This window comes from Ambystoma mexicanum, chromosome 8, assembly GCF_040938575.1.
Source record: "Ambystoma mexicanum isolate Mex_15411 chromosome 8, UKY_AmexF1_1, whole genome shotgun sequence".
NCBI classification, from domain to species: domain Eukaryota; kingdom Metazoa; phylum Chordata; class Amphibia; order Caudata; family Ambystomatidae; genus Ambystoma; species Ambystoma mexicanum.
Window position 1 is genome coordinate 113,864,073 of NC_090929.1, and position 72,089 is coordinate 113,936,161.

The following is a 72,089-nucleotide window of genomic DNA, read 5'->3' on the forward strand; positions in this document are numbered from 1 at the left end:
TTGTGACAGTTGACTGTCTCTTTGTCATCATCGATTGTCACCTGGTATGTGCCAGGCCTGTGTGCACTCCGCAGGGGTGGGAGTTTAGGGGAAAAATGTGGCCACAAGCTGGGTCCGGGCTGCCTCGCCACGTGCCCTTTCCCCTCCAATGAGCACCACCTGTAAGTGTGATTGGGGATGTGGGGGCACCACCATGTCCACCGGTACGCCCTGCCGTATTGCAACATTGTGCAGGACATATGCTGCCATAATGACCCTGCACACTACTGGGGGTGCATATACTAGCTGCCCGCCAGAGCGGTCAAGGGAGCGGATGTGTGACTTGAGCATTCCGAATGTGCGCTCCACTATGTCCCTGGTTGCAATATGGGCTGCGTTGTATCTTACCTGGGGTGGTGTGGTGGAGTTCCGTATTGGCGTCATCATGTGGGTGCTCAGAGGGTAGGCACTGTCCCCTTGGGAGGTGAGGGTGTTTGTCATTTGTTGGGTTTGTGTATTTGTCTTTGTGTGACATGCATGCATGTGCACAGACATTTGTACTCAACAATCAGCCATGTATCGCCATGCTTCCCAGCTTCCAGGTCCCGGCTCAGGGCGGACATTCTGTATATGAAACTGTCATGGGTAGACCCAAGATAGTTCGCATAGACAGACATAGACAGAGGTGATGATTGCAATGGCATTGCATGCAACCTGTATGTTCATGGAATGCCAGTGCTTGCGGTTGCGGTAGATGCTCTCAGTGGCCCTAGGTGGACGTAGGGGCACATGGGTGCAGTCTATGGCACCAAGCACTTTGGGGAAGTGTGCCACCATGTAAAAGTCCAGATCCACGCCCTGCCTTTCTGCTGGTGTTCTGGGCATGTATACGTGACTGCAGACTGAGGGGCACGCAGTCATGATTGCCAACGCCTGGTGTAGTCAGCGTGACTGCGTGGGCTGTGAGACACCCCGAACTATGGCAGTTGTCTGCTGAAATTACCTAGTGGCCAAAAAATGCAGGACGTTGAGCACCTTTTACAAGGGTCTCAGTGCTTGGGAGCACATGGTGGGTGATGTGAGGTCATCTTCCCACTCCCTGACCAGGTCTACGATGATATGAGGTGGAAATCTATACCTGCCATGGACCTCGTTATCAGGCATCCCAAAAAGGCTGGTCCTGTGCAAAAAAATGCAGGGCCTGGCTATTCTCCTCCTCCTGCGGTGTCCCACGATCACTGCTGCGAGAAATGGGACATTCATCGTAGCTGTATATGCGTGTTTGTTGTTTGCGCACACTTTTATATTGCGTGGGGCCGCTTCCGCCTGCATTCGTGTGGCAGACGTGGTTACGCCTGTGCATGTCTTTTGGTGTGCGCGGGTTTCCCCTATTTGATTCCATGAATACGTGTTGTTCGCACGCGTGTGGGTGTTCCATGTATTTCCCAGCAGTACACCCCAGTTACGCCCTCATTTTCATGCGTTGTTCCCCATTCCGCGTGTTCCACCCCCTTTTTGGTGTGTGCGCTACACGTTGTGCACTTTCGCTGTCCGTGTCGCGCACGGCATTCAGGATGTCGCAGTGACGTGTGTGCCACGTGCAGTTTCGGCACAGCTCCCAGGAAAAACATGCGCACAGACTTACAGGAATCCCGTGTCCACGAGAGGCCTCCAATCACATTACGAACAAGCACCTTCATGTACATATACATTTTTATGTGTTACAAATTTTCATTTTCAATATTGGGGCAGAACCCCTCCCCCACTACCCTGGATGTGACGAGGGGAGAGAGTGAACCCCCTGGACGGGTTGGGGTTTTCCGACACCAGTTTCGCTCTTAAAAAACTGATCAAACGTTACTATTTTTTTTCCAGCACATTATTCAGAAAAAGTTGTGAAAAAGCCATAGAATGTACAGGAAGTTCAGAACACAGGAGCTCTCCACAACAGTCACCCAACCTGATGAGCTACCTCTCCAATTCTGTCCCTTCGCAATCGGATGTGAATCTCCCGATATGGGTCGATATCACAGCATTGTGAACAGGGCAGTGCCTGTAAAAGTGGGGGGTTCAACCCCAGAAGCCACTCCCCATAGTTCTATTTAAGATTTCCGGTTACTCACAATCCATGATTCGATTGGTTTATTTTTTTAGCAGAGCCGCGGTACTTAAGTGCACGGAATTGGGGGTAGGGGGGACAATCCGGTTGATGCACCACAAAAACACGATTGGAGACAGAGGGGGCGAGGGGGGTTGTGGGTTCAGAAGGGCCCCTAACCTGTCCCCTACACGACCAAGCCTCCCAGAGAAGGTCCCATTTAAGCACATGCCTCTTAGGGACACTTACTGCGCACTTGAAACGTTTCTCTGAGTGTTTGTATTTTCCGGAAACAAATTCTTTTTTTATTGCCTTTAAATGAAGTGCAAGAGCCTGCGCACACCCAGCGAATCAATGTTCCACTTATGCACCCAGAGGTTAAAGGTCACTGCTTGCCCGCAGACTAAGGAGCGAGTCATAGGCCTGAGCCCGCCCTTGGCAAAAGCCTTCGGCTCCTGGGATGAAAGGCGCGTTTTGTGGGGCTGCCCTGTAAAGGGTATTGTTAAAGGAAGAATTATCCTGTGCCCCCGTGTTGAGCTTTTGCGGTGCCATGAATGCCACCCCTGTTGTCGATTACTTGCTATTCAGCGGGGCAGCCGCCCCGGCCATCCACCCGGGTCACAGCACAAAAGGTACTCATGGTGGGTCTGGGTGGTTACACAAAGGCGACAGGCTGCGGCACAGACAGCCAAAACCACGGCGCCGTGTGTTGGCCATACTTGAAACCTCTGGTTAAAGACGTGTGCCAGTGAGTGCCACAAAGCCCAACCACTTCTCTGCTACCCTGGTCTACAGCTGATGATTGAATGGATTGATTTCACATAGGGGGGGGGGGGGGGGGATGCCCCACTGTAGCCCCCCCCCCACCCTCCTTAAAGTAGGATCAAAGCCTGGAGGCCAGGGTCGATTCCCCTGATAATCACCACAGAAACAGTTGTAAAGTTGGGAAACACCAGGATCACAGTTTATTGGAGCAAACAAATTGTGGCGGTCCCAGCCACATATGCAAAAAAAAAGATTTTAGGCCAATGGTGGTGTCACTCCCCGTTTGCCATTTGCAAAGTAGCGGACGTCCACTTCTGGTTATGAACTGCCAGTCAGTATATCTCGGGACCACTGACTTCAGATGACAGAGTCTCAACTGTCTCGTAGTGGGAGTCAGTGCTCGTCGTCTGGATTTAGTTCGTTTGCGGCCATTCCGAAGCCGCTTGTGGCCGAAACCTCAGCGTAAAAATCTCCACTCCTGCTAGGACCGGCCGACGCCCCCACCTTGTGAGCGCTCTGTCTGCGGACCCCGAGGCCGGATGTGTCGGACGGACCCGGGGACGCCCCTTTAGCCTCCATTGGGGAGGAGGAGGCGAGGTGTTGGTTATGGGGGGGGGGAGGTGGTCAGAGGTGCAGCCCGCTATGTAGGCTGTCCCTCCAGCGCCCCCTCTGGGGGCTGGCCAGCCTCTTACTCCAGGTGCTGCAGTGTCTAGCGACCACTTTCAAGCATGACGTGTGTGAAGTAGGGATTGGTGACTTGAATGCCGGTTTGAATTTTTGAAGAAATTGCTTGACTCGGCTTGAGTCATTCGAGCGTCCATAGGGATGGCTCCCAAGCCGAAATGGACTGAGAGGGTAAACGCAGTGCCGTAAGTGGCCAAAGAAAACAAGCGGGGGCTCATTAAGGGGGCGTGTCATACCTGCCCCCCCCTTTCCTGGTTAGGCCGAGCCCCCTTAACAGCCCCAGCTTAATGGGTTACACACACCCCCCCCCACCCGCCAGGCAGCCCTTTGAAGAGACCAGCACCGAGGGTGCTAATCCCTGCATCTATTAACAAAAGGGATGCCTAGCAGGGGACAGCGCCTCACCTTTTCAGCCTTAATGGTGGCGCTGTCCCTCACCAGACATTTCTGTAGCTAAGACATGGCTGCATCACCTAGCTAAAGAAATGCCATGTGAGGGACAGCACCACCATTAAAGCTGAAAAGATGAGGCCGCTGGAAACGAGGCCTTTTTTCCTAAAGCCTGAAGCTCTCGAGAATGAGTGGGAACTTCAGGCTTGAGAAAAAAAGGCCTGGGTTTCCAGCAGCTTCACCTTTTCTTCATAATGGTGGCGCTAGCACAGGGGCATCATTGATTCCGTTGCAACCATTGTGGAAAAAGGCATTTTTTACTAAAGCTTTCAGCACTCGCACATAAGCGAGAGCTTCAGACTTTAGGAAAATGGCTTTGGGCTCTAGCCAGGGGGAGGGGGGGATTGTGGGTGGGGGTTGCCAGGGGGCAAGAGGTCAGCCCACTTAAAGCCGCGGGTAAATGTCTGATTCGACTCAAATCCCCTCGGCCCTATTTTGAATATGGCTTGAAATCGGTAAAAATGTTTTAAATCCATGTGGATTTTGAGAAAGTATGGGTCAGATTCTCCCTAAAATAGTTGTGCAAGTGATGAGAGGCGCTAAAAAAACATGCACCCCATTGTCCAAGGGCATCTGAATACAGACGCCCTTTTCACCCCTTTGTGCATTTACAGCAATCAGGGGTTGTTTCTGCCCATTTTAAAGTGCATCCCAAATCCACAAACGAAATTGCCTGAAATGTGAAGAAAATAGTACATTCCTGTGCGCCTGTTTGGAATAGACGCAAGAGGATACGCAATACGTGACTCAGTAATTTCCGCGAGTCAACAAAAAGACGTGGTTTTTGTCTTTTAACTGTTCACATAAGCTATTCTGCGTCCCCAGTGGACGGAACGATAACCTTAAAATATTATAATAATTGTGTTTGAAGAAAGACTCTTTTGGTCTAGTTGGGTGAGTGTAACAGGGACCATGTTGAAAGTACCCGTAAGGGACACGGGCAAAGGGACACCTATCGTGCTGTGCTGGCCATTTCTATTCTCGTGCATTGGTCTCTGGCTGAGAAATATTCCAGCTGCTGCAGCCTGGTCGCAGCAGGTTTGACTATGCTCGGAGTCACTCAAACATGTACACATTCTAGAAATAGGTGGCTTCAGGCGTTGCGCATGACGTCTGGTATGTTTAATACAATTTCCAGTGCTAGTGTAGTTTTGAGCCGACATGTGTTTCGACCAATATAGTCTTTTTCAAGGCTCCGTGCTGTTAAGCTGTCAGTAAATATGAGTCCCAGTTGTTACCAGCACAATGTTATATAATGATGCTGCATGTCCTTGATGACTCATCTGATTTGGGAGACTGCTTATATCAAATGCCTGATGCTTTCTTTTATTCCATGAGACCTGCCATATTTACTGACAGCTTGGAGCATTGAAAAAGACCATATTGGTCGAAACGTGTCGGCTCAAAACTAGTCACAATCTTCAGAGCATATTAATAAAGATGACTGGACAATAACAAGACTACCCTTGGCAATGTCATTAAACATATCAGACGTAATGCGCAATGTTGAAGCAACCTATTTCTAGAATTTGTACATGTTGAAAGTACACTTCCGGGTAGATAGCAGCAATATGCGCTGGTTCCCTAGTGGGAGTCTTGTAGAAAATGCCTATAATTGCACAGCTTGTGGCTGCGCACATATTTGGTGCACCCAAGCACCCTATGACACCTTACTCTCTCAACTGACCTGGACTGCGGTCCCCAAAGGGCGTTCAACCTACCAGCGCTTTGAGATCATTCCAATGATAGAGCGCTATATAAATGCCAAATGACATAACATCTTGTGGCTGTCAGGTGGCGGCCTCTGTTTTGCTCAATACACTTGGTCACCTGGGGCTAACATGTGAGGCCTCTTTGATTACGCATGGCAGCCACCACGGCAGCGCCACAACAGCTGTGCATCTCAGAACACCACTTCCTATTACTAGAATTGAAAGGCGGTATCCAGTGATAGATGTCACAGAATGTCACCAATAACTAAGCAGGCATCATATCACGACACGAGGGATATCCTGTAAAACACCTTGATGATGATGGTGATGGTGATGCAGGGATGGATAAAGAAGATGGCAGTCGTTTATTTACTCTCGACGTGCCATCCAGTAAAAGACGTCCACATAGATATAAGGTGTCCCTCCAGACACAGCAGACCGCCTGGGTGCCTCTGTGTTCCAGCTGGTGACACTAGACCTGGCGATGGCAAAGTACGTTTTTACTTGCCAACTTTCACAGGGCCCCAGGAGTCAATTTGCGGATATCTACATTGGCTCCTTAGCCGAGCGCCTTAATACAATTTCCAGTGCTAGTGTAGTTTTGAGCCGACACGTGTTTCGACCAATATAGTCTTTTTCAGGGCTCTGTGCTGTTAAACTGTCATTAAATATGAGACCAGTTGTCAACACTGTAACACTGTCAATGGGGCTCATGAGAGTGTGAAACACACATAATCTCAACGCCAAACCCTCCAATCACTAAAGATAACAGTTGAGCAAGAGGGAGCTTGCGATGCACAGGAGCGCACCCACTAAGTGATACCAACCCTGGACGAGGTGTATGGGGGTACCCAGGGCCGCTCCCCTATTCCCGACCTGGAAATGGAGGCATTTGAGACCCACCTAGCTTGCCGGAATAGATATGCTGCAGAGAAAACTTGAGAGGGGAGGCAAGAGCAGGGTAGAAGGGAATAGGGAGAGAGTCAGTCCTAAAGGTTATGCTTGTGGCAGCACGGGCCATATAGATTGGATGTGTCTGTGGACCCATCAGGCTGAGTGCATGGACAACATCTGTACATGCCGCCATCTCATACCTGCCTACATTTGCTAAAGAAAAACCCAGAGGATGACATCATCGGACCCACAGCCCCTTTTCCCCAAGAGTCCACCACCCGCACGGGCTACATTTTATGTTTACAAACAAAATTCAACATCAAATGAAGCCAATCTGAGTGAGATTCACGCTTATCTGCCCATACCTCTGTGTGATTGGCTACTATTGGTCAGTTTGAAGCCAATCACATCGAGGTGTGGACAGAGTTACTGGAAGGGCCGGAAATCCAGGAGACTCCATGCTCTTCTCCAGAAACCCAGAGAAGGGCGTAAACACTCTGACTCTCTGGGATAAAACCGGAGACTAAGCTATGCTCCATCTTGCCATGAAACCGAACGCGACTGGCGGCCCAACACCGATCTGGTGGAGACGGAAACCTCTGATCCACATGAAGAAATTCTAGCTCAAGCGACTTTGGGGGGATCTGTCATCCCCACTTTGTGAAAAGGATGCCAGGTCTGCCACTATTACATTCAGGAAGTTACCAAACAGCACTTACATCCGCCAAAGCTTACCCGGGACAAAGATTGGCTGACAAGGCAGTCCCCATTAGCTGTGTCCATGGAGACTGGAAGGTATACCTCTAGGCATGGACTGACACAGGGTGGAAGGGCGGGATAAGAGGTCTCCCAGCACGCTAAGAACTGGGCACACATCTTCCCCGTTTTCTATCAGTGGTTAGACCTGACCCGTGCTCGTGCTAATCAAGAAGCCCGAGAAATGATTGGGCCGACACACACTTCAGAACAGTTCCTCATCCTGGATGAAGGAGTGGAGGGAGGAACAGAAAGCCTGAGAAATGATTGGACCTCCACAAACTTCAGAACAGTTCCTCATCCTGGATGAAGGAGTGGAGGGAGGAACAGAAAGCCTGAGAAATGATTGGGCCTCCACAAACTTCAGAACATGTCCTCATCCTGGATGAAGGAGTGGAGGGAGGAACAGAAAGCCTGAGAAATGATTGGGCCTCCACAAACTTCAGAACAGTTCCTCATCCTGGATGAAGGAGTGGAGGGAGGAACAAAGTAAGGGAGCCGTTTCAACTTGGCCACATGACTTTGAAATCTACCGGGCCATTGCTAAAAGTCTGCAATTTCTATATGGAGGCAGAAAGATTGGTCGGAACATAAGCATTCCTATGGGAATAAGGGGAACATGATGTGACAGGTTCCCATTTTGGACTGACTTAGCCTAGTTCTCTTCTCTGGGGGGTCTTGTGGCATCTCATGGAAAAAGCACTGAAGTAAAGACTTCAAAACCCCCAAATCACACTGGAGATCCTGGCCCCATGAAACCGATTCCACCCATAGAATCCTGTTTTTATATTGGTTTCATTTCCTCAGTTTGGTGGATTTGGCTTTGAATGGGAAATAACTAACTGTGAAGTGTGGTGTTTAGCTCACGTAAAGCTGGTTAGGAAGTCTAGTGGCCCTTCAGCTCCCTGGTTCTCGTACCAACTTTGTACCCTTAGGAGGGATACAGCCTCCCACCACAAGGCGCTTAAGGCCGCGAAGCACTCATGTTACGGGGCTGCCATTCAATTGGCTGCCAATACCCCGAAACAATGGTTTCAGACTGGGAAAGATCTTCTTGCCCCTAGATTCGTTTCTGCAGAGCTAGTCTCTCAGAAGATGTGTGATGATTGATCGAGCTATTTTTAAAATAAGATCGAGACTATCGGAAATAACAAAAGTGGCCTAGCCTGCCCACATTCTGTTTCGTTTATTTATTTATTTTGCCATTTATATAGCGCGCCTAAACCGGAGGCATCTGGGTGTTTATCTTACATAGTTATACACAGAGTTGCACAAAGTTGCTTGCAGTAATATCGTTGACAACCCTCGGATGTCAACATTGCGTCAACTTGCTCCGGCACCTTCCAGCTTCTTGACGCTGCTGAAGCAGTAACTGAGTAAGGCACCTTACATCGGCTTCCCCTCTGAATGAGGTTCCCCTTTGTCATTTTAAGTTGATAGAGATGGATATTGCTGAAATTCTTGCCAAAGCTTTAAACTCATCCCTCATGTATGGTTCTATCCCCACGACCTCAAAACATGCTCTGGTCATTCCGCTCCTGAAAAAGCCGACCTTGGATGCTACGTGCCCCCCTCTCGCTACTGGACCTCGTAGAGCATTTGCTCTGAGGAGGAACTGGCGAGGACTGGACGTGGGATACATGGTGTCACTGGTTAAGCCAAATTGCCCCATGGGTCCATCCCTGGACCTGTCCCACATGTCCCGGGCGCTTCTCGTAGCAGCAAACCAAGTGGCACCACTTAAGCATACCTTGGTGCGTCGTCGCCCCTCTCAGCCATTGTTCTCTGCAGAGCTTCAGAAGGCCCATTCTGAGTTGAAACAAGCTGAACGCAAGGGGGTTCTCAGCTTATAGTCCCAGTGCTAAAACTACTTTTTGGGATGCTCGCTAGGAACTACCACAGTTGGTTTAGCATAATTTCTTTACGCCTAAAGTTGAAACTGCTTTAAATCACTCTACGCAGCTATTTGCAGTAGTAAAATCCTTTTCTTCGACTGCTCAGTGCATGCCGGCTGAAGTTCCATCCATCCCAATTACGCTGTGATGCGCCGTCAGATTTTTTTCTCAGTAAGATCGTGGATGTTCGGCATCACATCCAAATGAGTCAATGGACCGATTCCCAGATATCAGGTGATCTGGGTCAATGGGTAGTTTCTACTCGGTCATGCTTCCCAGTTTTTTCCGATGAAGAGGTATTGACGGCCATCCGCAAGTTGAAATTTGGGGCCCCCTCTGGCCCTGTCCTGCTGATTGACCTTAAGGACATTCTGCCGAATATGATCTCTTGGGTTACACAAGCGGTCAATGCTTCCTGTCAGTCAGGTTGTATTCCACGAGAGCTAAAACAGAACAGGCCATTATGGTTACACTTTAAAAAAAATATATCAATGGATACTTCTGTTTTGGCTAATTACCGACCTATTTCTTTGCTTCCTTTCTTTATGAAACTTCTGGAGTCATTGGTAGCTCCACTCTTTTCCTCTTTTCTGGAGGTAGAGTCCTTGTTTGACCCTGTCAGTCTGGTTTTGATCCCGGGAGAGACACCAAGAGTGTTCTGGTATCAGTGGTGGACGATCTAACCAGGCTGGTTGATGAGGAGGAGTGAGGGCCCTGATACTGCTTTATCTGTCAGTGGCCTTCAACACTGTTGATCACGCTGTACTCCTAGCCCACCTGGCCGCCGCCAGCATCTCGGGCCCTGTCCAGGCATGGTTTACCTCTTTTTTTTTACTAACAGGGGCCAATCATTGTCCCTACCTCTCTTTCTTTCCTCCTCCTTTTTGCTGTCTTGTGGGGTCCCCCCAGGGCTCTGCCCTGTGCCCGATGTTATTTAACATCTATGTTCAACCGCTGGTTGCCCTCATCCACTCTCACGGCAGCAGGTGTTACTACTATGCAGACGATACTCAGATGCTGGTCTGCTTGGATCAGAACCAGGATGGGGTGTCATCCCAGCTATGTGATTGCCTGGGGGCTGTGAGAGGCTGGATGAGTGACAGCTGCCTTAAACTTTAATGGGGACAACACTGAGGTTCTGGTGGTAGTTGTATCTTCTGTAGTGGATTCTTGGTCTTTCTCTTTCTGGCCTGTCTCACAGGGTGTCTTTCCTATTCCAGTGACGGTAGTGAAGAATCTTGGTGTCTCTCTCTCTTTCTATGGCCCATCAGGTGAGCGCAGTTTGCAGGACAGGGCATTTCCTGTTGAAGGTCCTTTCTGCCTGCGCACCTGCAGGCGGCAGAGGTTGCCTTCCTTATTACCAGCCATCTTGATTACTGTAACACTTTGTATTTGGCCCAGCCCATCGGCTTGATTCACTGCCTTCAGCTGTTGGAGAATCTAGTGGCCAGGGCGGCCAATGCCACGCCTTATGGTTCTCATATTAGCCTGGTCCTGAGATCTCTTCACTGGCTCCCGGTCAAAAAGAGAGTGATCGTCAAATGTCTGTACCTGGTCCACCGGTCCTACTATCAGATGGGTGCTGTCTTTTTGCAGGCAACATTTGTGCCTTATATTCCAGCTAGAGAGCTTTGCTCTAGCAACGGGTTTTGCTGGTGGTTCCTAGGTTCCGCCTCCATAGGGTGGGAGGTCGGGCTTTTTCGGTGGCTGCAGGTAGGCTCTGGAATGATCTCTGAGCCTGTCTGAAGCAGACTGAGAACCATTTGCAGTTTCACTGTCACCTTAAAACTCTGCTGTTCTAAAATACTGTTTGACCTAGCTGCTCGGTTCCTTATCCTCGCGCCAAGATGCCTTTTAGGGGAACGTGCGCGCTACAAACACGCACATAACAGACATCCTGGACTGGGCTGCAGTTAGGAATGTCCCCATGAGCATCATAAGCACAAGCCCATGCATTTGGTCAGACCACTCTTTGGTGGAATGTCTGATGCATTTCACCAAAACCCCTTCCCGATAATCCACAGTGTCTCCAAATTAGTTTCAAATTGAAATCTGAAAAGGATTACTCCTGAGGATCTTGATCAATGCTTTACATCGATGATGCAGAATACTTCAGAGATGGACCCCCATAGAGACCTTATTAAACACATATAACAGTCCCCTCATCCTGGCTCTGGGCAGACTGGCTCCTCTGAAACTTAACAGAGTCAGGGACAAAAGTTGCAAACAAGACTGGTTCACCCCAGACCTGATTACACTAAAAAGGAAAAAAAAGGCTGGAGACACAAATCTAACGAAAACAAAAATGGCCTGGAAAGTTTTACAAAGTTTGTATAAAAACAAAATTCTAGAAGCTAAACAAACCTTCTACAACACCGAAATTGAGAAGGCAGCAAAGTGTCCCAAAAATTATTTGAAATCTAGCGAAACCTTGAAAAGCCCTTACTTCACCCCAAAGTTCATGCCCCCACTAGGGAAGACTGTATTGTGGTTCAGCAGGCATTTAAAAAAAACGTGCCTCGGCTGGAGCTAAAATCTCCCAGGCACCTGGGTAAGAGTTGAGCTGTAAAACTCAGTCTGCGAGTGAAGAGGACCATTCACATTCCTTTCGCTTTCACTCAATGACGAATATTGAAATGTGCACCTACCTTCTATGCACCCTGCTCACTGTCAAGGAAACATTCTCCATTCTAAACTCATTTTAAACAATCCTGACATCGTTGCTCCTTTCCTGGTTCGCTTCGTGAACTCCAGCACTCAGCACGACAACATTAAGCAGGTAGCGGTTACGCCTCTGTTAAAAAAACCTAATCTCGACCCAAGTGATGCTAATAATCTGCATTGTATAACAAATCCACTCCTTACTGCTCTTTCTTGGAATACTCTACCTCTGAAGTTACGTCAAGAGAAATGCAATTTGGCATTTAGGAAACAGTTGAAGACTTGGCTATTCGAATAAACCTTATGAACCCTCTTGGCTCTATGAGCCGTTGTGTTTCGTGTTTCCCGGTGACCTCCCAGTCCCTGTGTTTATGTCTCTCGCCCTGATGGTTGCGGGTTTTGGCACATTCAAAAAAAGAACATAACATGTTACAATGTTGTCTAACTACCATCCCATTTCTTTAATTTCTATTATAAAAATGTGGGAAGCTTTGGTCACTCCTCAGCTCAGGTCCTTTTTGGAAGACTATCAGGTCCTAGATGCTTCTCAACTAGGTTTTTGCCCTTTTATGGGCACAGAATCAGTGTTGGCTTCAGTACTAGATGACCTAACTCGGATCACAGATCAAGGCAGAGTCGCGGGTCTCATTCTTCTAGACCTGTCCGCTGCCTTTGACACCATTCATCATGCCATCCATCTGATTGGATTGCAAAACATTGAAACATTGCTATCAGTCGCAGGGTCTTTGAATGGTTCCCATCCTTCCTCAAATTCCGCAAACAATCTGTCTCTTTATCTTCTTTTCGATCGGCTTCAGTGGCAGTAACATGTGGGGTCCCTCAGGGCTCTGCACTCTCTCCCCTCCTTTTGGAACGTTTATGTTCAGCTACTGGCCTGCCTTATTCATTTATTATCATATGCGGACGACTGTCATGACCCTTGACCCTGGCCCTCACTGGCAAGTCAGCCTTCCAGTTAGGGCCAGGTCAAAGGCCTTAAAACCTCATCCAAGACTCTCTTGGAGTCAGTCACATAACCATCATGAAGACCAGCATTAGAATGGGACTATTTACTTGGGACTATTTAACTTGGGGGGTTCAGCCAACATGGAGGCACACACATAGCTCAGTTACAAGGAACTGAGCTATGCGGTCTAGTCTTTTGGGTGTGGCAGGCCTGGGACTACTTTGCATGGACTAGTTTGGGTGTGGCAGGCCTGGGACTATTTTACCTGGACTACTTTACCGGAGACTATTTAAACCACACCCAAACAGCAGAACATGCTTTGCCTTATTTTGCTGTGGGCAGCGTAACGCTCACCGTGTCCAGTTCTTTGATGCCAGCTTACCTGAAACTAAGGACCTGCAGAGAGAGAAAGAACACTATGAAACTTACCTGGAACAGTATTCTGTCTTCAATCCATCGCTGACTTCAGTTCTACTCACCTGAAGATATGAACTCCATCATCCGGCACCGCATGCATCCTGGAATACCATAACCTGGGAAGAGGAGAAAGAAAGACAGCATTAGTAAGCGTTTACTCACGTTTCCTCCCGAATGAAGAAAGCCACACAATTCTTACCTGGGTAGTCATCTCCTGGTCAGTAACACTGCTGGAACATTACGGCGCTCGGCGAGGAACATCGCAACCTGCAAGGAGAGAAAAGACACAGGTTAGCAATATAAAAGGCGAAACAGCGCCGCACATCGCGCATTACTCACCGGACAGCATCACGCACACCGCGCTTTCGCCTACCGGCCCATGCTCATCTTCAAACTGCATGACAACACCAAAATACCTTTCCATACCTAAAAGGAAAGAAGCAAGACATTATTATTCGAACTAAGAGGAACATAAGAATTGCATATAAAGACTGTAAAGCAGCAAACATACGGATTTGCAGCAGGCCTGGATTCCCACAGGGGGGCTTGCACCAGTGAAGTAACTTGGTCGCTGCTCGCCCCCCACATCTACGCGCCCCTGCCACAAGGAGCAGGACGGAGAATCCACCTTTTACAACATTAAGGTGAGGAGAAGGCCCAAGGGGGGGGGAAGGAGTAGAGGGCAAGGGAGGTGGGAAAACATAAAGACAATCTGGTATTGAATCCAACTCTCCTATATTGCAGACCCATATTTAACCAGAGGCCTTACCAAAGGACCGGGAGTGGGTTTGAGAGTGCAAATCATCCAACCAGAGCTGGGTGGCGTCCCCGTGGATACCAGGTGAGCGTAACAACGACACACAGATCCTATTTCGGCTTGACCTTGAACCTGACAGCACTGCCAGTCGTTGAAATTGTAAGCAGTGAGCAACTGAATAAGGTCAAGCTGGTTGAAGTTAAAGGGGGAAAAACTGAGGTCCTAGTGGTGTGGCCTCTCTCTTCACCCTCGTTTTGGACACAGGACTACTGGCCATTAAATCTAGGTCCCCTACCAATCCCTTCTAAAGTAGTCAAAGATTTCTGCCTCTTTCTTTTGAGACTCAGGTTAGTTCTATCTTTAGTGCTGGTGGCCTCAAATTGAAACAATTGAAAAAGCCTCTCAGCCAATGAGGAGGCTCGGAACAGGGGCATTACCAGCGGTAATCTCCCCGCTCCGAGCCACCTCACGACTGGAGGCCAGCATCTTCCCCTGCCGGGGAACGAGGTGAGTGTTGTCCTCCCCCTGTCACCTCCCACCTCCCCTCATCCACAGAATTCCCTCCCTGGACCCCGCCCCCACTTACCTTCTTTTCAGTCCATTTCGGGAGCGGACGTGCCGGGAACACTTCTGTCCCCAGCGCATCTGTGACAGTGAGTCATAGAAAGGTAGAAGGGACTATGTGTAGTCCCTTCTCTCCTTTCCATGGCGGACATTTGTTTGTTTACTGTTTTTAAAGGGTGCCATGGAAAGAGAGAAGGGGCTACGTGTAGTCCCTTCTCCCATTTCCATGGCGGACATTTTTTTTGTTTATGTTTACTTTTTTCAATGGGCGCAAGGGAAAGGGAAAACAGACTTTGTTTTCCCTTCCCCGGTAGCCATTTTTGTTTACATTTTTAGTTTCTGTTCCGAAACGCCGGTGCGTTTTGAAACAGAAACAAAAATGCTTTTAGTACCACGGTCTAATGGGCTGGGGTACTAATAGCAATAAACCCCTTGCAGAGGGGGCATTAGCACTTCAGGTAATTGCCCGGGGCCTTTGCTCGGGACTGTAACTATGGGCCCCGGGGCATTACCTGAAGTTGAAATGCCCCCCCTGCGAGGGGCTTATTGCTTAATTCCTTCTTTCTTCCAAGCCTTGGTCATTGCTGCCATGATTAATGGAAGCCTTCACTATTGCAATGCTGTATTGCTTGCCCAACCAACGCATTGACTAAATCGACCACCTGGCCAAGGCATTCCCTACGGCATGGCAGTATCATCAGCTCGGCGTAAAGCTTGCATCCAGTTTAAGTCGCTTTGCTTTATCCACTGCACCTATCAAAGCAAAGGCTGCCTTTCTGTTACGCTCACCTGGTTCCCACGGGGACGTCGATCTGGACCGGCCTGGTGCCACGTAGAGCCGAGATGACTGACTGGACACCCCCACTTACTTCGTTTGTCGGCTCGTATGAATATCTTTCTGCAAAGGAGAAAGGGAACTAACCTCCCGTAATTCGAGCGTTAACCCACCTTCCACTCCCGTTGTCTGCCCACTGACCACTGCCGATGTTCCCTCTTGTTCTCACCTGATGGTTTAGAATGGTAGGCTCTCCATCCTGCATCGAGCGCAGGGGCGCGTAGACGACCAGTTACTTCACTGGCGTGGAGGAATTGGTGAGTTCCAGTATTGACTTTAGAATCCAATAGTTTGTAAGAGTTCAAATGTCTGATCTTCACTCTTTCCGATTCGTTGTAGGTTGCCGACTTAACCACCACGAAGAGTCCAAAGGGCAGTTGGTGAGAGTCAGGTAAGTCTATAGTGGTTTTCCCCTTAGGGGCCGGGGTACGGCGATGATGCAGAGTTAACTGCGCTGACCCGATATGAGGTGAGTACCCCCTGCGGTAAATCAGGTAAGTCTTTGGGCGGTAGCTTGTAATGTCCAGTGGTTTCCCCTTAGGGGCCGGGGTGCGGCGGTGATGCAGAGTTAACTGCGCCGACCCGAGATGAGGTGAGTACCCCCCGTGGTAATCCGGTAAGTCTTTGGGGGTAGCTTGTATTGCCCTTTTGCATTCCCGTGCTCACCTGGCTTTTCTTGTCCCCTTAGATATCGGAGAGCGGTTTGGAAATGCAGAGTCTGCGATGGAGTGAGGAAAAGCTGCACTGGATGGTGAGTACAGCGCGGCGCTGCGAGATGCGTGACGATGAGCGTGCGATGACTCCTTCTTCAAGATCGACGGCGCGATGGATCAAGAATTCAGGTAAGGTTTCAAGTTTGAACCTCTTCTCCTTCTTTCTTTTTGTTTCCAGGTGGTCCAGGACTGAAGTGGGCGTGGCTGAAGACTGGAAGATGCTGGAGGCATGGTGAGCATTACGCTGCTGAATGCAGAATAACGCAAAGCACGTGTGGCTGTCCGGCCGTTGTTTAAATAGCCTAGGAAGAAGTCCCAGGTAAGTATTCTTCCACAGCCCCCACCCGAAAAAAAAGTAGTCCCTTAGGTAAAATAGTCCCTCCTAAACCCCATTTGGCTTGTGGCTTTGTGCAGCATGGTCTCCACCAGGTGAGTATGCAGCATGGTCTGCATTAGGTACGTTTTCTGTAATGAGCCTGGCGCCCATGGCGCCAGGACTGACTTTATCCTTATGAGCCTGGTGCCATAGGCGCCAGGACTGCACCCAAACAGCCCCTGACTGGGGTTTTTGGGCATGCTCCAAATGGCACGATGCCTGCTTCCGGGGTTGCTGGGCCTGGTCTGGCTTCCCGGGGGCAGGCATCATGACACTTTCACTAAAGGAAACAAGTGTTCCTTACTGCCCTGGTCGACTTTGGCGCTCTGCTTCCTCGTTTCGTCTAAAAGTCCCAATTTACCGTATAGAGCCTTTTGGCGGCCAGCCCTTCTCAGTGGCTGGCCCTAAATTGTAGAACTCGCTTCCTCTTTCTCTCCGTAAGATTCAAGATTTCCATCTTTTTAAGAAACATCTGAAAACCTTCCTCTACACGTAGCTTCTTCAACCCTTCCATCTGCATCTTAGCGCCCTGATGCCATTGATGATGGTGGCGCTATACAAATGGTTGATTGACTGATTGGTGAGTGTCCCCTGCATCCCTTCCCCTACATGCTCTCATGGTGGTTTTCCATTAACTACAACAGCAGCAAGCACCTGTGAAAGGTGTACGCACAGGGGGCAGTGCAATATTTATTGAGTGCATTCGCTGTGCTGAGTCACATGATCATGTTTTAGACCATTCTCTTCTCTCCTATCATCGAATTAACTTCTTTTAGCCAGGAGGATATGCCTTTCTGACTGTTCCAGCCTTTAATTTGCAACAGACGAAAGCTGCCAAGTGTGCGCCCACGTGTGTGGCTGCAACACCTGTTAGGATTGCTACCTACAAACAGTCCTGACTTTACTTTTACGCACTTTAAAGCGCCCTTTTACTCCCGGGTCTGGAGCGCTATGTAAATAAAATAAACAAACAAACTTTGCATGATGTCACACTGTGACTCTTTATGGGAGCGCGTGGTGTGTTCATCCCTCTCCAGTTCCTGACCCCCCAATCGAAGGCTAGAGAAAATGTATGTTACAGTGGCCCGGTCCATAGCCTGGACTTGAATCTCAATGTCTGATTGGTAAGGCTGATTGGTAAGGCGCGAGCTTGTACTGTGTTGACTGAACATACGTCCTTGTGTCGCTGTATGTATGCCTCAACCTTGTTGTCTGCATACAGCTGCAAGCAATGACTATTATTGTTGTTTACATGTGTTCTCTATCATGTTGTTTACATTGGATCACACTAACAAAAATAATGTGGCAACACATAGTGGCCAAGTGGAGCCTCCACACATGGTCGGGGCTGCACAGTAAAGCTTAAAACCGTGAACATTTCAAGAAAGTTACACAGACGAAACTCCAATAAACAGGAGATCTCTGCACCAAGCTCATTATGAACCCGAGTGCCAACCTATCACAGATCTTTGGTTTGAGGTCAGGCAGGGCCATCTTAAGCACTTTCGGGGCCCTGGGCACGGACATCTTTGGGGCCCCCCTCCACCCAACCAAAGGAATTAAGGGATCAAGCATACTGGTTGCGCCCCCCACCCGTCACGCTCACAACCTACAGGTTGATATGCTGTCTCGCAGCATAATAAGCACATTTACTCCCTTTCAGTACCCTTGCCCTCTTCATTCTTGCTCTAATCAGAATGATAAACAAGTAGCATTTTGAAGACCAACATTAGCAGTCTACAAAGGGGTTGCTGTTCTAGTACATACAGGATACTTTTTATCAATATCATCCATGAAGGTAGATGTAGTATTAATGCAGGACCGTACGTAAAAGGTACATGTAACCCATAATAGACAGAGAACTCACATTAGCTGCCTCACAGAATGCAAAAGTGCTCATGCATGGATAGGGACCAGCCATTGGAAGGAAGGAGAATGCTACATATACCGAAGCATGGATAGTGGAGGCAGATTAGAAGCCACCAGGAAGGTGTTTTATCTAGACAGACTGGGATTAGAAGTGGGATACGGTTTTCAAATAGTGTTGCCATTAGATATCAAAGAAACACATGCCTGTGGTGTGCAATATATTTATGCTCATGAAGATCAAACCATGAGAAGGAAATCACTGGGAAGGGCTGACAATTTTGAAAGGTTTAGGGACTGGTAATATTGAGAGGTTAGGCAATACAAAAATAAATGAGATGCCCAAGATCACCCATTGGTTAAGAGGTTTAGGGGTGAAGCTGCGATTTGTGCCAACTCTGCAATTTCTGCATTTCAACCTTTTCTTTTCCAGTTCTTACCATTAACTAAAACAATCTCATTTTTATAAAAAATGGACTTGGAAAATACACAAATCATATTACCAAACATGACCATTTTTAAACAAAATATTATAGAAGGGTGTTATGCAAAATGGGAATGATTCTAGCTCTATTCTCTCCATCATCAAGGGAAGTAAATAAGAACCAGCATACCAATCGATGGGATTTAACACATTTAATCTTGGTTTGTCTTTTGTGTTTTAAAGCTTTAAATACTTCAAAAACAGTGGCTTGTGACATTTTCATTTATAAACGTATATAAAAACCTTTGACTTTTACCAAAAGCAAACCGTTTTTTTGTGCAGCCCTTAAAATATGCTTGCCTGCGGCATGCAACATATGGTCCGCTCTCTTCTGTCTCCCAACCCTTCTACCCAAATGGCTACATAAGAAGCAAGATCAAGTAATGGGCTAAACGATACCAGCAGCATGCAAGAAGGCACACCTCATAGAAGACAGCACAGTAATGTAAGATATATTAGATGATTTGACCAGGATCACTGTATCGTCTGCTGGCAAATCCAGGCTACAAGCATGAACACTTTCGTTCCATAATCTTGAATTTGGATACTTATTCACCTCTTGGACTAACAGTTTATGCAATCGTTGGAGGCGATTGCCTAGGTGACACAACACCCCATCGGAACAAACTCATTTCTAGACCTTCACCATATGGATGATATGTTAGTCTTTATAGCAACCCCTATCTGGTGCAGGTACATTGCTGATAATAGCAGATGTTGTTCTGCAAAACCAAGTACATATGCAGGCAGGTTTATAAACTTCAGACATAGGAAAGGCTCAGCCAGCCTTGCTGGAATGTGATATTCTAATTTTGCATATGAACATATATCTCTGCAATGGGTGCTTCACACACTGAGCTAACTTCTGAACCATTGTGGCACTCAATTTATCAATATGCATTTCACCATTGCCTATTGCACATGATCAACATATTTCCCACAGGATGTCAAGAATGCTAGAGTTGTGCCATAAAGAACAAAGATGTATACCACAGTGAACACAGAAAGCAACACATGATGAATTGATCAAGGCAGAAAGGCAACGGGTTTAGAGCCTTAGCAGCACCCCATAAAATATCCGGACATGCGCTATTTAAGACTGGTGAACAATGGAATCTTACTTCTTCAGATCAGATAGCCTTGTGGGGCCCCCTCCAATGTGGGGGCCCTGGGCAAGTGCCTGTTTTGCCCTCCCATAAAACAGGGACGTCATTTCACCAAAATGCCAGTGGTAGCAGAAGTGACATCACACGACCCTTGACCCCCGATGACATCACAGGAAGTGATGTCATTTGATCCCACCCCGAAGTGATATTGTGTCAAGAGACGGAACACGACCTTTCACCCGTTGACAAAACAGAAAGTGGCATCACATAGCATTGTACACTACGAAAAATATGGTTACGATATCACTATAATGTGATGTACATTTCATACAAGAATGGATCATTATATGTATCTTTCAGATCAGTGTGTATAGGCCCATATTACCAAATTACTATGAATGCAAGCAGACATCCATGACCAAATGACAATGATGTGTTATTATATAGCACTAACGCTTAAGCGCTTTATATAGAAAAAATATACACACACTATCACCCAACCTGTGTTGTTACTCATTTATCGACCTCAGAAGGATGTAAGGCTGAGTTGGGGTGTTTAAGAACAGACTAAATCAGTGACTCTCCCCCTGAAGTGCCGCCTGAAATAAACCTTTAATGAGTCTAGCCATTATTGCATAGAATTCCAGAAAGGCACATTATTTGGTATTCCTATTTAGGGTCCTCTCTGGCGACCCCCAATGACGTCCCTGCCATAAAAACGTCTCTGAGGTCAGGGCTCGGAGTCTGGAGAAGCGGGGGTCACTTCTCCTGGCGCTGGAGGATGCTGGAATGATCGCTTAAAACACCACACTGCAGACTGGGAGCTCCTTGGACAGCAGTGTTGGGCTCCAGGCCATGTGCATGTTGCCAGGTGGAAAAAGTGAACCAACGATCTTCCTCCTGGTTTGGACTTATATGAAAGGTAGGGGCGAGGGCGGCGGGATTCATCGCCGCTTTCAGAGTGCCCCCCCCAAAGCGCTTGACGCCATTTTTATTTGGTGTTCAGACTTGACCTCATCCACACCTCCGCCAATCCCTCCCCTCCACATCCCTGCCCTCATACCCTCCAGCTTTGTAATACCAACTGCCTGCGATGGGAATAGCCTGACCTAGCCGACAGCAGCAGCACTGCGCAGTTTGGTGCTTCTTCAGGAAGCAGGCAGCAGCACAGGGGATGACCAGTAGGCCAGCACAGCCACTTTCAACTGCAGTGGCTCAGACTGCTCCACTCTTTTCCAGTCTGGAACTGTGGAAGAAATCAGGGCCCAGGTGAAGCGTAGCCCTCTCGCGCCACTCATTGTCCCTATACATGCAACCCATTTGCACTACAGAGAGCCGTAACGGTCTTTTGGGCTACGGGTCTAGAACTTACCTATTTTCTCTAATTAAAATCCTGAACCCATCATCAGAGTCAGTATCATTCTGGGAAGCCATTCTTAAGGGGGGAGGGGGGCAGGGGTAAAAGAGGCAGAGTTTCTAGAGTCTTTAATCACTCTACCAGAGCTTCACAATGCGCTCTCTTTGGTGGTTGATAGACTGAAGCAAGCCAAATAGTCTCCTGAACACACCTTTTGGCTCCCCTTATTGTAGCGCAGGCTGAGTCCATAGGCTGAATGTGGCCAGAAATGCCGAGGGCTGCAGTAGTCAAAATGCATGATTTGTTATAAAGTTAAAGATTTAAAGAAATCAAGGTGAAGGAGGGAGTTTGTATGTACATTATAAAAGTTTATTCACAAAACCACTGCATATTAAAATTAAGAGGCAAGGGGGAAAGGATTCAAAATATCGGCTCAAGGTGAACGCTCTTGGGGGAGCGGTAGTCACAAATGGTTGGAGGGGACCACCCCTAAATTTGTTTTAAGGTGTCAGAGTCTAATCCTGCCACACGAAGCAGAGTGGTAGGTTGGAATTCTAATGCCAGATGCAAACGCACGAGGCACTGCCTGTCTAAAGCTTTATACATGCAATGTTCAGCTTGCTGCATTATTCTGGAATATTATATTGCCCAATCTGGGATCAGATATTTCAATTCCTGTGCTCAAAAGACTAAAGCCAAGAGAACAAAAACAAAACGTGGATAGGACATCCCATCGCTTTGAGGTCATGCCAATGATATATAGAGCACTATATAAATGCCAAATAACATAACATAACATAACATAACATGTAGTGGAGGAAATATGGATGTGGTTTCTCACATGTGTAGTAGGGGACACTCCGGGGGACAAGGGGAGGTGATCAACGGTGTTAACGCCTGTGCACAATATGGCGAAGCAAATACGCAAACTTAGGAGGCTGAAATGCAATGTAGCAGGGAATCAGTGACTGGCCCAGCTCCGAACCTTACCTGTAGCAGGGAATCAGTGACTGGCACAAGCGCTGAACCTTTCCTGCAGCAGGGAATCAGTGAATGGCTTAGCGCTGGACCTTACCTGTAGCAGGGAACCAGTGACAGGCCCAGCGCCGAACCTTACCTGTAGCAGCGAATCAGTGACTGGCCCAGTGCTGAGCCTTACCTGTAGTGGAAAATCAGTGACTGGCCCAGCGCTGAACCTTACCTGTAGTGGGGAATCAGTGACTGGCCCAGCGCTGAGCCTTACCTGTAGCGGGGAATCGGTGACTGGCCCAGCACTGAACCTTACCTGTAGTGGGGAATCAGTGACTAGCCCACCTTACCTGTAGCAGGGAATCAGTGACTGGCCCGGTGCTGAGCCTTACCTGTAGCAGGGAATCAGTGACTGGCCCAGTGCTGAACCTTACCTGTAGCAGGGAATCAGTGACTGGCCCAGCTCGGAAACTTATCTGTAGCAGGGAATCAGTGACTGGTCCACCTTATCTGTAGCAGGGAATCAGTGACTGGCACAGTACTGAACCTTATCAGCAGGGAATCAGTGACTGGCCCAGTGCTGAACCTTACCTGCAGGGAATCAGGGACTGGCCCAGCGCTGAAATTTACCAGCAGGGAATCAGTGACTGGCCCAGTGCTGAACCTTACCTGCAGGGAATCAGTGACTGGCCCAGCGCGGAACCTTACCAACAGGGCACCAGTGACTGGCCCAGCGCTGAACCTTACAAGCAGGGCATCAGTGACTGGCACAGTGCTGAACCTTACATGTAGCAGGGAATCAGTGACTGGCCCAGCGCTGAACCTTATCTGTAGCAGGGAATCATTGACTGGCCCAGCACTGAACCTTACCTGTAGCAGGGAAGCATTGACTGGCCCAGCGCTAAATCTTACCTGTAGCAGGGAATCAGTGACTGGCCCCGCGCTGAACCTTACCTGTAACAGGGAATCATTGACTGGCTCAGTGCTGAAATGCAATGTAGCAGGGAATCAGTGACTGGCCCAGCGCTGAACCTTACCTGTAGCAGGGAATCAGTGACTGACCCAGTGCTGAACCTTACCTGTAGCAGGGAATCAGTGACTGGCCCAGCGCTGAACCTTCCCTGTAGTAGGGAATCAGTGACTGGCCCAGCGCTGAACTTTACCTGTAGTGGGGAATCAGTGACTGGCCCAGCTCTGAGCCTTACCTGTAGCAGGGAATCAGTAACAGGCCCAGCGCCGAACGTTACCTGTAGCGGGAAATCAGTGACTGGCCCAGCCCTGAGCCTTAACTGTAGTAGGGAATCAGTGACAGGCCCCCACGCTGAACCTTACCTGTAGCGGGGAATCAGTGACTGGGCCAGCGCTGAGCCTTACCTGTAGCAGGGAATCAGTAACTGGCCCAGCCCTGAACCTTACCTGTAGCGGGGAATCAGTGAGTGGCCCAGCGCTGAGCCTTACCTGTAGCAGGGAATCAGTGACTGGCCCAGCACCGATCCTTACCTGTAGAAGGGAATCAGTGACTGGCCCAGCGCTGAACCTTACCTGTAGCAGGAAATCAGTGACTGGTCCAGCGCTGAACCTTACCTGTAGCAGGGAATCAGTAACTGGCCCAGCCCTGAACCTTACCTGTAGTGGGGAATCAGTGAGTGGCCCAGCGCTGAGCCTTACCTGTAGCAGGGAATCAGTGACTGGCCCAGCACCGATCCTTACCTGTAGAAGGGAATCAGTGACTGGCCCATCGCTGAACCTTACCTGTAGCGGGGAATCAGTGACTAGCCCAGCGCTGAACCTTACCTGCAGAGAATCTGTGACTGGCCCAGTGCTGAACCATACCAGCAGGGAATCCGTGACTGGCCCAGCGCTGAACCTTACTAGCAGGGAATCAGTGACTGGCCCAGCGCTCAACCTTACCAGCAGGGCATCAGTGACTGGCCCAGCGCTGAACCTTACCTGTAGCAGGGAATCAGAGACTGGCCCAGCGCTGAACCTTACCTGTAGCAGGGAATCAGAGACTGGCCCAGCGCTGAACCTTACCTGTAGCAGGGAATCAGTGACTGGCCCCGCGCTGAACCTTACCTGTAACAGGGAATCATTGACTGGCTCAGCGCTGAAATGCAATGTAGCAGGGAATCAGTGACTGGCCCAGCGCTGAACCTTACCTGTAGCAGGGAATCAGTGACTGACCCAGTGCTGAACCTTACCTCTAGCAGGGAATCAGTGACTGTCCCAGCACTGAACCTTACCTGTAGCAGGGAATCATTGACTGGCCCAGCGTGAACCTTACCTTCAGGGAATCAGTGACTGGCCCAGCGCTGAACCTTACCTGCAGGGAATCAGTGACTGGCCCAGTGCTGAACCTTACCTGTAGCAGGGAATCAGTGACAGGCCAAGCGCTGAACCTTACCTGTAGCAGGGAATCAGTGACTGGTCCAGCGCTGAACCTTACCTGTAGCGGGGAATCAGTGACTGGCCCATCGCTGAACCTTACCTGTAGCGGGGAATCAGTGACTAGCCCAGCGCTGAACCTTACCTGCAGAGAATCTGTGACTGGCCCAGTGCTGAACCATACCAGCAGGGAATCAGTGACTGGCCCAGCGCTGAACCTTACTAGCAGGGAATCAGTGACTGGCCCAGCGCTGAACCTTACCAGCAGGGCATCAGTGACTGGCCCAGCGCTGAACCTTACCTGTAGCAGGGAATCAGAGACTGGCCCAGCGCTGAACCTTACCTGTAGCAGGGAATCAGTGACTGGCCCCGCGCTGAACCTTACCTGTAACAGGGAATCAGTGACTGACCCAGTGCTGAACCTTACCTCTAGCAGGGAATCAGTGACTGTCCCAGCACTGAACCTTACCTGTAGCAGGGAATCATTGACTGGCCCAGCGTGAACCTTACCTTCAGGGAATCAGTGACTGGCCCAGCGCTGAACTTTACCTGCAGGGAATCAGTGACTGGCCCAGTGCTGAACCTTACCTGTAGCAGGGAATCAGTGACAGGCCAAGCGCTGAACCTTACCTGTAGCAGGGAATCAGTGACTGGCTCAGCGCTGAACCTTACCTGTAGCGGGGAATCAGTGACTGGCCCAGGCTGAACCTTCCCTGTAGTAGGGAATCAGTGACTGTGCCAGCGCTGAACCTTACCTGTAGTGGGGAATCAGTGACTGGCCCAGCCCTGAGCCTTACCTGTAGCAGGGAATCAGTAACTGGCCCAGCGACGAACGTTACCTGTAGCAGGGAATCAGTGACTGGCCCAGCCCTGAGCCTTACCTGTAGCAGGGAATCAGTAACTGGCCCAGCGCTGAACCTTACCTGTAGCGGGGAATCAGTGAGTGGCCCAGCGCTGAGCCTTACCTGTAGCGGGGAATCAGTGACTGGCCCAGCACCGATCCTTACCTGTAGAAGGGAATCAGTGACTGGCCCAGCGCTGAACCTTACCTGTAGCAGGGAATCAGTGACTGGTCCAGCGCTGAACCTTACCTGCAGCGGGGAATCAGTGACTGGCCCAGTGCTGAACCTTACCTGTAGCGGGGAATCAGTGACTGGCCCATCGCTGAACCTTACCTGTAGCGGGGAATCAGTGACTAGCCCAGCGCTGAACCTTACCAGCAGGGCATCAGTGACTGGCCCAGCGCTGAACCTTACCTGCAGCAGGGAATCAGAGACTGGCCCAGCGCTGAACCTTACCTGTAGCAGGGAATCAGTGACTGGCCCAGCGCTGAACCTTACCTGTAGCAGGGAATCAGTGACTGGCCCAGCACTGAACGTTAAAAGCAGTGAATCAGTGACTGGCCCAGCGCTGAACCTTAACAGCAGGGAATCAGTGACTGGCCCAGCACTGAACCTTACCAGCAGGGCATCAGTGACTGGCCCAGCGCTGAACCTTACCTGTAGCAGGGAATCAGTGACTGGTCCAGCACTGAACCTTACCTGTAGCAGGGAATCAGTGACTGGCCCAGCACTGAACCTTAACAGCAGGGAATCAGTGACTGGCCCAGCACTGAACCTTACCAGCAGGGCATCAGTGACTGGCCCAGCGCTGAACCTTACCTGTAGCAGGGAATCAGTGACTGGTCCAGCGCTGAACCTTACCTGTAGCGGGGAATCAGTGACTGGCCCAGCGGTGAACCTTACCTGTAGTGGGGAATCAGTGACTGGCCCATCGCTGAACCTTACCTGTAGCGGGGAATCAGTGACTAGCCCAGCGCTGAACCTTACCTGCAGAGAATCAGTGACTGGCCCAGCGCTGAACCTTACCTGTAGCGGGGAATCAGTGACTGGCCCATCACTGAACCTTACCTGTAGCGGGGAATCAGTGACTAGCCCAGCGCTGAACCTTACCAGCAGGGCATCAGTGACTGGCCCAGCGCTGAACCTTACCTGTAGCAGGGAATCAGAGACTGGCCCAGTGCTGAACCTTACCTGTAGCAGGCAATAAGTGACTGGCCCAGCGCTGAACCTTACCTGTAGCAGGGAATCAGTGACTGGCCCAGCACTGAACCTTAACAGCAGGGAATCAGTGACTGGCCCAGTGCTGAACCTTATCAGCAGGGAATCAGTGACTGGCCCAGCACTGAACCTTACGTGTAGCAGGGTATCAGTGACTGGCCCAGCTTTGAACCTTACCTGTAGCAGGGAATCAGTGACTGTCTCAGCGCTGAAATGCAATGTAGCAGGGAATCAGTGACTGGCCCAGCACTGAACCTTACCAGCAGGGAATCAGTGACTGGCCCACCGCTGAACCTTACCTGTAGCAGGGAATCAGTGACTGGCCCAGCGCTGAACCTTACCAGCAGGGAATCGGTGTCTGGCCCCGCGCTGAACCTTACCAGCAGGGCATCAGTGACTGGCCCAGCACTGAACCTTACCAGCAGGGCATCAGTGACTGGCCCACCGTTCAACCATACAAGCAGGGCATCAGTGACTGGCAGAGCGCTGAACCTTACCAGCAGGGAATCAGTGACTGGCCCAGTGCTGAACCTTACTTGCAGCAGGGAATCAGTGACTGGCCCAGGGCTGAACCTTACCAGCAGGGAATCAGTGACTGGCCCAGTGCTGAACTTTACCTGTAGCGGGGAATCAGTGACTGGCCCGGGGCTGAACCTTAACTGTAGCTGGGAATCAGTTACTGGCCCAGCGCTGAACCTTACCCACAGGGCATCAGTGAAAGGCCCAGCGCTGAACCTTACCGTAGCAGGGAATCAGTGACTGGCACAGCACTGAACCTTACCAGCAGGGCATCGGTGACTGGCACAGCACTGAACATTAACAGCAGGGCATCCGTGACTGGCACAGCGCTGAACCTTACCAGCAGGGAATCAGTGACTGGCCCAGAGCTGAACCTTACCAGCAGGGCATCAGTGACTGCCCCAGCGCTGAACCTTACCAATAGGGCATCAGTGACTGTCCCAGCGCTGAACCTTACCAGAAGGGCATCATTGACTGGCCCAGCGCTGAACCTTACCTGTAGCAGGGAATCAGTGACTGGCCCATCACTGAACCTTACCTGCAGTGAATCAGTGACTGGCCCAGCACTGAACCTTAACAGCAGGGAATAAGTGACTGGCCGAGCGCTGATCCTTACCAGCAGGGTATCAGTGACTCGCCCAGCGCTGAACCTTACTTGTAGCAGGGAATCAGAGACTGGCCCAGCGCTGAACCTTACCTGTAGCAGGGGATCAGTGACTGGCCTAGCGCTGAACCTTACCTGCAGTGAATCAGTGACTGGCCCAGCACTGAACCTTAACAGCAGGGAATCAGTGACTGGCCCAGCACTGAACCTTAACAGCAGGGAATCAGTGACTTGCCCAGCGCTGAACCTTATCAGCAGGGAATCAGTGACTGGCCCAGCACTGAACATTACCAGCAGGGCATCAGTGACTGGCCCAGCGCTGAAACTTACCTGTAGCAGGGAATCAGTGACTGGCCCAGCACTGAACCTAACCTGTAGCAGGGAATCAGTGACTGGCCCAGCACTGAACCTTACCTGTAGCAGGGAATCAGTGACTGTCTCAGCACTGAAATGAAATGTAGCAGGGAATCAGTGACTTGGGCAGTGCTGAACCTTACCTGTAGCAGGGAATCAGTGACTGGCCCAGTGCTGAACCTTACCTGCAGGGAATCAGGGACTGGCCCAGCGCTGAAACTTACCAGCAGGGAATCAGTGACTGGCCCAGCGCTGAACCTTACCAGTAGGGAATCAGTGTCTGGCCCCGCGCTGAACCTTACCAGCAGGGCATCAGCGACTGGCCCAGTGCTAAACCTTACCTGCAGGGAATCAGGGACTGGCCCAGCGCTGAAACTTACCAGCAGGGAATCAGTGACTGGCCCAGCGCTGAACCTTACCTGCAGGGAATCAGTGACTGGCCCAGCGCGGAACCTTACCAACAGGGCACCAGTGACTGGCCCAGCGCTGAACCTTACCAGTAGGGAATCAGTGTCTGGCCCCGCGCTGAGCCTTACCTGTAGCAGGGCATCAGCGACTGGCCCAGTGCTGAACCTTACCTGCAGGGCATCAGTGACTGTCCCAGCGCGGAACCTTACCAGAAGGGCATCAGTGACTGGCCCAGCGCTTAACCTTACCTGTAGCAGGGAATCAGTGACTGGCCCAGCGCTGAACCTTATCTGTAGCGGGGAATCATTGACTGGCCCAGCGCTGAACCTTACCTGTAGCAGGGAATCAGTGACTGGCCCATCACTGAACCTTACCTGCAGTGAATCAGTGACTGGCCCAGCACTGAACCTTAACAGCAGGGAATAAGTGACTGGCCGAGCGCTGATCCTTACCAGCAGGGTATCAGTGACTCGCCCAGCGCTGAACCTTACTTGTAGCAGGGAATCAGAGACTGGCCCAGCGCTGAACCTTACCTGTAGCAGGGAATCATTGACTGGCCCAGCGCTGAACCTTACCTGTAGCAGGGGATCAGTGACTGGCCTAGCGCTGATCCTTACCTGCAGTGAATCAGTGACTGGCCCAGCACTGAACCTTAACAGCAGGGAATCAGTGACTGGCCCAGCACTGAACCTTAACAGCAGGGAATCAGTGACTTGCCCAGCGCTGAACCTTATCAGCAGGGAATCAGTGACTGGCCCAGCACTGAACCTTACCAGCAGGGCATCAGTGACTGGCCCAGCGCTGAAACTTACCTGTAGCAGGGAATCAGTGACTGGCCCAGCACTGAACCTAACCTGTAGCAGGGAATCAGTGACTGGCCCAGCACTGAACCTTACCTGTAGCAGGGAATCAGTGACTGTCTCAGCACTGAAATGAAATGTAGCAGGGAATCAGTGACTTGGGCAGTGCTGAACCTTACCTGTAGCAGGGAATCAGTGACTGGCCCAGCACTGAACCTTACCTGTAGCAGGGAATCAGTGACTGGCCCAGCGCTGACCTTACCAGCAGGGAATCAGTGACTGGCCCAGCGCTAAAGCTTACCTGTAGATGGGGAATCAGTGACTGGCCCAGCGCTGATCCTTACCAGCAGGGAATCAGTGTCTGCCCCCGTGCTTAACCTTACCAGCAGGGCATCAGTGACTGGCCCAGCGCTGAACCTTACCAGCAGGGCATCAGTGACTGGCCCACTGTTGAACCATACAAGCAGGGCATCAGTGATTGGCAAAGCGCTGAACCTTACCTGCAGTGAATCAGTGACTGGCCCAGCACTGAACCTTACCAGTAGGGAATCAGTGTCTGGCCCCGCTCTGAACCTTACCAGCAGGGCATCAGTGACTGGCCCAGTGCTGAACCTTACCTGCAGGGAATCAGGGACTGGCCCAGCGCTGAAACTTACCAGCAGGGAATCAGTGACTGGCCCAGCGCTGAACCTTACCAGTAGGGAATCAGTGTCTGGCCCCGTGCTGAACCTTACCAGCAGGGCATCAGCGACTGGCCCAGTGCTGAACCTTACAAGCAGGGCATCAGTGACTGGCACAGTGCTGAACCTTACATGTAGCAGGGAATCAGTGACTGGCCCAGCGCTGAACCTTATCTGTAGCAGGGAATCATTGACTGGCCCAGCACTGAACCTTACCTGTAGCAGGGAATCATTGACTGGCCCAGCGCTGAACCTTACCTGTAGCAGGGAATCAGTGACTGGCCCCGCGCTGAACCTTACCTGTAACAGGGAATCATTGACTGGCTCAGCGCTGAAATGCAATGTAGCAGGGAATCAGTGACTGGCCCAGCGCTGAACCTTACCTGTAGCAGGGAATCAGTGACTGACCCAGTGCTGAACCTTACCTGTAGCAGGGAATCAGTGACTGGCCCAGCACTGAACCTTCCCTGTAGTAGGGAATCAGTGACTGGCCCAGCGCTGAACCTTACCTGTAGTGGGGAATCAGTGACTGGCCCAGCCCTGAGCGTTACCTGTAGCAGGGAATCAGTAACTGGCCCAGTGCCGAACCTTACCTGTAGCGGGGAATCAGTGACCGGCCCAGCCCTGAGCCTTAACTGTAGTAGGGAATCAGTGACAGGCCCCGCGCTGAACCTTACCTGTAGCGGGGAATCAGTGACTGGCCCAGCGGTGAACCTTACCTGTAGTGGGGAATCAGTGACTGGCCCATCGCTGAACCTTACCTGTAGCGGGGAATCAGTGACTAGCCCAGCGCTGAACCTTACCTGCAGAGAATCAGTGACTGGCCCAGCGCTGAACCTTACCTGTAGCGGGGAATCAGTGACTGGCCCATCACTGAACCTTACCTGTAGCGGGGAATCAGTGACTAGCCCAGCGCTGAACCTTACCAGCAGGGCATCAGTGACTGGCCCAGCGCTGAACCTTACCTGTAGCAGGGAATCAGAGACTGGCCCAGTGCTGAACCTTACCTGTAGCAGGCAATAAGTGACTGGCCCAGCGCTGAACCTTACCTGTAGCAGGGAATCAGTGACTGGCCCAGCACTGAACCTTAACAGCAGGGAATCAGTGACTGGCCCAGTGCTGAACCTTATCAGCAGGGAATCAGTGACTGGCCCAGCACTGAACCTTACGTGTAGCAGGGTATCAGTGACTGGCCCAGCTTTGAACCTTACCTGTAGCAGGGAATCAGTGACTGTCTCAGCGCTGAAATGCAATGTAGCAGGGAATCAGTGACTGGCCCAGCACTGAACCTTACCAGCAGGGAATCAGTGACTGGCCCACCGCTGAACCTTACCTGTAGCAGGGAATCAGTGACTGGCCCAGCGCTGAACCTTACCAGCAGGGAATCGGTGTCTGGCCCCGCGCTGAACCTTACCAGCAGGGCATCAGTGACTGGCCCAGCACTGAACCTTACCAGCAGGGCATCAGTGACTGGCCCACCGTTCAACCATACAAGCAGGGCATCAGTGACTGGCAGAGCGCTGAACCTTACCAGCAGGGAATCAGTGACTGGCCCAGTGCTGAACCTTACTTGCAGCAGGGAATCAGTGACTGGCCCAGGGCTGAACCTTACCAGCAGGGAATCAGTGACTGGCCCAGTGCTGAACTTTACCTGTAGCGGGGAATCAGTGACTGGCCCGGGGCTGAACCTTAACTGTAGCTGGGAATCAGTTACTGGCCCAGCGCTGAACCTTACCCACAGGGCATCAGTGAAAGGCCCAGCGCTGAACCTTACCGTAGCAGGGAATCAGTGACTGGCACAGCACTGAACCTTACCAGCAGGGCATCGGTGACTGGCACAGCACTGAACATTAACAGCAGGGCATCCGTGACTGGCACAGCGCTGAACCTTACCAGCAGGGAATCAGTGACTGGCCCAGAGCTGAACCTTACCAGCAGGGCATCAGTGACTGCCCCAGCGCTGAACCTTACCAATAGGGCATCAGTGACTGTCCCAGCGCTGAACCTTACCAGAAGGGCATCAGTGACTGGCCCAGCGCTGAACCTTACCTGTAGCAGGGAATCAGTGACTGGCCCAGCGCTGAACCTTACCTGTAGCGGGGAATCATTGACTGGCCCAGCGCTGAACCTTACCTGTAGCAGGGAATCAGTGACTGGCCCATCACTGAACCTTACCTGCAGTGAATCAGTGACTGGCCCAGCACTGAACCTTAACAGCAGGGAATAAGTGACTGGCCGAGCGCTGATCCTTACCAGCAGGGTATCAGTGACTCGCCCAGCGCTGAACCTTACTTGTAGCAGGGAATCAGAGACTGGCCCAGCGCTGAACCTTACCTGTAGCAGGGGATCAGTGACTGGCCTAGCGCTGAACCTTACCTGCAGTGAATCAGTGACTGGCCCAGCACTGAACCTTAACAGCAGGGAATCAGTGACTGGCCCAGCACTGAACCTTAACAGCAGGGAATCAGTGACTTGCCCAGCGCTGAACCTTATCAGCAGGGAATCAGTGACTGGCCCAGCACTGAACATTACCAGCAGGGCATCAGTGACTGGCCCAGCGCTGAAACTTACCTGTAGCAGGGAATCAGTGACTGGCCCAGCACTGAACCTAACCTGTAGCAGGGAATCAGTGACTGGCCCAGCACTGAACCTTACCTGTAGCAGGGAATCAGTGACTGTCTCAGCACTGAAATGAAATGTAGCAGGGAATCAGTGACTTGGGCAGTGCTGAACCTTACCTGTAGCAGGGAATCAGTGACTGGCCCAGCACTGAACCTTACCTGTAGCAGGGAATCAGTGACTGGCCCAGCGCTGACCTTACCAGCAGGGAATCAGTGACTGGCCCAGCGCTAAAGCTTACCTGTAGATGGGGAATCAGTGACTGGCCCAGCGCTGATCCTTACCAGCAGGGAATCAGTGTCTGCCCCCATGCTTAACCTTACCAGCAGGGCATCAGTGACTGGCCCAGCGCTGAACCTTACCAGCAGGGCATCAGTGACTGGCCCACTGTTGAACCATACAAGCAGGGCATCAGTGACTGGCAAAGCGCTGAACCTTACCTGCAGTGAATCAGTGACTGGCCCAGCACTGAACCTTACCAGTAGGGAATCGGTGTCTGGCCCCGCGCTGATCCTTACCAGCAGGGCATCAGTGATTGGCCCAGTGCTGAACCTTACCTGCAGGGAATCAGGGACTGGCCCAGCGCTGAAACTTACCAGCAGGGAATCAGTGACTGGCCCAGCGCTGAACCTTACCAGTAGGGAATCAGTGTCTGGCCCCGCGCTGAACCTTACCAGCAGGGCATCAGCGACTGGCCCAGTGCTAAACCTTACCTGCAGGGAATCAGGGACTGGCCCAGCGCTGAAACTTACCAGCAGGGAATCAGTGACTGGCCCAGCGCTGAACCTTACCTGCAGGGAATCAGTGACTGGCCCAGCGCGGAACCTTACCAACAGGGCACCAGTGACTGGCCCAGCGCTGAACCTTACCAGTAGGGAATCAGTGTCTGGCCCCGCGCTGAGCCTTACCTGTAGCAGGGCATCAGCGACTGGCCCAGTGCTGAACCTTACCTGCAGGGCATCAGTGACTGTCCCAGCGCGGAACCTTACCAGAAGGGCATCAGTGACTGGCCCAGCGCTTAACCTTACCTGTAGCAGGGAATCAGTGACTGGCCCAGCGCTGAACCTTATCTGTAGCGGGGAATCATTGACTGGCCCAGCGCTGAACCTTACCTGTAGCAGGGAATCAGTGACTGGCCCATCACTGAACCTTACCTGCAGTGAATCAGTGACTGGCCCAGCACTGAACCTTAACAGCAGGGAATAAGTGACTGGCCGAGCGCTGATCCTTACCAGCAGGGTATCAGTGACTCGCCCAGCGCTGAACCTTACTTGTAGCAGGGAATCAGAGACTGGCCCAGCGCTGAACCTTACCTGTAGCAGGGAATCATTGACTGGCCCAGCGCTGAACCTTACCTGTAGCAGGGGATCAGTGACTGGCCTAGCGCTGATCCTTACCTGCAGTGAATCAGTGACTGGCCCAGCACTGAACCTTAACAGCAGGGAATCAGTGACTGGCCCAGCACTGAACCTTAACAGCAGGGAATCAGTGACTTGCCCAGCGCTGAACCTTATCAGCAGGGAATCAGTGACTGGCCCAGCACTGAACCTTACCAGCAGGGCATCAGTGACTGGCCCAGCGCTGAAACTTACCTGTAGCAGGGAATCAGTGACTGGCCCAGCACTGAACCTAACCTGTAGCAGGGAATCAGTGACTGGCCCAGCACTGAACCTTACCTGTAGCAGGGAATCAGTGACTGTCTCAGCACTGAAATGAAATGTAGCAGGGAATCAGTGACTTGGGCAGTGCTGAACCTTACCTGTAGCAGGGAATCAGTGACTGGCCCAGCACTGAACCTTACCTGTAGCAGGGAATCAGTGACTGGCCCAGCGCTGACCTTACCAGCAGGGAATCAGTGACTGGCCCAGCGCTAAAGCTTACCTGTAGATGGGGAATCAGTGACTGGCCCAGCGCTGATCCTTACCAGCAGGGAATCAGTGTCTGCCCCCGTGCTTAACCTTACCAGCAGGGCATCAGTGACTGGCCCAGCGCTGAACCTTACCAGCAGGGCATCAGTGACTGGCCCACTGTTGAACCATACAAGCAGGGCATCAGTGACTGGCAAAGCGCTGAACCTTACCTGCAGTGAATCAGTGACTGGCCCAGCACTGAACCTTACCAGTAGGGAATCAGTGTCTGGCCCCGCTCTGAACCTTACCAGCAGGGCATCAGTGACTGGCCCAGTGCTGAACCTTACCTGCAGGGAATCAGGGACTGGCCCAGCGCTGAAACTTACCAGCAGGGAATCAGTGACTGGCCCAGCGCTGAACCTTACCAGTAGGGAATCAGTGTCTGGCCCCGTGCTGAACCTTACCAGCAGGGCATCAGCGACTGGCCCAGTGCTGAACCTTACAAGCAGGGCATCAGTGACTGGCACAGTGCTGAACCTTACATGTAGCAGGGAATCAATGACTGGCCCAGCGCTGAACCTTATCTGTAGCAGGGAATCATTGACTGGCCCAGCACTGAACCTTACGTGTAGCAGGGTATCAGTGACTGGCCCAGCTTTGAACCTTACCTGTAGCAGGGAATCAGTGACTGTCTCAGCGCTGAAATGCAATGTAGCAGGGAATCAGTGACTGGCCCAGCACTGAACCTTACCAGCAGGGAATCAGTGACTGGCCCACCGCTGAACCTTACCTGTAGCAGGGAATCAGTGACTGGCCCAGCGCTGAACCTTACCAGCAGGGAATCGGTGTCTGGCCCCGCGCTGAACCTTACCAGCAGGGCATCAGTGACTGGCCCAGCACTGAACCTTACCAGCAGGGCATCAGTGACTGGCCCACCGTTCAACCATACAAGCAGGGCATCAGTGACTGGCAGAGCGCTGAACCTTACCAGCAGGGAATCAGTGACTGGCCCAGTGCTGAACCTTACTTGCAGCAGGGAATCAGTGACTGGCCCAGGGCTGAACCTTACCAGCAGGGAATCAGTGACTGGCCCAGTGCTGAACTTTACCTGTAGCGGGGAATCAGTGACTGGCCCGGGGCTGAACCTTAACTGTAGCTGGGAATCAGTTACTGGCCCAGCGCTGAACCTTACCCACAGGGCATCAGTGAAAGGCCCAGCGCTGAACCTTACCGTAGCAGGGAATCAGTGACTGGCACAGCACTGAACCTTACCAGCAGGGCATCGGTGACTGGCACAGCACTGAACATTAACAGCAGGGCATCCGTGACTGGCACAGCGCTGAACCTTACCAGCAGGGAATCAGTGACTGGCCCAGAGCTGAACCTTACCAGCAGGGCATCAGTGACTGCCCCAGCGCTGAACCTTACCAATAGGGCATCAGTGACTGTCCCAGCGCTGAACCTTACCAGAAGGGCATCAGTGACTGGCCCAGCGCTGAACCTTACCTGTAGCAGGGAATCAGTGACTGGCCCAGCGCTGAACCTTACCTGTAGCGGGGAATCATTGACTGGCCCAGCGCTGAACCTTACCTGTAGCAGGGAATCAGTGACTGGCCCATCACTGAACCTTACCTGCAGTGAATCAGTGACTGGCCCAGCACTGAACCTTAACAGCAGGGAATAAGTGACTGGCCGAGCGCTGATCCTTACCAGCAGGGTATCAGTGACTCGCCCAGCGCTGAACCTTACTTGTAGCAGGGAATCAGAGACTGGCCCAGAGCTGAACCTTACCTGTAGCAGGGGATCAGTGACTGGCCTAGCGCTGAACCTTACCTGCAGTGAATCAGTGACTGGCCCAGCACTGAACCTTAACAGCAGGGAATCAGTGACTGGCCCAGCACTGAACCTTAACAGCAGGGAATCAGTGACTTGCCCAGCGCTGAACCTTATTAGCAGGGAATCAGTGACTGGCCCAGCACTGAACATTACCAGCAGGGCATCAGTGACTGGCCCAGCGCTGAAACTTACCTGTAGCAGGGAATCAGTGACTGGCCCAGCACTGAACCTAACCTGTAGCAGGGAATCAGTGACTGGCCCAGCACTGAACCTTACCTGTAGCAGGGAATCAGTGACTGTCTCAGCACTGAAATGAAATGTAGCAGGGAATCAGTGACTTGGGCAGTGCTGAACCTTACCTGTAGCAGGGAATCAGTGACTGGCCCAGCACTGAACCTTACCTGTAGCAGGGAATCAGTGACTGGCCCAGCGCTGACCTTACCAGCAGGGAATCAGTGACTGGCCCAGCGCTAAAGCTTACCTGTAGATGGGGAATCAGTGACTGGCCCAGCGCTGATCCTTACCAGCAGGGAATCAGTGTCTGCCCCCATGCTTAACCTTACCAGCAGGGCATCAGTGACTGGCCCAGCGCTGAACCTTACCAGCAGGGCATCAGTGACTGGCCCACTGTTGAACCATACAAGCAGGGCATCAGTGACTGGCAAAGCGCTGAACCTTACCTGCAGTGAATCAGTGACTGGCCCAGCACTGAACCTTACCAGTAGGGAATCGGTGTCTGGCCCCGCGCTGAACCTTACCAGCAGGGCATCAGTGATTGGCCCAGTGCTGAACCTTACCTGCAGGGAATCAGGGACTGGCCCAGCGCTGAAACTTACCAGCAGGGAATCAGTGACTGGCCCAGCGCTGAACCTTACCAGTAGGGAATCAGTGTCTGGCCCCGCGCTGAACCTTACCAGCAGGGCATCAGCGACTGGCCCAGTGCTAAACCTTACCTGCAGGGAATCAGGGACTGGCCCAGCGCTGAAACTTACCAGCAGGGAATCAGTGACTGGCCCAGCGCTGAACCTTACCTGCAGGGAATCAGTGACTGGCCCAGCGCGGAACCTTACCAACAGGGCACCAGTGACTGGCCCAGCGCTGAACCTTACCAGTAGGGAATCAGTGTCTGGCCCCGCGCTGAGCCTTACCTGTAGCAGGGCATCAGCGACTGGCCCAGTGCTGAACCTTACCTGCAGGGCATCAGTGACTGTCCCAGCGCGGAACCTTACCAGAAGGGCATCAGTGACTGGCCCAGCGCTTAACCTTACCTGTAGCAGGGAATCAGTGACTGGCCCAGCGCTGAACCTTATCTGTAGCGGGGAATCATTGACTGGCCCAGCGCTGAACCTTACCTGTAGCAGGGAATCAGTGACTGGCCCATCACTGAACCTTACCTGCAGTGAATCAGTGACTGGCCCAGCACTGAACCTTAACAGCAGGGAATAAGTGACTGGCCGAGCGCTGATCCTTACCAGCAGGGTATCAGTGACTCGCCCAGCGCTGAACCTTACTTGTAGCAGGGAATCAGAGACTGGCTTAGCGCTGAACCTTACCTGTAGCAGGGAATCATTGACTGGCCCAGCGCTGAACCTTACCTGTAGCAGGGGATCAGTGACTGGCCTAGCGCTGATCCTTACCTGCAGTGAATCAGTGACTGGCCCAGCACTGAACCTTAACAGCAGGGAATCAGTGACTGGCCCAGCACTGAACCTTAACAGCAGGGAATCAGTGACTTGCCCAGCGCTGAACCTTATCAGCAGGGAATCAGTGACTGGCCCAGCACTGAACCTTACCAGCAGGGCATCAGTGACTGGCCCAGCGCTGAAACTTACCTGTAGCAGGGAATCAGTGACTGGCCCAGCACTGAACCTAACCTGTAGCAGGGAATCAGTGACTGGCCCAGCACTGAACCTTACCTGTAGCAGGGAATCAGTGACTGTCTCAGCACTGAAATGAAATGTAGCAGGGAATCAGTGACTTGGGCAGTGCTGAACCTTACCTGTAGCAGGGAATCAGTGACTGGCCCAGCACTGAACCTTACCTGTAGCAGGGAATCAGTGACTGGCCCAGCGCTGACCTTACCAGCAGGGAATCAGTGACTGGCCCAGCGCTAAAGCTTACCTGTAGATGGGGAATCAGTGACTGGCCCAGCGCTGATCCTTACCAGCAGGGAATCAGTGTCTGCCCCCGTGCTTAACCTTACCAGCAGGGCATCAGTGACTGGCCCAGCGCTGAACCTTACCAGCAGGGCATCAGTGACTGGCCCACTGTTGAACCATACAAGCAGGGCATCAGTGACTGGCAAAGCGCTGAACCTTACCTGCAGTGAATCAGTGACTGGCCCAGCACTGAACCTTACCAGTAGGGAATCAGTGTCTGGCCCCGCTCTGAACCTTACCAGCAGGGCATCAGTGACTGGCCCAGTGCTGAACCTTACCTGCAGGGAATCAGGGACTGGCCCAGCGCTGAAACTTACCAGCAGGGAATCAGTGACTGGCCCAGCGCTGAACCTTACCAGTAGGGAATCAGTGTCTGGCCCCGTGCTGAACCTTACCAGCAGGGCATCAGCGACTGGCCCAGTGCTGAACCTTACAAGCAGGGCATCAGTGACTGGCACAGTGCTGAACCTTACATGTAGCAGGGAATCAGTGACTGGCCCAGCGCTGAACCTTATCTGTAGCAGGGAATCATTGACTGGCCCAGCACTGAACCTTACCTGTAGCAGGGAATCATTGACTGGCCCAGCGCTGAACCTTACCTGTAGCAGGGAATCAGTGACTGGCCCCGCGCTGAACCTTACCTGTAACAGGGAATCATTGACTGGCTCAGCGCTGAAATGCAATGTAGCAGGGAATCAGTGACTGGCCCAGCGCTGAACCTTACCTGTAGCAGGGAATCAGTGACTGACCCAGTGCTGAACCTTACCTGTAGCAGGGAATCAGTGACTGGCCCAGCACTGAACCTTCCCTGTAGTAGGGAATCAGTGACTGGCCCAGCGCTGAACCTTACCTGTAGTGGGGAATCAGTGACTGGCCCAGCCCTGAGCGTTACCTGTAGCAGGGAATCAGTAACTGGCCCAGTGCCGAACCTTACCTGTAGCGGGGAATCAGTGACCGGCCCAGCCCTGAGCCTTAACTGTAGTAGGGAATCAGTGACAGGCCCCGCGCTGAACCTTACCTGTAGCGGGGAATCAGTGAGTGGCCCAGCGCTGAACCTTACCTGTAGCAGGGAATCAGTGACTGGCCCAGCACCGATCCTTACCTTTAGAAGGGAATCAGTGACTGGCCCAGCGCTAAACCTTACCTGTAGCAGGGAATCAGTGACTGGCCCAGCGCTGAACCTTACCTGTAGCAGGGAATCAGTGACTGGCCCAGCACCGATCCTTACCTGTAGAAGGGAATCAGTGACTGGCCCAGCGCTGAACCTTACCTGTAGCAGGGAATCAGTGACTGGTCCAGCGCTGAACCTTACCTGTAGCGGGGAATCAGTGACTGGCCCAGCGCTGAACCTTACCTGTAGCGGGGAATCAGTGACTGGCCCATCGCTGAACCTTACCTGTAGCGGGGAATCAGTGACTAGCCCAGCGCTGAACCTTACCTGCAGAGAATCTGTGACTGGCCCAGTGCTGAACCATACCAGCAGGGAATCAGTGACTGGCCCAGCGCGGAAGCTTACTAGCAGGGAATCAGTGACTGGCCCAGCGCTGAACCTTACCAGAAGGGCATCAGTGACTGGCCCAGCGCTGAACCTTACCTGTAGCAGGGAATCAGTGACTGGCCCAGCGCTGAACCTTACCTGTAGCAGGGAATCAGTGACTGGCCCGCGCTGAACCTTACCTGTAACAGGGAATCATTGACTGGCTCAGCGCTGAAATGCAATGTAGCAGGGAATCAGTGACTGGCCCAGCGCTGAACCTTACCTGTAGCAGGGAATCAGTGGCTGACCCGGTGCTGAACCTTACCTGTAGCAGGGAATCAGTGACTGGCCCAGCACTGAACCTTACCTGTAGCAGGGAATCATTGACTGGCCCAGTGCTGAACCTTACCTGTAGCAGGGAATCAGTGACTGGCCCAGGACTGAACCTTACCTGCAGGGAATCAGTGACTGGCCCAGCTATGAACCTTACCAGCAGGGAATCAGTGACTGGCCCAGCGCTGAACCTTAGCAGCAGGGCATAAGTGACTGGCCCAGTGCTGAACCCTACCAGCAGGGAATCAGTGACTGGCCCAGCACTGAAACTTACCTGCAGGGAATCAGTGACTGGCCCAACGCTGAACCTTACCAGCAGGGAATAAGTGACTGGCTCAGCACTGAACCTTACCTGCAGGGAATCAGTGACTGGCCCAGCGCTGAACCTTACCTGCAGGGAATCAGTGACTGGCCCAGCGCTGAACCCTACCAGCAGGGAATCAGTGACTGGCCCAGTGCTGAACCCTACCAGCAGGGAATCAGTGACTGGCCCAGCACTGACCTTACCTGCAGGGAATCAGTGACTGGCCCAGCGCTGAACCTTACCAGCAGGGAATCAGTGACTAGCCCAGCGCGGAACCTTACCAGCAGGGAATCAGTGGCTGGCCCAGTGCTGAACCTTACCTTTAGAAGGGAATCAGTGACTGGCCCAGCGCCAAACCTTACCTGTAGCAGGGAATCAGTGACTGGTCCAGCGCTGAACCTTACCTGTAGCGGGGAATCAGTGACTGGGCCAGCACTGAACCTTACCTGTAGCAGGGAATCAGTGACTGGCCCAGCACTGATCCTTACCTGTAGAAGGGAATCAGTGACTGGCCCAGCGCTGAAACTTACCTGTAGCAGGGAATCAGTGACTGGTCCAGCGCTGTACCTTACCTGTAGCGGGGAATCAGTGACTGGCCCAGCGGTGAACCTTCCCTGTAGTAGGGAATCAGTGACTGGCCCAGCGCTGAACCTTACCTGTAGTGGGGAATCAGTGACTGGCCCAGCCCTGAGCCTTACCTGTAGCAGGGAATCAGTAACTGGCCCAGTGCCGAACCTTACCCGTAGCGGGGAATCAGTGACCGGCCCAGCCCTGAGCCTTAACTGTAGTAGGGAATCAGTGACTGGGCCAGCACTGAACCTTACCTGTAGCAGGGAATCAGTGACTGGCCCAGCACTGATCCTTACCTGTAGAAGGGAATCAGTGACTGGCCCAGCGCTGAAACTTACCTGTAGCAGGGAATCAGTGACTGGTCCAGCGCTGTACCTTACCTGTAGCGGGAATCAGTGACTGGCCCAGCGGTGAACCTTCCCTGTAGTAGGGAATCAGTGACTGGCCCAGCGCTGAACCTTACCTGTAGTGGGGAATCAGTGACTGGCCCAGCCCTGAGCCTTACCTGTAGCAGGGAATCAGTAACTGGCCCAGTGCCGAACCTTACCTGTAGCGGGAAATCAGTGACCGGCCCAGCCCTGAGCCTTACCTGTAGTGGGGAATCAGTGACTGGCCCATCGCTGAACCTTACCTGTAGCAGGGAATCAGTGACTAGCCCAGCGCTGAACCTTACCTGCAGAGAATCTGTGACTGGCCCAGTGCTGAACCATACCAGCAGGGAATCAGTGACTGGCCCAGCACTGAACCTTACTAGCAGGGAATCAGTGACTGGCCCAGCGCTGAACCTTACCAGAAGGGCATCAGTGAGTGGCCCAGCGCTGAACCTTACCTGTAGCAGGGAATCAGTGACTGGCCCCGCGCTGAACCTTACCTGTAACAGGGAATCATTGATTGGCTCAGCGCTGAAATGCAATGTAGCAGGGAATCAGTGACTGGCCCATCGCTGAACCTTACCTGTAGCAGGGAATCAGTGACTGACCCAGTGCTGAACATTACCTGTAGCAGGGAATCAGGGACTGGCCCAGCACTGAACCTTACCTGTAGCAGGGAATCATTGACTGGCCCAGCGCTGAACCTTACCTGTAGCAGGGAATCAGTGACTGGCCCAGCACTGAACCTTACCTGCAGGGAATCAGTGACTGGCCCAGCGCTGAACCTTACCAGCAGGGATTCAGTGACTGGCCCAGCGCTGAACCTTAGCAGCAGGGCATAAGTGACTGGCCCAGTGCTGAACCCTACCAGCAGGGAATCAGTGACTGGCCCAACACTGAACCTTACCTGCAGGGAATCAGTGACTGGCCCAGCGCTGAACCTTACCAGCAGGGAATCAGTGACTGGCCCAGAACTGAACCTTACCTGCAGGGAATCAGTGACTGGCCCAGCGCTGAACCTTACCTGCAGGGAATCAGTGACTGGCCCAGCGCTGAACCTTACCAGCAGGGAATCAGTGACTGGCCCAGCACTGAACCTTAGCAGCAGGGCATCAGTGACTGGCCCAGTGCTGAACCCTACCAGCAGGGAATCAGTGACTGGCCCAGCACTGAACCTTACCTGCAGGGAATAAGTGACTGGCCCAGCGCTGAACCTTACCAGCAGGGAATCAGTGACTGGCCCAGCGCTGAACCTTACCAGCAGGGAATCAGTGACTGGCCCAGTGCTGAACCTTACAAGCAGGGCATCAGTGACCGGCCCAGCACTGAACCTTACCAGCAGGGAATCAGTGACTGGCCCAGTGCTGAACCTTACTTGTAGCAGGGAATCAGTGACTGGCTCAGCGCTGAACCTTACCAGCAGGGCATCAGTGACTGGCGCAGTGCTGAAACTTACCTGCAGGGCATCAGTGACTGGCTCAGCGCTGAACCTTACCAGCAGGGAATCAGTGACTGGCACAGCACTGAACCTTACCAGCAGGGCATCAGTGACTCTTACAAGTAGCAAGGAATCAGTGACTGGCACAGCGCTGAACCTTACCTGTAGCAGGGCATCAGTGAGTGGCCCAGCGCTGAACCTTACCAGCTGGGCATCAGTGACTGGCACAGCGCTGAACCTTACCAGCAGGGCATCAGTGACTCTTAGCAGTAGCAAGGAATCAGTGACTGGCCTAGTGCTGAACCTTACTTGTAGCAGGGAATCAGTGACTGGCTCAGCGCTGAACCTTACCAGCAGGGCATCAGTGACTGGCACCTCGCTGAATTTTACCAGCAGGGAATCAGTGACTAGACCAGCTCTGAACCTTAGCAGCAGGGCATCAGTGACTGGCACAGCGCTGAACCTTACCAGCAGGGCATCAGTGACTCTTACCAGTAGCAAGGAATCAGTGACTGGCACAGCGCTGAACCTTACCTGTAGGAGGGCATTAGTGACTGGCCCAGTGCTGAACCTTACCAGCTGGGCATCAGTGACTGGCACAGCGCTGAACCTTACCAGCAGGGCACCAGTGACTCTTACCAGTAGCAAGGAATCAGTGACTGGCCCAGTGCTGAACCTTACTTGTAGCAGGGAATCAGTGACTGGCTCAGGGCTGAACCTTACCAGCAGGGCATCAGTGACTGGCACAGCGCTGAACTTTACCAGCAGGGCATCAGTGACTGACACAGTGCTGAACCTTACCAACAGGGCATCAGTGACTCTTACCAGTAGCAAGGAATCAGTGACTGGCCCAGTGCTGAACCTTACTTGTAGCAGGGAATCAGTGACTGGCCCAGCGCTGAACCTTAACAGCAGGGAATCAGTGACTGGCCCAGTGCTGAACCTTACAAGCAGGGCATCAGTGACTGGCCCAGCGCTGAACCTTACCAGCAGGGAATCAGTGACTGGCCCAGTGCTGAACCTTACTTGTAGCAGGGAATCAGTGACTGGCTCAGCGCTGAACCTTACCAGTAGGGCATCAGTGACTGGCACAGCGCTGAACTTTACCAGCAGGGAATCAGTGACTGGCCCAGCTCTGAACCTTCGCAGCAGGGCATCAGTGACTGGCACAGCGCTGAACCTTACCAGCAGGGCATCAGTGACTCTTACCAGTAGCAAGGAATCAGTGACTGGCACAGCGCTGAACCTTACCTGTAGGAGGGCATCAGTGACTGGCCCAGTGCTGAACCTTACAAGCAGGGCATCAGTGACTGGCCCAGCGCTGAACCTTACCAGCAGGGAATCAGTGACTGGCCCAGTGCTGAACCTTACTTGTAGCAGGGAATCAGTGACTGGCTCAGCGCTGAACCTTACCAGCAGGGCATCAGTGACTGGCGCAGTGCTGAACCTTACCTGCAGGGCATCAGTGACTGGCTCAGCGCTGAATCTTACCAGCAGGGCATCAGTGACTGGCACAGCGCTGAACTGTACCAGCAGGGCATCAGTGACTCTTACCAGTAGCAAGGAATCAGTGACTGTCACAGCGGTGAACCTTACTTGTAGAAGGGCATCAGTGACTGGCCCAGCGCTGAACCTTACCAGCTGGGCATCAGTGACTGGCACAGCGCTGAACCTTACCAGCAGGGCATCAGTGACACTTAGCAGTAGCAAGGAATCAGTGACTGGCCCAGTGCTGAACCTTACTTGTAGCAGGGCATCAATGACTGGCACAGCGCTGAACCTTACCAGCAGGGCATCAGTGACTCTTAGCAGTAGCAAGGAATTAGTAACTGGCCCAGTGCTGAACCTTACTTGTAGCAGGGAATCAGTAGACTGGCTCAGCGCTGAACCTTACCAGCAGGGCATCAGTGACTGGCACAGTGCTGAACTTTACCAGCAGGGAATCAGTGACTGGCCCAGCTCTGAACCTTAGCAGCAGGGCATCAGTGACTGGCACAGCGCTGAACCTTACCAGTAGGGAATCAGTGTCTGGCCCCGCGCTGAACCTTACCAGCAGGGCACCTGTGACTGGCCCAGTGCTGAACCTTACCTGCAGGGAATCAGGGACTGGCCCAGCGCTGAAACTTACCAGCAGGGAATCAGTGACTGGCCCAGCGCTGAACCTTACCAGTAGGGAATCAGTGTCTGGCCCCGCGCTGAACCTTACCAGCAGGGCATCAGTGACTGGCCCAGTGCTGAACCTTACCTGCAGGGAATCGGGGACTGGCCCAGCGCTGAAACTTACCAGCAGGGAATCAGTGACTGGCCCAGCGCTGAACCTTACCTGCAGGGAATCAGTGACTGGCCCAGCACGGAACCTTACCAACAGGGCACCAGTGACTGGCCCAGCGCTGAACCTTACAAGCAGGGCATCAGTGACTGGCACAGTGCTGAACCTTACATGTAGCAGGGAATCAGTGACTGGCCCAGCGCTGAACCTTATCTGTAGCAGGGAATCATTGACTGGCCGAGCACTGAACCTTACCTGTAACAGGGAATCATTGACTGGCCCAGCGCTGAACCTTACCTGTAGCAGGGAATCAGTGACTGGCCCCGGGCTGAACCTTACCTGTAACAGGGAATCATTGACTGGCTCAGCGCTGAAATGCAATGTAGCAGGGAATCAGTGACTGGCCCAGCGCTGAACCTTACCTGTAGCAGGGAATCAGTGACTGACCCAGTGCTGAACCTTACCTGTAGCAGGGAATCAGTGACTGGCCCAGCGCTGAACCTTCCCTGTAGTAGGGAATCAGTGACTGGCCCAGCCCAGCGCTGAATCTTACCTGTAGTGGGGAATCAGTGACTGGCCCAGCCCTGAGCCTTACCTGTAGCAGGGAATCAGTAACTGGCCCAGCGCCGAATGTTACCTGTAGCGGGGAATCAGTTACCGGCCCAGCCCTGAGCCTTAACTGTAGTAGGGAATCAGTGCAAGGCCCCGCGCTGAACCTTACCTGTAGCGGGGAATCAGTGACTGGCCCAGCCCTGAGCCTTACCTGTAGCAGGGAATCAGTAACTGGCCCAGCCCTGAACCTTAGCTGTAGCGGGGAATCAGTGAGTGGCCCAGCGCTGGACCTTACCTGTAGCAGGGAATCAGTGACTAGCCCAGCACCGATCCTTACCTTTAGAAGGGAATCAGTGACTGGCCCAGCGCTGAACCTTACCTGTAGCAGGGAATCAGTGACTGGTCCAGCGCTGAACCTTACCTGTAGCGGGGAATCAGTGACTGGCCCAGCGCTGAACCTTACCTGTAGCGGGTAATCAGTGACTGGCCCATCGCTGAACCTTACCTGTAGCGGGGAATCAGTGACTAGCCCAGCGCTGAACCTTACCTGCAGAGAATCTGTGACTGGCCCAGTGCTAAACCATACCAGCAGGGAATCAGTGACTGGCCCAGCGCTGAACCTTACTAGCAGGGAATCAGTGACTGGCCCAGCGCTGAACCTTACCAGAAGGGCATCAGTGACTGGCCCAGCGCTGAACCTTACCTGTAGCAGGGAATCAGAGACTGGCCCAGCGCTGAACCTTACCTTTAGCAGGGAATCAGTGACTGGCCCCGCGCTGAACCTTACCTGTAACAGGGAATCATTGACTGGCTCAGCGCTGAACCTTACCAGCAGGGCATCAGTGACTGGCACAGCGCTGAACTTTACCAGCAGGGCATCAGTGACTGACACAGCGCTGAACCTTACCAACAGGGCATCAGTGACTCTTACCAGTAGCAAGGAATCAGTGACTGGCCCAGTGCTGAACCTTACCTGTAGCAGGGAATCAGAGACTGGCCCAGCGCTGAACCTTACCTTTAGCAGGGAATCAGTGACTGGCCCCGCGCTGAACCTTACCTGTAGCAGGGAATGAGTGACTGACCCAGTGCTGAACCTTACCTGTAGCAGGGAATCAGTGACTGGCCCAGCACTGAACCTTACCTGTAGCAGGGAATCATTGACTGGCCCAGCGCTGAACCTTACCGGTAGCAGGGAATCAGTGACTGGCCCAGCACTGAACCTTACCAGCAGGGAATCAGTGACTGGCCCAGCGCTGAACCTTAGCAGCAGGGCATAAGTGACTGGCCCAGTGCTGAACCCTACCAGCAGGGAATCAGTGACTGGCCCAGCACTGAACCTTACCTGCAGGGAATCAGTGACTGGCCCAGCGCTGAACCTTACCAGCAGGGAATCAGTGACTCGCCCAGCACCGAACCTTACCTGCAGGGAATCAGTGACTGGCCCAGCGCTGAACCTTACCTGCAGGGAATCAGTGACTGGCCCAGCGCTGAACCTTACCAGCAGGGAATCAGTGACTGGCCCAGCGCTGAACCTTAGCAGCAGGGCATCAGTGACTGGCCCAGTGCTGAACCCTACCAGCAGGGAATCAGTGACTGGCCCAGCACTGAACCTTACCTGCAGGGAATCAGTGACTGGCCCAGCGCTGAACCTTACCAGCAGGGAATCAGTGACTGGCCCAGCGCTGAACCTTACCAGCAGGGAATCAGTGACTGGCCCAGTGCTGAACCTTACCAGCAGGGAATCAGTGACCGGCCCAGTGCTGAACCTTACTTGTAGCAGGGAATCAGTGACTGGCTCAGCACTGAACCTTACCAGCAGGGCATCAGTGACTGGCGCAGTGCTGAACCTTACCTGCAGGGCATCAGTGACTGGCTCAGCGCTGAACCTTACCAGCAGGGCATCAGTGACTCTTACCAGTAGCAAGGAATCAGTGACTGGCACAGCGCTGAACCTTACCTGTAGCAGGGCATCAGTGACTGGCCCAGCGCTGAACCTTACCAGCAGGGCATCAGTGACTCTTAGCAGTAGCAAGAAATCAGTGACTGGCCTAGTGCTGAACCTTAATAGTAGCAGGGAATCAGTGACTGGCTCAGCGCTGAACATTACCAGCAGGGCATCAGTGACTGGCACATCGCTGAACTTTACCAGCAGGGAATCAGTGACTGGCCCAGCTCTGAACCTTAGCAGCAGGGCATCAGTGACTGGCACAGCGCTGAACCTTACCAGCAGGGCATCAGTGACTCTTACCAGTAGCAAGGAATCAGTGACTGGCACAGCGCTGAACCTTACCTGTAGGAGGGCATTAGTGACTGGTCCAGTGCTGAACCTTACCAGCTGGGCATCAGTGACTGGCACAGCGCTGAACCTTACCAGCAGGGCATCAGTGACTCTTACCAGTAGCAAGGAATCAGTGACTGGCCCAGTGCTGAACCTTACTTGTAGCAGGGAATCAGTGACTGGCTCAGCGCTGAACCTTACCAGCAGGGCATCAGTGACTGGCACAGCGCTGAACTTTACCAGCAGGGCATCAGTGTCTGACACAGCGCTGAACCTTACCAACAGGGCATCAGTGACTCTTACCAGTAGCAAGGAATCAGTGACTGGCCCAGTGCTGAACCTTACTTGTAGCAGGGAATCAGTGACTGGCTCAGCGCTGAACCTTACCAGCAGGGAATCAGTGACTGGCCCAGTGCTGAACCTTACAGGCAGGGCATCAGTGACTGGCCCAGTGCTGAACCTTACTTGTAGCAGGGAGTCAGTGACTGGCTCAGCGCTGAACCTTACCAGCAGGGCATCAGTGACTGGCGCAGTGCTGAACCTTACCAGCAGGGCATCAGTGACTGGAACAGCGCTGAACCTTACCAGCAGGGCATCAGTGACTCTTACCAGTAGCAAGGAATCAGTGACTGGCACAGCGCTGAACCTTACCTTTAGCAGGGCATCAGTGACTGGCACAGCGCTGAACTTTACCAGCATGGCATCAGTGACTTTTAGCAGTAGCAAGGAATCAGTGACTGGCCCAGTGCTGAAACTTACTTGTAGCAGGGAATCAGTGACTGGCTCAGCGCTGAACCTTACCAGCAGGGCATCAGTGAGTGGCACAGCGCTGAACTTTACCAGCAGGGAATCAGTGACTGGCCCAGCTCTGAACCTTAGCAGCAGGGCATCAGTGACTGGCACAGCGCTGAACCTTACTAGCAGGGCATCAGTGACTCTTACCAGTAGCAAGGAATCAGTGACTGGCACAGCGCTGAACCTTACCTGTAGGAGGGCATCAGTGACTGGCCCAGTGCTGAGCCTTACAAGCAGGGCATCAGTGACTGGCCCAGCGCTGAACCTTACCAGCAGGGAATCAGTGACTGGCCCAGTGCTGAACCTTACTTGTAGCAGGGAGTCAGTGACTGGCTCAGCGCTGAACCTTACCAGCAGGGCATCAGTGACTGGCGCAGTGCTGAACCTTACCTGCAGGGCATCAGTGACTGGCTCAGCGCTGAACCTTACCAGCAGGGCAGCAGTGACTGGCACAGCGCTGAACCTTACCAGCAGGGCATCAGTGACTCTTACCAGTAGCAAGGAATCAGTGACTGTCACAGCGCTGAACCTTACCTGTAGCAGGGGTTCAGTGACTGGCCCAGCGCTGAACCTTACCAGCTGGGCATCAGTGACTGGCACAGCGCTGAACCTTACCAGCAGGGCATCAGTGACTCTTAGCAGTAGCAAGGAATCAGTGACTGGCCCAGTGCTGAACCTTACTTGTAGCAGGGAATCAGTGACTGGCTCAGCGCTGAACTTTACCAGCAGGGCATCAGTGACTGGCACAGCGCTGAACTTTACCAGCAGGGAATCAGTGACTGGCCCAGCTCTGAACCTTAGCAGCAGGGCATCAGTGACTGGCACAGCACTGAACCTTACCAGCAGGGCATCAGTGACTCTTACCAGTAGCAAGGAATCAGTGACTGGCACAGCGCTGAACCTTACCTGTAGGAGGGCATTAGTGACTGGCCCAGTGCTGAACCTTACCAGCTGGGCATCAGTGACTGGCACAGCGCTGAACCTTACCAGCAGGGCATCAGTGACTCTTACCAGTAGCAAGGAACCAGTGACTGGCCCAGTGCTGAACCTTACTTGTAGCAGGGAATCAGTGACTGGCTCAGCGCTGAACCTTACCAGCAGGGCATCAGTGACTGGCACAGCGCTGAACTTTACCAGCAGGGCATCAGTGACTGACACAGCGGTGAACATTACCAACAGGGCATCAGTGACTCTTACCAGTAGCAAGGAATCAGTGACTGGCCCAGTGCTGAACCTTACTTGTAGCAGGGAATCAGTGACTGGCCTAGCGCTGAACCTTACCAGCAGGGAATCAGTGACTGGCCCAGTGCTGAACCTTACAAGCAGGGCATCAGTGACTGGCCCAGCGCTGAACCTTACCAGCAGGGAATCAGTGACTGGCCCAGTGCTGAACCTTACTTGTAGCAGGGAATCAGTGACTGGCTCAGCGCTGAACCTTACCAGCAGGGCATCAGTGACTGGCGCAGTGCTGAACTTTACCAGCAGGGCATCAGTGACTGGCACAGCGCTGAACCTTACCAGCAGGGCATCAGTGACTCTTACCAGTAGCAAAGAATCAGTGACTGGCACAGCACTGAACCTTACCTGTAGCAGGGCATTAGTGACTGGCCCAGCGCTGAACCTTACCAGCTGGGCATCAGTGACTGGCACAGCGCTGAACTTTACCAGCAGGGCATCAGTGACTCTTAGCAGTAGCAAGGAATCAGTGACTGGCCCAGTGCTGAACCTTACTTGTAGCAGGGAATCAGTGACTGGCTCAGCGCTGAACCTTACGAGCAGGGCATCAGTGACTGGCACAGCACTGAACTTTACCAGCAGGGAATCAGTGACTGGCCCAGCTCTGAACCTTAGCAGCAGGGCATCAGTGAATGGCACAGCGCTGAACCTTACCAGCAGGGCATCAGTGACTCTTACCAGTAGCAAGGAATCAGTGACTGGCACAGCGCTGAACCTTACCTGTAGGAGGGCATAAGTGACTGGCCCAGTGCTGGACCTTACCAGCTGGGCATCAGTGACTGTCACAGCGCTGAACCTTACCAGCAGGGCATCAGTGACTCTTATCAGTAGCAAGGAACCAGTGACTGGCCCAGTGCTGAACCTTACTTGTAGCAGGGAATCAGTGACTGGCTCAGCGCTGAACCTTACCAGCAGGGCATCAGTGACTGGCACAGCGCTGAACTTTACCAGCAGGGCATCAGTGACTGACACAGCGGTGAACCTTACCAACAGGGCATCAGTGACTCTTACCAGTAGCAAGGAATCAGTGACTGGCCCAGTGCTGAGCCTTACTTGTAGCAGGGAAAGAGTGACTGGCCTAGCGCTGAACCTTACCAGCAGGGAATCAGTGACTGGCCCAGTGCTGAACCTTACAAGCAGGGCATCAGTGACTGGCCCAGCGCTGAACCTTACCAGCAGGGAATCAGTGACTGGCCCAGTGCTGAACCTTACTTGTAGCAGGGAATCAGTGACTGGCTCAGCACTGAACCTTACCAGCAGGGCATCAGTGACTGGCGCAGTGCTGAACCTTACCAGCAGGGCATCAGTGACTGGCCCAGCGCTGAACCTTACCAGCTGGGCATCAGTGACTGGCACAGCGCTGAACTTTACCAGCAGGGCATCAGTGACTCTTAGCAGTAGCAAGGAATCAGTGACTGGCCCAGTGCTGAACCTTACTTGTAGCAGGGAATCAGTGACTGGCTCAGCGCTGAACCTTACCAGCAGGGCATCAGTGACTGGCACAGCGCTGAACTTTACCAGCAGGGAATCAGTGACTGGCCCAGCTCTGAACCTTAGCAGCAGGGCATCAGTGACTGGCACAGCGCTGAACCTTACCAGCAGGGCATCAGTGACTCTTACCAGTAGCAAGGAATCAGTGACTGGCACAGCGCTGAACCTTACCTGTAGGAGGGCATCAGTGACTGGCCCAGTGCTGAACCTTACCAGCTGGGCATCAGTGACTGACACAGCGCTGAACCTTACCAGCAGGGCATCAGTGACTCTTACCAGTAGCAAGGAATCAGTGACTGGCCCAGTGCTGAACTTTACTTGTAGCAGGGAATCAGTGACTGGCTCAGTGCTGAACCTTACCAGCAGGGCATCAGTGACTAGCACAGCGCTGAACTTTACCAGCAGGGAATCAGTGACTGGCCCAGCTCTGAACCTTCGCAGCAGGGCATCAGTGACTGGCACAGCGCTGAACCTTACCAGCAGGGCATCAGTGACTCTTACCAGTAGCAAGGAATCAGTGACTGGCACAGCGCTGAACCTTACCTGTAGGAGGGCATCAGTGACTGGCCCAGTGCTGAACCTTACAAGCAGGGCATCAGTGACTGGCCCAGCGCTGAACCTTACCAGCAGGGAATCAGTGACTGGCCCAGTGCTGAACCTTACTTGTAGCAGGGAATCAGTGACTGGCTCAGCGCTGAACCTTACCAGCAGGGCATCAGTGACTGGCGCAGTGCTGAACCTTACCTGCAGGGCATCAGTGACTGGCTCAGCGCTGAATCTTACCAGCAGGGCATCAGTGACTGGCACAGCGCTGAACTGTACCAGCAGGGCATCAGTGACTCTTACCAGTAGCAAGGAATCAGTGACTGTCACAGCGGTGAACCTTACTTGTAGCAGGGCATCAGTGACTGGCCCAGCGCTGAACCTTACCAGCTGGGCATCAGTGACTGGCACAGCGCTGAACCTTACCAGCAGGGCATCAGTGACTCTTAGCAGTAGCAAGGAATCAGTGACTGGCCCAGTGCTGAACCTTACTTGTAGCAGGGCATCAATGACTGGCACAGCGCTGAACCTTACCAGCAGGGCATCAGTGACTCTTAGCAGTAGCAAGGAATTAGTAACTGGCCCAGTGCTGAACCTTACTTGTAGCAGGGAATCAGTAGACTGGCTCAGCGCTGAACCTTACCAGCAGGGCATCAGTGACTGGCACAGTGCTGAACTTTACCAGCAGGGAATCAGTGACTGGCCCAGCTCTGAACCTTAGCAGCAGGGCATCAGTGACTGGCACAGCGCTGAACCTTACCAGTAGGGAATCAGTGTTTGGCCCCACGCTGAAGCTTACCAGCAGGGCACCTGTGACTGGCCCAGTGCTGAACCTTACCTGCAGGGAATCAGGGACTGGCCCAGCGCTGAAACTTACCAGCAGGGAATCAGTGACTGGCCCAGCGCTGAACCTTACCAGTAGGGAATCAGTTTCTGGCCCCGCGCTGAACCTTACCAGCAGGGCATCAGTGACTGGCCCAGTGCTGAACCTTACCTGCAGGGAATCGGGGACTGGCCCAGCGCTGAAACTTACCAGCAGGGAATCAGTGACTGGCCCAGCGCTGAACCTTACCTGCAGGGAATCAGTGACTGGCCCAGCACGGAACCTTACCAACAGGGCACCAGTGACTGGCCCAGCGCTGAACCTTACAAGCAGGGCATCAGTGACTGGCACAGTGCTGAACCTTACATGTAGCAGGGAATCAGTGACTGGTCCAGCGCTGAACCTTATCTGTAGCAGGGAATCATTGACTGGCCGAGCACTGAACCTTACCTGTAACAGGGAATCATTGACTGGCCCAGCGCTGAACCTTACCTGTAGCAGGGAATCAGTGACTGGCCCCGGGCTGAACCTTACCTGTAACAGGGAATCATTGACTGGCTCAGCGCTGAAATGCAATGTAGCAGGGAATCAATGACTGGCCCAGCGCTGAACCTTACCTGTAGCAGGGAATCAGTGACTGACCCAGTGCTGAACCTTACCTGTAGCAGGGAATCAGTGACTGGCCCAGCGCTGAACCTTCCCTGTAGTAGGGAATCAGTGACTGGCCCAGCCCAGCGCTGAATCTTACCTGTAGTGGGGAATCAGTGACTGGCCCAGCCCTGAGCCTTACCTGTAGCAGGGAATCAGTAACTGGCCCAGCGCCGAATGTTACCTGTAGCGGGGAATCAGTTACCGGCCCAGCCCTGAGCCTTAACTGTAGTAGGGAATCAGTGCAAGGCCCCGCGCTGAACCTTACCTGTAGCGGGGAATCAGTGACTGGCCCAGCCCTGAGCCTTACCTGTAGCAGGGAATCAGTAACTGGCCCAGCCCTGAACCTTAGCTGTAGCGGGGAATCAGTGAGTGGCCCAGCGCTGGACCTTACCTGTAGCAGGGAATCAGTGACTAGCCCAGCACCGATCCTTACCTTTAGAAGGGAATCAGTGACTGGCCCAGCGCTGAACCTTACCTGTAGCAGGGAATCAGTGACTGGTCCAGCGCTGAACCTTACCTGTAGCGGGGAATCAGTGACTGGCCCAGCGCTGAACCCTACCTGTAGCGGGTAATCAGTGACTGGCCCATCGCTGAACCTTACCTGTAGCGGGGAATCAGTGACTAGCCCAGCGCTGAACCTTACCTGCAGAGAATCTGTGACTGGCCCAGTGCTAAACCATACCAGCAGGGAATCAGTGACTGGCCCAGCGCTGAACCTTACTAGCAGGGAATCAGTGACTGGCCCAGCGCTGAACCTTACCAGAAGGGCATCAGTGACTGGCCCAGCGCTGAACCTTACCTGTATCAGGGAATCAGAGACTGGCCCAGCACTGAACCTTATCTTTAGCAGGGAATCAGTGACTGGCCCCGCGCTGAACCTTACCTGTAACAGGGAATCATTGACTGGCTCAGCGCTGAACCTTACCAGCAGGGCATCAGTGACTGGCACAGCGCTGAACTTTACCAGCAGGGCATCAGTGACTGACACAGCGCTGAACCTTACCAACAGGGCATCAGTGACTCTTACCAGTAGCAAGGAATCAGTGACTGGCCCAGTGCTGAACCTTACCTGTAGCAGGGAATCAGAGACTGGCCCAGCGCTGAACCTTACCTTTAGCAGGGAATCAGTGACTGGCCCCGCGCTGAACCTTACCTGTAGCAGGGAATGAGTGACTGACCCAGTGCTGAACCTTACCTGTAGCAGGGAATCAGTGACTGGCCCAGCACTGAACCTTACCTGTAGCAGGGAATCATTGACTGGCCCAGCGCTGAACCTTACCGGTAGCAGGGAATCAGTGACTGGCCCAGCACTGAACCTTACCAGCAGGGAATCAGTGACTGGCCCAGCGCTGAACCTTAGCAGCAGGGCATAAGTGACTGGCCCAGTGCTGAACCCTACCAGCAGGGAATCAGTGACTGGCCCAGCACTGAACCTTACCTGCAGGGAATCAGTGACTGGCCCAGCGCTGAACCTTACCAGCAGGGAATCAGTGACTCGCCCAGCACTGAACCTTACCTGCAGGGAATCAGTGACTGGCCCAGCGCTGAATCTTACCTGCAGGGAATCAGTGACTGGCCCAGCGCTGAACCTTACCAGCAGGGAATCAGTGACTGGCCCAGCGCTGAACCTTAGCAGCAGGGCATCAGTGACTGGCCCAGTGCTGAACCCTACCAGCAGGGAATCAGTGACTGGCCCAGCACTGAACCTTACCTGCAGGGAATCAGTGACTGGCCCAGCGCTGAACCATTACCAGCAGGGAATCAGTGACTCGCCCAGCACTGAACCTTACCTGCAGGGAATCAGTGACTGGCCCAGCGCTGAATCTTACCTGCAGGGAATCAGTGACTGGCTCAGCACTGAACCTTACCAGCAGGGCATCAGTGACTGGCGCAGTGCTGAACCTTACCTGCAGGGCATCAGTGACTGGCTCAGCGCTGAACCTTACCAGCAGGGCATCAGTGACTCTTACCAGTAGCAAGGAATCAGTGACTGGCACAGCGCTGAACCTTACCTGTAGCAGGGCATCAGTGACTGGCCCAGCGCTGAACCTTACCAGCTGGGCATCAGTGACTGGCACAGCGCTGAACCTTACCAGCAGGGCATCAGTGACTCTTAGCAGTAGCAAGAAATCAGTGACTGGCCTAGTGCTGAACCTTAATAGTAGCAGGGAATCAGTGACTGGCTCAGCGCTGAACATTACCAGCAGGGCATCAGTGACTGGCACATCGCTGAACTTTACCAGCAGGGAATCAGTGATTGGCCCAGCTCTGAACCTTAGCAGCAGGGCATCAGTGACTGGCACAGCGCTGAACCTTACCAGCAGGGCATCAGTGACTCTTACCAGTAGCAAGGAATCAGTGACTGGCACAGCGCTGAACCTTACCTGTAGGAGGGCATTAGTGACTGGCCCAGTGCTGAACCTTACCAGCTGGGCATCAGTGACTGGCACAGCGCTGAACCTTACCAGCAGGGCATCAGTGACTCTTACCAGTAGCAAGGAATCAGTGACTGGCCCAGTGCTGAACCTTACTTGTAGCAGAGAATCAGTGACTGGCTCAGCGCTGAACCTTACCAGCAGGGCATCAGTGACTGGCACAGCGCTGAACTTTACCAGCAGGGCATCAGTGACTGACACAGCGCTGAACCTTACCAACAGGGCATCAGTGACTCTTACCAGTAGCAAGGAATCAGTGACTGGCCCAGTGCTGAACCTTACTTGTAGCAGGGAATCAGTGACTGGCCCAGCGCTGAACCTTACCAGCAGGGAATCAGTGACTGGCCCAGTGCCGAACCTTACAGGCAGGGCATCAGTGACTGGCCCAGTGCTGAACCTTACTTGTAGCAGGGAGTCAGTGACTGGCTCAGCGCTGAACCTTACCAGCAGGGCATCAGTGACTGGCGCAGTGCTGAACCTTACCAGCAGGGCATCAGTGACTGGCACAGCGCTGAACCTTACCAGCAGGGCATCAGTGACTCTTACCAGTAGCAAGGAATCAGTGACTGGCACAGCGCTGAACCTTACCTTTAGCAGGGCATCAGTGACTGGCACAGCGCTGAACTTTACCAGCATGGCATCAGTGACTTTTAGCAGTAGCAAGGAATCAGTGACTGGCCCAGTGCTGAAACTTACTTGTAGCAGGGAATCAGTGACTGGCTCAGCGCTGAACCTTACCAGCAGGGCATCAGTGAGTGGCACAGCGCTGAACTTTACCAGCAGGGAATCAGTGACTGGCCCAGCTCTGAACCTTAGCAGCAGGGCATCAGTGACTGGCACAGCGCTGAACCTTACCAGCAGGGCATCAGTGACTCTTACCAGTAGCAAGGAATCAGTGACTGGCACAGCGCTGAACCTTACCTGTAGGAGGGCATCAGTGACTGGCCCAGTGCTGAACCTTACAAGCAGGGCATCAGTGACTGGCCCAGCGCTGAACCTTACCAGCAGGGAATCAGTGACTGGCCCAGTGCTGAACCTTACTTGTAGCAGGGAGTCAGTGACTGGCTCAGCGCTGAACCTTACCAGCAGGGCATCAGTGACTGGCGCAGTGCTGAACCTTACCTGCAGGGCATCAGTGACTGGCTCAGCGCTGAACCTTACCAGCAGGGCAGCAGTGACTGGCACAGCGCTGAACCTTACCAGCAGGGCATCAGTGACTCTTACCAGTAGCAAGGAATCAGTGACTGTCACAGCGCTGAACCTTACCTGTAGCAGGGGTTCAGTGACTGGCCCAGCGCTGAACCTTACCAGCTGGGCATCAGTGACTGGCACAGCGCTGAACCTTACCAGCAGGGCATCAGTGACTCTTAGCAGTACCAAGGAATCAGTGACTGGCCCAGTGCTGAACCTTACTTGTAGCAGGGAATCAGTGACTGGCTCAGCGCTGAACTTTACCAGCAGGGCATCAGTGACTGGCACAGCGCTGAACTTTACCAGCAGGGAATCAGTGACTGGCCCAGCTCTGAACCTTAGCAGCAGGGCATCAGTGACTGGCACAGCACTGAACCTTACCAGCAGGGCATCAGTGACTCTTACCAGTAGCAAGGAATCAGTGACTGGCACAGCGCTGAACCTTACCTGTAGGAGGGCATTAGTGACTGGCCCAGTGCTGAACCTTACCAGCTGGGCATCAGTGACTGGCACAGCGCTGAACCTTACCAGCAGGGCATCAGTGACTCTTACCAGTAGCAAGGAACCAGTGACTGGCCCAGTGCTGAACCTTACTTGTAGCAGGGAATCAGTGACTGGCTCAGCGCTGAACCTTACCAGCAGGGCATCAGTGACTGGCACAGCGCTGAACTTTACCAGCAGGGCATCAGTGACTGACACAGCGGTGAACATTACCAACAGGGCATCAGTGACTCTTACCAGTAGCAAGGAATCAGTGACTGGCCCAGTGCTGAACCTTACTTGTAGCAGGGAATCAGTGACTGGCCTAGCGCTGAACCTTACCAGCAGGGAATCAGTGACTGGCCCAGTGCTGAACCTTACAAGCAGGGCATCAGTGACAGGCCCAGCGCTGAACCTTACCAGCAGGGAATCAGTGACTGGCCCAGTGCTGAACCTTACTTGTAGCAGGGAATCAGTGACTGGCTCAGCGCTGAACCTTACCAGCAGGGCATCAGTGACTGGCGCAGTGCTGAACTTTACCAGCAGGGCATCAGTGACTGGCACAGCGCTGAACCTTACCAGCAGGGCATCAGTGACTCTTACCAGTAGCAAAGAATCAGTGACTCGCACAGCGCTGAACCTTACCTGTAGCAGGGCATCAGTGACTGGCCCAGCGCTGAACCTTACCAGCTGGGCATCAGTGACTGGCACAGCGCTGAACTTTACCAGCAGGGCATCAGTGACTCTTAGCAGTAGCAAGGAATCAGTGACTGGCCCAGTGCTGAACCTTACTTGTAGCAGGGAATCAGTGACTGGCTCAGCGCTGAACCTTACGAGCAGGGCATCAGTGACTGGCACAGCGCTGAACTTTACCAGCAGGGAATCAGTGACTGGCCCAGCTCTGAACCTTAGCAGCAGGGCATCAGTGAATGGCACAGCGCTGAACCTTACCAGCAGGGCATCAGTGACTCTTACCAGTAGCAAGGAATCAGTGACTGGCACAGCGCTGAACCTTACCTGTAGGAGGGCATTAGTGACTGGCCCAGTGCTGGACCTTACCAGCTGGGCATCAGTGACTGTCACAGCGCTGAACCTTACCAGCAGGGCATCAGTGACTCTTATCAGTAGCAAGGAACCAGTGACTGGCCCAGTGCTGAACCTTACTTGTAGCAGGGAATCAGTGACTGGCTCAGTGCTGAACCTTACCAGCAGGGCATCAGTGACTGGCACAGCGCTGAACTTTACCAGCAGGGCATCAGTGACTGACACAGCGGTGAACCTTACCAACAGGGCATCAGTGACTCTTACCAGTAGCAAGGAATCAGTGACTGGCCCAGTGCTGAGCCTTACTTGTAGCAGGGAAACAGTGACTGGCCTAGCGCTGAACCTTACCAGCAGGGAATCAGTGACTGGCCCAGTGCTGAACCTTACAAGCAGGGCATCAGTGACTGGCCCAGCGCTGAACCTTACCAGCAGGGAATCAGTGACTGGCCCAGTGCTGAACCTTACTTGTAGCAGGGAATCAGTGACTGGCTCAGCACTGAACCTTACCAGCAGGGCATCAGTGACTGGCGCAGTGCTGAACCTTACCAGCAGGGCATCAGTGACTGGCCCAGCGCTGAACCTTACCAGCTGGGCATCAGTGACTGGCACAGCGCTGAACTTTACCAGCAGGGCATCAGTGACTCTTAGCAGTAGCAGGGAATCAGTGACTGGCCCAGTGCTGAACCTTACTTGTAGCAGGGAATCAGTGACTGGCTCAGCGCTGAACCTTACCAGCAGGGCATCAGTGACTGGCACAGCGCTGAACTTTACCAGCAGGGAATCAGTGACTGGCCCAGCTCTGAACCTTAGCAGCAGGGCATCAGTGACTGGCACAGCGCTGAACCTTACCAGCAGGGCATCAGTGACTCTTACCAGTAGCAAGGAATCAGTGACTGGCACAGCGCTGAACCTTACCTGTAGGAGGGCATCAGTGACTGGCCCAGTGCTGAACCTTACCAGCTGGGCATCAGTGACTGACACAGCGCTGAACCTTACCAGCAGGGCATCAGTGACTCTTACCAGTAGCAAGGAATCAGTGACTGGCCCAGTGCTGAACTTTACTTGTAGCAGGGAATCAGTGACTGGCTCAGTGCTGAACCTTACCAGCAGGGCATCAGTGACTAGCACAGCGCTGAACTTTACCAGCAGGGCATCAGTGACTGACACAGCGCTGAGCCTTACCAACAGGGCATCAGTGACTCTTACCAGTAGCAAGGAATCAGTGACTGGCCCAGTGCTGAACCTTACTTGTAGCAGGGAATCAGTGACTGGCTCAGCGCTGAACCTAACCAGCAGGGCATCAGTGACTGGCACAGCGCTGAACTTTACCAGCAGGGCATCAGTGACTGACACAGCGCTGAACCTTACCAACAGGGCATCAGTGACTCTTACCAGTAGCAAGGAATCAGTGACTGGCCCAGTGCTGAACCTTACTTGTAGCAGGGATTCAGTGACTGGCTCAGCGCTGAACCTTACCAGCAGGGCATCAGTGACTGGCACAGCGCTGAACTTTACCAGCAGGGCATCAGTGACTGACACAGCGCTGAACCTTACCAACAGGGCATCAGTGACTCTTACCAGTAGCAAGGAATCAGTGACTGGCCCAGTGCTGAACCTTACTTGTAGCAGGGAATCAGTGACTGGCTCAGTGCTGAACCTTACCAGCAGGGCATCAGTGACTGGCACAGCGCTGAACCTTACCAGCAGGGTATCAGTGACTCTTACCAGTAGCAAGGAATCAGTGACTGGCCCAGCGCTGCACCTTACCTGTAGCAGGGAATCAGTGACTGGTCCATCGCTGAACCTTACCAGCAGGGCATCAGTGACTGGCGCAGCGCTGAACCTTACTTGTAGCAGGGAATCAGTGACTGGCTCAGCGCTGAACCTTACCAGCAGGGAATCAGTGACTGGCTCAGCGCTGAACCTTACTTGTAGCAGGGAATCAGTGACTGGCTCAGCGCTGAACCTAACCAGCAGGGCATCAGTGACTGGCACAGCGCTGAACCTTACCAGCAGGGTATCAGTGACTCTTACCAGTAGCAAGGAATCAGTGACTGGCCCAGCGCTGCACCTTACCTGTAGCAGGGAATCAGTGACTGGTCCATCGCTGAACCTAACCAGCAGGGCATCAGTGACTGGCGCAGCGCTGAACCTTACTTGTAGCAGGGAATCAGTGACTGGCTCAGCGCTGAACCTTACCAGCAGGGAATCAGTGACTGGCACAGCGCTGAACCTTACCAGCAGGGAATCAGTGACTGGCTCAGCGCTGAACCTTACCAGCAGGGCATCAGTGACTGGCCCAGTGCTGAACCTTACCTGCTCTGATGTGTTTTACAAGCATCTTAAGTTCATCACGAGCTGCGCTGCTTATGCTGGAATTCCTGCCGCCCTCTGCGCCTGCGCAGAGCGTCAGGCGCTGCAGGACAATGGAGTCTGTTTTATTTCTCCTCATTTTCCAGAGGCTCCATCCAGGGACAATGTGGGCTGTACATTGGCTTTCATTCTGTGACCACAGCATTGGATCCTGCTGAGGCTTTGCCCTCCAAGCCCGACTAGACTGTGTCTGGGAGGCTTCCTGTGCTGGAGCCGTCATATTCTGGCTGGGCTTTCTGGTGGAGTGTGGGCTGTTTTTGCACATGTCAGATATTCTGTGTATAAATGTTTGTAATGATGTTTGCGTTTCTTCCCCCGTTGGGTGCCTTCCTCCTCCATGCATCAGGGTGTATCCCCACCCCTTGGCTAACACCGTTACCGATTGGATGCTTATCTGTGTCCGCAGAACAAAAGTCTGTGTGTGTGTGTGTGTGTGTGTGTGGGAGGCGCGCGCATGCGCAATTGAACTCGCTCTTCAGCGCCTATTTCTGCACGGCTAGAAAGGCTTGAAGGAACAGCGGTTTACCCAACGGCCTGATTTACAGAAGCGTTTTATAATGGAATGCAGTCCCACGGGAAAATGCTCTGTGAATCAGGCCCTCTCGCCAAGTGATCACTTGGAGCATAACTCCTCTATTCCATGTGCTTCCCCTTTGGATAAAGTTGTGTTCTTGCATAGCGCTTCGGGCCAGGCTCCTGCAGCTACTAATAGCAGGTGCTACTATCACCCCATTTTGAATGGTACTTGATTTATCATGCACAAAAGAATGGAAGGCTAAGTCAGCCTGGCGCGAGATTCTGACTTGCGTCAGGACCAGCGCTTTACTCCTGGAGCCATCCACCCTTTGCTACGATTTGCTACATCAGAGGTTTGAAAGCTTTGCTCTCCAGATATTTGGACTGCAACACCAATCAGCCCTGGCCAGCATAGTCATGTAGATAGTATTCCAAAACATTCGGAGAGCCACATGTTGCAGACCCGCGTGCTGCACGATTTGTGGTATGGCTACAATATTGATGTGATTTCTTTTCTTGCAAAGTGTAAAGGTCATTAGTTATAGAGATGTGAAGTCTACAGAAGTTTGGAGTAACAATGTTAATGTTAAAGTACTAACACTCATTCCAAGGGTAATACAATGTAAATCCTATACAACCTGGGCATGCCAGTGGTAACTATTGTTATTTTTGAATTAATAATTGTTCTTTTATAACACGCTTAATACCTGGCACCAGTTTCTAAGCAGAAGACTGGGATTTTAACCTGTGTTACTATGCGCTGAATTGCTTCCAAGACAAAGGCGTTGCCCCTGAGCTATCCTCCCGGCCAACACTTAGTCCAAAGGTAACAAAATGTAAAGTCTATACACCTTGGCATACCAATGCTAAGGTACCAGCACTCATTCCACAGGTAATATGTTTTAAAGCATATACACCGTGGGAATACAAATACATTCAAAGTTCCTCAAACCACAAATGAAACTAGTTACTGTTACATGACTGGTTGCATAGATTCAAGGATTTGTTCATTTGGACTGAGAGGTAGCGGCACTATTGTTACTGTTACATGACTGTTGCATGGATTCAGAGATTTGGACTGAGAGGTAACGGCACTATTGTTACTGTTACATGACTGGTTTCATGGATTCAGAGATTTGGACTGAGAGGTAACGGCACTATTGTTACTGTTACATGACTGGTTGCATAGATTCAGAGATTTGGACTGAGAGGTAGCGGCACTATTGTTACTGTTACATGACTGGTTGCATAGATTCAGAGATTTGGACTGAGACGCATCGGCGCTATTGTTACTGTTACATGACTGGTTGCATAGATTCAGAGATTTGGACCGAGACGCAGCGGCACTATTGTTACTGCTACATGACTGTTGCATAGATTCAGAGATTTGGACTGAGAGGTAACGGCACTATTGTTACTGCTACATGACTGTTGCATAGATTCAGAGATTTGGACTGAGAGGTAACGGCACTATTGTTACTGCTACATGACTGTTGCATAGATTAGAGATTTGGACTGAGAGGTAACGGCACTATTGTTACTGCTACATGACTGTTGCATAGATTCAGAGATTTGGACTGAGAGGTAACGGCACTATTGTTACTGCTACATGACTGTTGCATAGATTCAGAGATTTGGACTGAGATGCAGCGGCGCTATTGTTACTGTTACATGACTGGTTGCATAGATTCAGAGATTTGGACCGAGACGTAGCGGCACTATTGTTACTGTTACATGACTGGTTGCATAGATTCAGTCATTTGGACTGAGAGGTAGCGGCACTATTGTTACTGTTACATGACTGTTGCATAGATTCAGAGATTTGGACCGAGACGTAGCGGCACTATTGTTACTGTTACATGACTGGTTGCATAGATTCAGTCATTTGGACTGAGAGGTAGCGGCACTATTGTTACTGTTACATGATTGTTGCATAGATTCAGAGATTTGGACGGAGACGTATCGGCACTATTGTTACTGCTACATGACTGTTGCATAGATTCAGAGATTTGGACTGAGAGGTAACGGCACTATTGTTACTGTTACATGACTGGTTGCATAGATTCAGAGATTTGGACTGAGAGGTAACGGCACTATTGTTACTGTTACATGACTGGTTGCATAGATTCAGTCATTTGGACTGAGAGGTAGCGGCACTATTGTTACTGTTACATGATTGTTGCATAGATTCAGAGATTTGGACGGAGACGTATCGGCACTATTGTTACTGTTACATGACTGCTGCATAGATTCAGAGATTTGGACTGAGAGGTAACGGCACTATTGTTACTGTTACATGACTGGTTGCATAGATTCAGAGATTTGGACTGAGAGGTAACAACACTATTGTTACTGTTACATGATTGTTGCATAGATTCAGAGATTTGGACTGAGATGTAGCGGCACTATTGTTACTGTTACATGACTGGTTGCATAGATTCAGAGATTTGGACCGAGACGTAGCGGCACTATTGTTACTGTTACATGACTGGTTGCATAGATTCAGTCATTTGGACTGAGAGGTAGCGGCACTATTGTTACTGTTACATGACTGTTGCATAGATTCAGAGATTTGGACTGAGAGGTAACGGCACTATTGTTACTGTTACATGATTGTTGCATAGATTCAGAGATTTGGACTGAGATGTAGCGGCGCTATGTTACTGTTACATGACTGGTTGCATAGATTCAGAGATTTGGACCGAGACTTAGCGGCACTATTGTTACTGTTACATGACTGGTTGCATAGATTCAGTCATTTGGACTGAGAGGTAGCGGCACTATTGTTACTGTTACATGACTGTTGCATAGATTCAGAGATTTGGACTGAGACGTATCGGCACTATTGTTACTGTTACATGACTATTTGCATGGATTCAGAGATTTGGACTGAGAGGTAACGGCACTATTGTTACTTTTACATGACTGTTGCATAGATTCAGAGATTTGGACTGAGAGGTAGCGGCACTATTGTTACTGTTACATGACTGGTTGCATGGATTCAGAGATTTGGACTGAGGTAATGGCACTATTGTTACTGTTACATGACTGGTGCATTGATTCAGTCATTTGGACTGAGAGGAAGCGGCACGTAGCGGCACTATTAGTGTTACATGACTCATTGCATAGATTCGAGGGTTTGCTTATTTGGACCGAGAGGTAGCAGCACTATAGTTAGTATTAGATGTCTTGCTCCATAGGTTTGGGGTGTTCTTCATTTTAACTGAGAGGTAGTGACACTGAAAAGTTGGAGATGTCCCTAAACGACTGGAAATTTTAAGACAAAAAAGCTCAAAAATAGAGTACACAATCAGCTGAAAGAATACAGCTTTATTTCCAGAACAGCCAGGATCAAACAATTTAAAGCTGCAAACCACAATTTTTGCATAAGTATTACAATAATTCAAAACTTAAGGATGTCATTGGCTTCGAGTCACAAAACCCCTATGGAACACTATACATTCTGCCCGCTCATTGGCAGATCCACCCTTGCCTCCTCAAGAAATCCACACCCTCAAACCATGACCTCATTTATGTTCGGACCGTGTTCTGCAAGAGGGTTGAAGGTGCTCCGCTCAGCGCCTGAAGCCGCCGCTGCCTGGGCCCACCATTTTATTTATTTATTTAGGTGCCAAAAGCCCACAGGTATCGGGGCACTGAAACATCTACACAATAAGGATGGACATCAAATGACAGGACAGATACATATCCAGAGGGCAGGTTTGAAGGGAGGATGAATTACTTGAAAAGCAAGGTTTTCAAAGATTTTCTGAAAATTCTTAGGTCAGGTTCAGTTCTAAGAGCAATAGGAAGTGAATTCCAGAAGGTGGCTGCTTTTACTGGACAAGATCTTCCAAGTCCCTTTGCATGTCTATGGTCTGGGCAAATAATCTGAATTCTGTTAGCAGAGCCCATTGCTATGGATGGAAGATATTGTGGGATGAAGGAGTTTAAGTAGGCAGGAGTCTGTCCAAAGACACATCTATGAACCATGGTACCTGCTTTAAAGTTGATTCATTCCTGAATAGGGAGCCAGTGGAGGTTTTGTCTGTACTTTGAGATATTTACCCGTCTTGAGACGTTCTTAACAATGTGTATTGCATCATTTTGCAACACTTGACATTTTTTCAGACTGGAGTTTGAGGCTTCAATCAATAGAGAATTGCAGTAATCGAGCCATGAGATAATAATAGCTTGGGCGATGGTTGCACTGTTGGTTTCATAGATATATGGGCGGATGTTTCTAAGAAGACGAAGGTGGTAGTTACTGTCTTGTCTCAACTGGTTGGCATATCCCTCAGAGGTCAAGGAGGCCTCCAGCTGAATATATAAGTTTTTCACCTTGGACCGTACAGGTATGGTATTGTCTCCGATTGTAAAGCTCTTAAAAGCAGGGCTCAATTTTGCCCGGGCCTATATTGAGCTGAAGATAAAGATCTCTGTTTTGTTGCCATTGAGACAAAGCCAATTAAGGACATCCAGAGATCTATCTGATGGGAGGTAGCGGCACTGTAGTTAGTATTACATGTCTTGCTTCATACATTCAGAATCTATGCATTTGGACTGAGAGGTAGCGGCACTGTAGTTAGTATTACATGTCTCGCTGCATACATTCCGGAATGTATTCATTTGGACTGAGAGGCAGCGACACTGTAGTTAGTATTACATGTCTTGCTGCATACATTCGGGAATGTATTCATTTGGACTGAGAGGTAGCGACAATGTAGTTAGTATTACATGTCTCGCTGCATTTATTGGGGAATGTATTCATTTGGACTGAGAGGTAGCGGCACTGTGTTTTTATTACATGTCTTGCTGCATACATTTGGGAATGTATTCATTTGGACTGAGAGGTAGCAGCACTGTGTTTTTATTACATGTCTTGCTGCATACATTTGGGAATGTATTCATTTGGACTGAGAGGAAGCGACACTGTAGTTAGTATTACATGTCTTGCAACATACATTGGGGAATGTATTCATTTGGACTGAGAGGTAGCGGCACTGTAGATAGTATAACATGTCTCGCTGCATACATTCGGGAATGTATTCATTTGGGCTGAGAGGTAGCGACACTGTAGTTAGGATTACATGTCTCGCTGCATACATTCGGGAATGTATTCATTTGGACTGAGAGGTAGCGGCACTGTCGTTTTTATTACATGTCTTGCTGCATACATTTGGGAATGTATTCATTTGGACTGAGAGGAAGCGACACTGTAGTTAGTATTACATGTCTTGCAACATACATTGGGGAATGTATTCATTTGGACTGAGAGGTAGCGGCACTGTAGATAGTATAACATGTCTCGCTGCATACATTCGGGAATGTATTCATTTGGGCTGAGAGGTAGCGACACTGTAGTTAGTATTACATGTCTCGCTGCATACATTCGGGAATGTATTCATTTGGACTGAGAGGTAGCGGCACTGTCGTTTTTATTACATGTCTTGCTGCATACATGTCTTGCTGCATACATTCAGGAATGTATTCATTTGGACTGAGAGGTGCAGCACTGTAATTAGTATTACATGTCTCGTTGCATACATTTGGGAATGTATTCATTTGGACTGAGAGGTAGCGGCACTAGTTTTTACTACATGTCTTGCTGCATACATTCGGGTTGTATTCATTTGGACTGAGAGGTAGTGGCACTGTAGTTAGTATTACATGTCTTGCTGCATACATTGGGGAATGTATTAATTTGGACTGAGAGGTAGCGGCACTGTAGATAGTATTACATGTCTCGCTGCATACATTCGGGAATGTATTCATTTGGGCTGAGAGGTAGTGACACTGTAGTTAGTATTACATGTCTCGCTGCATACATTTGGGAATGTATTCATTTGGACTGAGAGGTAGCGGCACTGTAGATAGTATTACATGTCTCGCTGCATACATTCGGGAATGTATTCATTTGGACTGAGAGGTAGTGGCACTGTAGTTAGTATTACATGTCTAGTTGCATAGATAAACGAGAAATTACTTTCCACTGTAACTTTCGATATAATCCTTGAAGGTTCATTTCATGTCGAAAAAGAATGTTGAAAAATAGGTGCTTTTGCATTGGGTTTTCCATAAACCCCAAAACACACACTCCTGATGCAGAACTCGAAATCGCATTCTTCAATTTTCTAGAATTTCACCACACACCAGACCCTTACTGTCGCATGGCACGAAAATGTCGACACCCAGTCCAGCCAGATTTGAAAATCTGAATATGTATCTGCATATTCGTACATGTGCAGTATCAACTAACATGTTTGCACATGCCACATGCACATACACATGTGCCCCATTGAAAGGGGCCCCTAGGGGTCCCTTGTGCTATGGAAACAAGGCAATGACCATACACGAAAAGATGCGCCAGACACGAGGTTTCAAATTCCCAATGCTAGGGTTTCTTTGCAAGCAAAAGATAGTATCAATTGGCCAATTCTGATCTCATGCCCCGCGACGTGAGTTTCCTAGACCTCGAGGGACGCAAGAGAGTGAATTACGTGCATCAGTTACATATATACAAAATGCATATCATACAATCCGCAAAGTCATGTTCATCACCCCTCTGTATTAAGTTCCTTTGAACTCGGGATGACGATGGACATATCCGACGAGTATGACGATTATAATGCTTTCGATGTCTATTCTAGTGACAATGTGCAATTTAGAAAGTGCAGAGGCATCTTTTAGAACACGGTGGTTCTGTTCTTGGAAGCAATCTGTACACGGGCGAAGAGCCACATTCCAAGCTTTGCTATCTATGAGGTACTATTTGTGTCCTGGGAGCCGACACGTTCTAAAGGGTTTTGCGAAGGGGGGCCGTAAGAAAAGCATAATTCAAGCCTTTAACTGTATTATTCTAACATATTCTACCATCGTACGAGACTGGCTGGCAGCTGTGAAGTGATTAAATGCCCTGCAGCTTCCTCCCAAGGCTACAGAGAGGGAGCGTGGGCATTCCTCTCTGGGCTACTCATGAGGAGTTTCAGCAAACTCTTCAGTCCCACGACCTTGTCCTTTCATATTCAGACAACAATGTTAACAGTTGAGCAGAGTAAGGAGAATCCGCAAGAATTGCAAGCTGCAAAGCAGTTTTTAGACAGAAAGCAATGAGCAATGGTTATCAAGCAAAATGGCGATTCTTGCTACATTTAAAATGGCCGCTTGTCGGTCAAGCATGGCAGTTTATATTTCTATAATTCGGTGCATAAGACGGTTGGCCCACGGCCATCAAGTTACGTCTATCATTCAAATGAAGGGTATTCATTTTTCCAGATTGACAAACCCTCCTTTTGGCCGTGTGCCAAACGTCTTATTTATTTATTTATTGTATCCTCCTCTTCTGAGGAGGAGTCTGGGGTATCTATATCTAAATCATCTCCATCATTAATATCTATCGCCATGAATTGTTTTACTATTTTTGTTTCCTCAGTGTCTCTGTTATTCCGGCCATGTGTTTGTTTTCCTCTCAACACCATGTGCATACATCCCTTAGTACATCCATCAGTTATTTCAGTGCATATTATTGGTAAGCATTGTATGCAACAGCAGCATGTTATGAATATCCCGAGTACCATCATTAGTATCGAAATTAACTTCCATCCCCAAGACCACAATAATCCCCATAACCAGGATTCTATCCCCCAACCCCCTGCTTCAGTAGAGAGTGTGGAACTTATGACATGTAATTTCCGGATCGCTTTAAATATTTCAGGGGAGTAGTCATCTATATACACACAGCATGCAGTTTTTACGAGCTTGCAAACTCCCCCACGATCAACTAATATTATATCGAGAGCCATCCTGTTTTGAAGTGCCATCAGTCTTATTCCTTTTTCTTTTAACGTCATATTCAATAAAATATCCGTTGTGGAATCTATTGTTTTTTGTAATATTCCAGACAGTTTTCTTATATTGTAAGAGTTTTCTATTTGGTACAAGAACGGTATAAATGATTTGGCTATATCCATTGCTATCATTCCATCCTCACTACTCCTTTGATTTCTACCTTTTGTTCGTCTGGCTACTTCTGCTGTCTCCAAGAGGAACACTCCTGGAAACAGTAGACCTAGGTAGCATGTACCTCCCCAGTTCCTAGCTAACCATGGATATGCTTTTTCTCCACATATAAAATAAACAGGGTCTCCCACGTACACAGGTTCTATTTCATGTTTTAAAACCACTGTGTTCAGGCAGTTGCTAAACGTTCCTACTTTATAGGAACCCTTTTTCTGTAGACATAGGGGAGCAGTTTTGGGGCTGTGATCCACTGTATAGGCAGGGGGCACAGCATCTTTGTTCCATTCATCCCTCATCCGAAATGTCATTACTGATGTTCTTTCTGCTGGCGGGGTTGGTCTATTCTGCCTATGTAATCTATCTAGTCTTGTTATTTTTCGTGTATTCTTTCTCACAGGTTCTAGTGCAAACACGCACGCTTTTTGGAATATGGAACTACCCACACGTCTCATGATTACTTCCTCAAATTCATTCATATTGGTCTCATCTAGCTGACCCGTATTGCTCTTGTTCCATTTCCCAAAGAACATTGCACTTAACGTTACTTCACAGGAATAAATCAATGGCAATGGCTGTGCATACCAGCCTATCCCTTTCCCACCGTGGTGTGGTAAATGGGCGCAAACCCAGCAATCTTTTTTCTTTAACACCGCATGAGTCATGTTCATAATGAGCAACAATGTATTGTTGCCGTATCCTTCTCTATGTCTCTCTTCCATTGGGGGCAAAGTACTAGTGATTACATGAACCGGGCTTTCAGTAGCTGCTTTTGGCAAAAGTGTTTCTAATGGGTGTACATACTCCAGGAACCATAGTGTAATAGCTGTTATTGCAGGTACTATCATACTTAAAAAAACATAGGACCAATGTCCAAATCAGTACCTTAGTCCTTTTACCATGTTTTTTCCTTAAATTTACAGTCTCTAAATCTATTATCTTTTCAGCGGGGGTGCAGGATGAGGCTGAAACCGGTCTTGACTTGTTCTTCATCGTCCTTCTTCTTGCTTGCAAAGTTCGTCATAAATGTCTCTCGTTCTTGATGCCAGAAAAGTTCAACGAAAAATGTCACAGTTCAATTCTGCCAGCCTTTTCACAGCCTGGATCATTTATCCACTCCCGAGCAAGATTAGTTGTTCTTTCTCCCAATGCTCAGACGTTTTCTGAACAGTTCTTTATTGATAGAGTACTATGTGCATCCAGCTTGTCCTGCTCTGGCTTAGGACACATGTACTCTATCAGCCTTAGTACTTATGTGCGTCCAGCTTGTCCTGCTCTGGCTCCTGACACATATACTTTTATATGCGCACCGAGGAGCCGTGAGTCTTGATTTGTCCGACTTGCACAATTCTCACACTTCTCTCCTCTACGCCCCTGGTTCCTACTCCGTCCGTGAGTAGAACCAAAGGCCAAAAAGAAAAGCACCAAAGATCTGTGGATCACTTTGCCTGTCGAGGCCGCAGATTATATCGATTCACTCCTGCTATTGTATGATCCGTGAATAGTGCCGTTGCATTTCCAGTATCAGGCTCAATATCAGCCTGTGGCACAATGATGGGCATCGATGAGCGTCGTGGCAATGATGTAGTTTCTTTCTCTGGCTTTGGTGCATTTGCGAGAACTGGTGGGCGCCAAAGGGGTACATGCGTTGTTTCTGCTCGTGTTTGCAATGCAGGGTTTGTGTCGCTCGGCAGTGATGTTGTTTCCGCTAAGCAACGTTGAGGCACTTTTCGCCCTTCCCCCTTACTGGCAACCTTCTCAGACTCTGTTTCGAGTTTCACTTCTCGCTTGGGCTTTGTTTCAACTTTCACTTCTCGCTCAGGCTGATGCTGTGGCACTGGACTGACAACAGTTTCTTTCGTTTCCGAGACCGTTTCCTTTCTCTGGTCATCGGAAGTTGTCAGCAGTCCTGGGAATCTTTTGGCATGTGTCGAATGGATCCATGCCTTCCGTCCGTCCACTCGGATGGCCGTCTGTGTTGCCATAAGTACTTGATAGGGGCCGCGCCACCTGGGTGCTAATGCTGTCTTCCGTTCAAAGTTTTTGATTAAGACCCAGCTCCCAGTCTCCAGTGAGTGCCCCAGTCCTGTATATCGCATCGGCAACACCTCCTGCACCTGCTGATGAAACAAACGCAACTTTTGTATTAAAAGTCCACAGTAAGTGCTTAACATAGGATGCTCGACCTCACATAATCTTTTGGGCTGCGGGGCACACCATACATTTGCTGGTCTCCCCATTATAATCTCATAGGGGGAGAGCCCAGTCTTTGCCTGCACAGACGTGCGCATACACAACAGCGCTAGGGGTAACGCATCCACCCA

The 72,089-nt window shown here is 51.5% G+C and overlaps 2 protein-coding genes across 2 annotated transcripts; both read left to right on the plus strand.

The window, feature by feature from the left end:
- The first annotated feature begins 16,259 nt into the window (after positions 1–16,259).
- LOC138471451 (serine-rich adhesin for platelets-like) lies at positions 16,260–52,957 on the plus strand. Its single transcript, XM_069609081.1, has 3 exons — positions 16,260–16,276; positions 47,515–50,924; positions 50,991–52,957. The coding sequence occupies exons 1-3, from the start codon at positions 16,260–16,262 to the stop codon at positions 52,955–52,957; spliced, it is 5,394 nt and encodes a 1,797-aa protein (XP_069465182.1).
- A 3,822-nt stretch (positions 52,958–56,779) lies between these two features.
- Positions 56,780–61,369, plus strand: LOC138471452 (serine-rich adhesin for platelets-like). Its single transcript, XM_069609082.1, has one exon. It carries the CDS (start codon positions 56,780–56,782, stop codon positions 61,367–61,369), a length of 4,590 nt encoding a protein of 1,529 aa, XP_069465183.1.
- The last annotated feature ends 10,720 nt before the right edge of the window (positions 61,370–72,089 follow it).

Excerpts from the sequence above, each read along its gene's own strand:
- LOC138471451 (XM_069609081.1), top strand. Across the intron at positions 50,925-50,990 it reads CACAGCGCTGAACCTTACCT|CGCTGAACCTTACCAGCAGG; the intron begins GTAGGAGGGCAT and ends TGACTGTCACAG.
- LOC138471452 (XM_069609082.1), top strand. The coding sequence starts at position 56,780 with ATGGCATCAGTGACTTTTAGCAGTAGCAAGGAATCAGTGACTGGCCCA.